At 37.1% G+C, this 72,089-nt stretch overlaps 1 protein-coding gene across 1 annotated transcript; it reads right to left on the reverse strand.

Annotated features, from left to right (window-relative positions):
• Window positions 1-16,498: 16,498 nt before the first annotated feature.
• LOC131164979 (ferredoxin C 2, chloroplastic) lies at window positions 16,499-56,637 on the reverse strand. The gene is made up of 6 exons (XM_058122556.1): window positions 56,235-56,637; window positions 56,026-56,089; window positions 30,104-30,192; window positions 29,019-29,087; window positions 16,892-16,936; window positions 16,499-16,735 (listed from the first exon to the last, which is right to left on the reverse strand). The coding sequence occupies exons 1-6, from the start codon at window positions 56,487-56,489 to the stop codon at window positions 16,691-16,693; spliced, it is 567 nt and encodes a 188-aa protein (XP_057978539.1). The 5' UTR covers window positions 56,490-56,637; the 3' UTR covers window positions 16,499-16,690.
• Between the last annotated feature and the right edge of the window lie 15,452 nt (window positions 56,638-72,089).

Raw genomic sequence — 72,089 nt, forward strand, 5'->3', positions numbered from 1 at the left:
CCAAAAACAAAGATATGCTTATAATTCAAATCTACGTTGATGATATAATATTTGGCTCTACAAATAAAGAATTATGTAAAAAATTTGCAAAATGCATGCAAAATGAGTTTGAAATGAGTATGATGGGAGAATTGAATTACTTCCTAGGTTTACAAATAAAGCAAGCTAATAATGGAACATTCATTAATCAATCAAAATACATAAGAGATATGCTCAAGACATTCAATACAGAAGGATGTAAACCAATAGGAACCCCAATGAGTACCTCAACAAGTCTTGACAAAAATGAAAAGGGAAAACCAGTAGATATAAAATACTATCGAGGTATGATAGGAAGTTTATTATATTTAACAGCTAGTAGACCGGATATAATGTTTAGTGTATGCTTATGTGCTCAATTTCAATCATCTCCTAAAGAATCCCAAGAATCCCATCAAATAACTGTAAAAAGAATTCTAAGATACTTAGTAGGAACCATCGATCTAGGACTATGGTATCCAAAAGACACCGAATTTGAAATAACTAGTTATTCGGATGCCGACTATGTCGGATGCAAGATTGATAGAAAAAGCACAAGCGGCACATGTCACTTCCTAGGACGATCCTTAGTATCATAGTTTTCAAAGAAACTTGACCTACCAAGTCTAATGCTTAAACGGATGATATCTCATGTGGAAGCATGGCGAGTCACTCTTCCTTATGAAGAAATCCTAAATCAGCTCTTTGCTAAGATGCAAGTATCCTCTCCTTCCAATTTCTTCGTGAAAAGAACCCATTATGATATTTTCAATTCCACTACTCCAAAATTAATGGGGTATGAAAAATATGAGGATGGATGGATACTTAAGGGAAGCGGAGAACGAGTGCATCAACCTCCTGTTACAACTCTTCCTACATGATTTAATCCTTTTTATCAACAGTTTACCACCTTTAGTACCACTATGCAAACAAGGCTCCAATCCCTTCAAACCAATTTTTCTTCCTTTCAAGCAAATTACTCTTCACTTGATGACCGCTTAAGTCGGATTGAGAAACACCTAGCTAGCTCCTCATGTTCCACCGATCCCATGGACATCAGCTCAACTCTCGCAAGTAATGATGGGAGTGACGATGAGGACTCTAAGGAAAAGAGTGATGCTGAAGATGAGGAAAACATGGAAGAAGAGGATGGTTTGGAAGAAGAAGAAGAAGATGATGATGATAATGCTGCCAACTAGACTACTTTTGTACTCACAAATTTGAACTATAGAACCTTTTTGAATGTATTCCATCTTTTATGTTAAACATTTAGTTTGGTTGTTTCTCTTGCTTTGCTTGTTGTACTTTTCCCCTTGTTTTGAATGATGTCCAAAGGGGGAGAGATTGTGGAAAAGCAAAGATGATATCTCATATGTTGAGTATTTGCAATGATGATATATGTTGAGTATTTTGAATATTGCATATTGAATAGGGTTTAGGGTTTAGGGTTTAGGGTTATATTGACTATTGTTGAAATATATTCACCATATTGAACATATCCACATGCTATATTGAACTATAATGGTGAATAGTGAATTGTAATATGTGTGTTCATATGTGTTCATATGTTTGATATATATATTTGACTTCACATACTTAAAATATTGAAAGAATGCTTATAGTAAAAGGGAGCCTTTTCAATGGAACCCTCATCTTTGCTTCTCGTTTGTTATCATCAAAAAGGGGGAGATTATTGGCTTAACTAGGCTTTTCAATCTTGTTTTGATGATAACAAATGAAGGATATATTAACATGTGTTGTTAAGGGATAATGTTTCAGGATTGAACAAAGTTATCATGGAAGGAAGCTTAGCAATTAAATCAATCAAATGAAAGCTTACGGGAGTATAGAAGCAATACATGTCAAACTTAAAGCTTAAAGGCAATTGGGACTTGAAGTCAAGCTGAACCTCAAGAGATGGACAAAAAGATTGAAGACTTAGTGCTTAAAGAGTTTATGTTTAGAAAGTCGTTTGTAAGTATTTCAGTTCAAATATAATTTAGAATTATGAAGCTCATTAGGATGCATTATAGACTTAGAGACCTGTTATTTTTTTAAAACCCTGGAAAATTATTTTTGAAAAATTACATTTGAGTTTTTTAAATTACAAGGGTTTAAAAATAAAAATAAAAAATGAAAGTTTTTCAGAAAATGAAACTGGTCAGCCGACTGACCAGTTTACACTAAATTTTCCCAGCCAACTGACAAGCATATCTGTTAAAAAAATCTAGAGCTTGAGAAACAAATTGCGATGAAGCAGAATCAGTAAATCCAACAGAATTATTCCTTTGAATGAAATCAATATTAGATGAAACTTGATGAGCAGTGGCATATTTATTGTTCTTGAACTTGAAACCTGGTGGAAAACCATGCAGCTTATAGCATTGTCGATGGTATGACCTAACTTTCCACAGTAAGTGCATAAGGGTCTTTCTTTGCCTATAAAATTGATTCCGGAATTCTTGGTTGCCGGAGCAGTAGATTCAACTCTAACAACATCATGCACAGACCTCTGCATTTCTTCTTGAATAAACAAAGAATGCACCTTATTAACAGAAGGCAAAGGATCCATTAATAAAATTTGAGTTCTTACTTAAGAGAGAATATCATTCACTGCCATGAGAAATTTCATAGTGGACTCCTTAGCTTGAAGATTCTGTAAGTTTTGATTAATCCCACACACACACTGACCACAAGTACACTGAGGAAATGGATTCAAATTCTACAATTGATCCCACAAAATCTTGAGCTGAGTGAAATATTCAATGAGTGACAGCTCTTCCTGATGAATCTCAGCAATTTGCTTCTGAATATTGAAGATCTTGGCGCCATTTCCTTGACTAAAAGTGTCTCGAAGATCAGTCCAAATTTCTAGAGCAGTATCTCTATAGATAATACTACCTTGAAGCTTTGGTGAAACAGAATTAATGATCCATGTACCTACCATATTATCAGCACGAATCCATGCTTGAATAACATTTGGAGAATTCACCAATGGTGAAGAAATGATTAAAGATCCATCAATAAATCCTAACTTGTTTTTGGAAATTAAGGATTTCCTTACTGATCTTGCCCAAGTAGGATAATTTTCTCCCCCAATCAATGGTTGAGAAGTACGAATTGCTCCAGGATTTTCGCTAGGATGCAAGAACAAAGGATCACCAATATTATATGAATCTTGCAAAGAAGATGAAGCCTCTGTGTTAGAAGTATTAGCTGCTGTTTCCACGATTGAAGAAGCTTGCAGAACACAGTAACTGAAAAAAAAAAAAATTTGAAGAAGAAAAACAATGGAGAACAAGATGCTCTGATACCATAAAAGAAAATGAATCTTGATGAAGAAAAAAACTGATTTCCTTCAATTGAATTACTAACAATACAAAAGAATGTATATATATATACATTTAGCTTAACAAACAAATCTAAATCTGGTGAAGAAATAAAGAAAACTAATTAACTAACTAAAACAAAATTAGTTTGCTGTTGAACTGCTGCTGCACCAGATATAATTCTGTTGCTGCTGCTGCTGCTGTTAAGCTGAAGCTCTGCTGTTGCTGTTAAGCTGAGGCTGATTTTTATAGTCTCACCTAGGGATTGTCGGGCAGTTCAGTAGAATGAGGTTCATTCAAGCCAAATTCTGTGTACAAGTCCAATAAAGCAATAAGTTTGGCCACTTCTACAAGGGTCTGCATGAGCCTAACTTCAATTATATGTCAAGAAATCAATTTCTCTCACACTATTGCACGTTAGTGTGGCCATGTATACATTTTCCAACTATATCAGACACTATGATCAGGAAGTAACACCTACAGAGTCAGTGGAGCAGCCATTATTTGAACGCATGTTGCATCAACATTTGTGGCGAATTACTTGAAGTGTTTTAACCCTCATCAGTTTGAAGAGGAACTTTTGGGCTAGTAACACATAAGCAGTAGAATTGGAAGAAGAAATTTTGATGTGGTGAGAAGGGAAATGATGCATGGTAATGTAGTATATAGGTACTCACTAATTATGGTTATCACTATAACAAGTCACACATCTCACTGTTAGCTTCTTTACTGTTCTCCATAAACTGTATAATAATAATAGCTTCATCAGACTTTTTTAATAGAAATCTAACTTGGCTAGCACGTCCATGTGATGGACATATGAACTTGACAGTAGAAGAAAATATGGGTCTCAAGGCCAACAATGTTTACACACTAGGGTAGATACCTAAAGGTTGAGCCATGATACATTTTCATAAGACTAGGACCACAATTGACTAATCAGTTCTATTGTTTTTTGAACCAAGAAAAAATCAGAGAAAAAGGAATATATGGCATCACGTAAGCACAACTATGTTTCCGTCCCCATTGGCTTGTATAGACACCATCTAATATGTCCTGTTCTGGCCATCTCAATTTTATAGAAATTATAGTAGACCAAGGAAAAGATCGAAGAGAATTTCTCCACGAGGAGTTTCCTCGTATATCCTATGTCTTGAAAAGATATGAAAACAACAATCTACCATAAATTCTCATCAGTGAGGCAAGCATCTATGATCTATTAGATGTGTTAAAATATTCAAATTATTTTCCATGGTCAGAAATATTCCAACAGATAAATCCACAAGAGATGATATTAATTTCATCTAAAACTTCTAATGCCTCGCAGACCCATCAAGATGGTTAATAATGTTAGATTTTTCAATGTATGACAGTGATGGTAAGCTAACCTTGTTGCATCTGCAGTGTAGCGCCTCCATCTGGGCAATGCTGATGCTCTGAGTGACACCAAAATGATATGCTAAAACAACTTTATACTCTAAAAAAAAAAAAATTAACAATGAAACTAGTACTAGTACAGAAGTAAGAAGGGTTTTTTTTCTAATTGTAAGTATTAGGATGATATGGAGTCAACATATATATCAGATGACTTTATCCATCACATTAACAGTTTTACCTCATAATTCAGAAGTAGGGACCTTCCAACCAGAGCAACCAAGTCAGTCCCATCACACCCTATCGACGAAGCCAAATGGTTCAATAAAATATCTCATTGCTTTATTCAAAGCACAAATGGTCAAGATAGGAGTTCTAAATAACTTCTCCAGAGTATTTATAGATGACAACTGAATTAGAGGGCTTCAACCTAGCACAGACGCATGAATAAAACAAAATCACTCCTAATATTGCAGTATTTCATTTATTTGGAAGGTATAAGGACTATCTTGCTTTTTTTTTTTTGTTGAGGGTAAATATTTCATGATCAGATGACAAATTGGTCTTCAATTTAACCTCTGTAATCTATATTGATACCCTTTCTTACATTGCAAGCAACTTGCAGAGGAGGAAACTCAACAAAACTATGCAGAAAAAAAAAAAAAATCAAAGGAACCTTGCCATTTGAACTTCTAGACATAACCTCACAGCCAATACCTTAAAAGAATATAGTATTTTTATTGGATTAGAAATGAGAATAGAGGCAGAGAAAGAATGGAACAAAGTAATTGTGGAAAGTTTGCTTTTGGAAATTGTAAGTGTAGAATTAATGGATTTTTGAGAACCAAATGCTGGAAATTTTTTCTAGACCAAAATTATGATGTTTGAAGTGCAGTAAGCAACAAGTGATTTAATTTAAAAAAGAGAAACATAAAATACCAGTGTTGGTGGAAGCTGAATGAACATAAAGAGAGACGATGCTTTAAGCTTCTCCACAATCAATGTTTTGAAAGGTGAAGATGCAAGGTAGGTTGTTTAACCCTGAGGAGAGGCATAATCCCTAAGGCGTTGAGGCCCCGGTCTTAAATTTTCACAAAGTTTTCAAAATATCCTCTTTCCACCACCCTCGAAAACATAATGGCCGACAATTTGTCTAAAAATTTTCAGTCAAATTTTCCACAAATCATTTAAAATTTATTGAAATATTGAGTCAAAATTTCAACAACAAAATTTTCTTAAGAGTTAAATTAGTGATTCAAAAAACAAATTGAAATTTGTGTCTTAACAAATCTGTATCTTTCTTTTTCTTTCGAAAAAAAAATATATATTATTATCAGAGGGATTGAATGAAATATTTCTAACTTCCTAAATTTTATGTAAAGTTGAACTTAGATGTTAGCTACGAAATTTGCTTCAGCTTTTTATCTCTCAATAAGTTGTATTTGCCTAAGAACTAATATCTAACTGATTAATGAATTTTACTTATATTAGTTAAGTATTTTTATATAGTTATTCTATTATGGTTACTGCACATTATACACCACATAAACCAGTCATTCATGTATTTTATTTACAATAGTCTAAATCCTGAACGGTTATGCCAACTAAGAGTTCATAAAGATTCATGAAAAATTCCATATATCCATCATTTTTAAGTCGACTTCAAAATCAAAACTGCCGAAGCAATTCATGTTGAAATTCTAAACCCTTGAAAGTATAGTCGAGATCAAAATTTAAAACTTTGGTTGAGGTGTAAGCCTTTTGGGAATTTTATTTTTTAGATGAAAATACATAAACAAAATGATATATTTTTAAAAAAAATTGAGAAAATTACAATAAATTTTGAAAAAACAAATATATTTTGTAAACTACTTGTGGGCCGTTCTAATACCAAATTGAATTCATTGATAAATCATGCCAACAGAGAGTTATAACATTACAAATTTCAAATTATTTCCATGATCTAAGATGCAACTCTCAATTATTTTTGGGGGCTTGAGGTTCAAGAGTTTAGAGACCAACTTATATTAGGGCATTCCTTTCATATAAACATATGGAAATTTTCTAGCCTAATATAACTTAAGATTTACACATCCAAAATGCATAAGCCTCAACCAAAAGCCACAAAAGCCTCTCTTTAATTAATGTGTTTGCCCTTTCAAAATTTTTTACTATGCCTCGAGCCATTTCGGGCATGCCTTGTCTCAAGCTGAGCCTTGATTGAGCCTTTCAAAGCATAGTGCACAATATTAGCATTGCGATTGAATGATTCTCAATCACTGAACCCATTAGGTTACCAAATGGACTTTTATGACACGTTTAAGGGGTAAAAGTGAATGCCATGACCAGCAAAGTTGGCCTTCATGGTCTTTGTAAGGTCGTTCTTGAATATAAAAAATTCACCTGAAAGATATCAACCTCATCATGGAATGCTGATTTGGTCAAAGAGGGTCCAAGCAATATTGAAACATGAAAACATAATGTGAAACCGCCCAAGTTGAAGATTTGCAGACAGATGGTTTACCTTTTACCAGGGATGACTACTCAAGGAAACTGAAGAATTTATCAGATGAATAAGATTATGTGTAGTGAACAAAAAAAAAATTGGGTCAAAAGCAGAAAATTGCCTCGAGATGGCAAAGAAAATAATATCAACATTGCACAGTCAACAATCTTTGAGAGCAAACATTGGCAGAAATGAAGCAGAAAAAAGGGTCCAAATCTCTAATAGTTAATGGGACTATTACAAAATCAAGTTAGAATTCCCGAATAAAATACTGACACATTTGATGCCAGATCATGTAACCAAGGTGTTGAGACTGCTTGACTGCGTTCCATGCAAATATAATGCAAGTGCAACAACTATAAATATGACGAGAACAAAGAAGACAGTGTCAGCACAATAGGGCTGGATAAGTTCATGCTGCTGAGTGTCGAATAGACTGTGTCGGCATCACAGAAGAGGGATATTTATTAAATGCTTCCAAATAAAAGTATGAACTTGCATTCCTCTGATAATGAAGAGCCTCAGGAAATAATGAAAAGACCCTCAGAGTTTAAGCTCTTACAAAATTACTTCAATGGTTGTCAACTTTCAAGCACATTGATAACTCCAGAGGAAAGTTTTTCCCACCTATTCAAGTCCATTCCTGTGTTTGCAGAAATTACTAATAAAATAATTGAAAATCTAGCGTGTTTCTCTGAAAATTCCTATGCTCTGGGAGAATGATTTGAGTTCTGAAATACATGCCAGTATCAATCTAAAATTAACTTAAAGATACAAAGCTTTAACAAAAGCTTTTTGCATTTGCTAGCACCCTGATAGCTTTGCCCAGTGGCTTATAAACTAGAATAAGCAGAACAAATATGAAAAATAGGTGGATAATAAGACTATTAACAAACAACAAGAAAGCCGCGCTAGTTGGAGTCAGCTACATGAACCCTCATCCACTAGTAAACTGGTTATTTAGGCAGTTCAATTAAATTTTAGAGCACACTTATAATAATAATAAAACAAAAGTAGTTCCCTAACTTTTTTTTTTTTTTTTGTACAAGTTTTAAAACCCAACTGAATCAAACAAATACTTGAAAGTACAAAGACTAGCAAAAGAAAACTCCACACAGTTTCAATTAATAACTAAGGCAGTGACTTCATCAGCAGTTATCATCAGACGCTGTTCCCAACATGCATCTGAGAAAAAAATTGCTTGCTCTACGAGCAATCAGAGTGTTTCATAAACCATATCACTGTTTCATGTTCATCATTTGCAAAGTTCACAGCAAGGAAGAGAAGTAGGAAGATAGAGAGGGAAAGTGGAAAGAAAGTGCATTCACTGTAGGGAAGCAACAATCACCATTTTATTGCTGATTGCAATAGTTTAGAAATATGAGGTAAAATCATCTAGAAAATGAGAATTTATGTCCTTTTAATTTTCTTCCCAAGAAAATTCCATCATGACATAGTTCCCCATTAGATCACCAGCCAATCATAGATGAAAAGTTTCCAACACCAAAGGACTAATGAAAAATTCAACAAACAGAAGCTAACCGTCAATGTAAATGTAAAATCTTGTGCACAAGGAGAATCTGTGGAGGGCATAACATACAGTCATATCTTTGCACTTAAAGAGACAGTTTCCATGGCTTCAACCTCCAACCTTCAGGTTTGGATGTACATCCTTACCATTGGGCCAAGGTTTGCCCGCAACAAAGAGAAGCACCAACCAAATTTCGGATCTTATTATGGTTTCATAAATGCATAGAAAATACTATTTTGCTTTCATAGAATGCATGGTTTTATGGGGAAAATACATTGAAATCGGCATTATCTACACCAGCAGTTCAGAATTCATCCTAATCAGACAAGATCAAATTTTATGAAGTTACTTCTTTAAATAGATTTTTTAGTGTTAGTTGGGTAACCCACCCTACTCCATGCATAAAGCAATGGTGTGGGCTCAATAGAATCTAAAGACTAAAAATAACCATCCCTCCAAAAAAATGACAATCCTCCAACATAAGTAACAAAGAAAAAAGCTCCCCCGCCTCCCTATAATTTAGAGTTCTGCAAAATTGAAAATCCCTGGAAGAGAAATCATCGTTAGGAGTCAAAAAAGAAGAAATTTCATCATTATTCCCCATGTCAAACAATAAAGACAGGGAAAAGATATGGACAAAGGAGTATTACCTCCTAGATATCTTCCCAAAAACGAATTTGAGAACTGTCATTTAAAACAAAATTAGTGCTAGGAATGAAGAGGGGTAAATCTGGGAAATACGCCTCCATGGACTTTAAGAAGAACATCTAATTCCCAAATTAGCATCACACCCGTCCGTTAAAAAAATCTAAAATTTTAATATAATTTGGCTTATTATTCATGGATTGATACATGGTTTTAAATTGCGGTAGTGGCATACTGTAATGGCAATAGATGTGACAAAAAAATGAGTGGCGGATGTTACATTTTGAGAAGCTGGTGCAGTGGCGGCTGTGAATTGTTCACAACCTTGTCTATATTGCTAATTATTATTATTATTATTATATATTAAAGAAATTTTATTAAGTGAACAAAGTATACACAAGGAGGATAAGAAAATCCTCCTAAACAAAGTAGGGGAACAAAAAGAACATATCTTCTAGATAACAAAAAGAAAAGAATAAACCAAATACAAACAAGAAAAAACAAAATAGAGCTGAGGAGACTACCAATCTCACAGCATATCAGAAAAATCCATGCTGCCAAAGCTATTGTACGAAAAGATCTATAGTGAAGCAAAAAAAGACATTGCGGTCTCGGAACAAATCTATGTACAAAACCTGACTCTGAAAAATAAGAGCATTTCTCTCCTTTCAAAGCACCCATGAGCCACAAGATTGCAAAATCTGCACCCAACCAAAGTTTCCTTGCATCCTTACACTTCCCAAATCCTCTAAAAGCATTCAACAGAAGATCCTCCAAAAAAATAGGGCATGCCCAACACTCTCCGAGCAGATCAAAAAGTTTGTTCTGTAAAGATCAATGGAACAATGAAGACATGAGCTTGTGGCTCTCCACTCACACAACGCATCACACACGGACCCCATGAGACAAGCCTTATAAGGCTTGCTAATCTATAACAAATTTTTTATGTCACCGTTAACCCTGTTAAGAATGATCATCCACACCGAAGCAATAACCTCTGAAGAAGCCTTACGAGATTTGCAAATTTGAAGAGCTTCTTAATAAATCTTTCTATGTATTTTGGGTCATTCAGTTGAACTTATTAAATTTTTATTGGCTTCAAATTGCTATTGAAAAAAAAAATCATTTTTCATTAATTTATGATTGTGAAGATAAACAGATCATAAATTACTCATATATGGTATAAATAAAATGAAACAAAATAGATTAGGCTTGTAATATGTTAAAATCCCAAGTATCATTGTAAATAATAAACAAATTAGGAAAGTGGGTAAATGTGAGGGATTTGATATTATTCGGTAAGGGGATTGTTTCCTTGTTTAGAATAGGTGATTGTATTATATTAGATTGGGATGTACATATGAAAAAATTAATTCAATGTAATTCAAGGCTTCCGCTTACATGATATCAGAGTTAGGGTTTCTTAACCTTAGCTAACAATGGCCAGCAGCACCAGCAAAGGGGCAACCTCATCTGGAAAATCCGACAGGGATTCCGAGGTTACGTCCGCTAGGGGTTTGAATGGGCTAGGCAATACAACCTTTCCACTCTTAGTGGAGAAATCGAATGGGAAAAACTTTCGAGAATGGGCTCAATCCATAAAGTTGGTAATTAAAGGAAAAGGGAAACTAGGTTACCTTACTAGAGAAAGGAGGAAACCCAACCCTACTGATGTTGTCGCCTTGCAAACATGGAGATCCGAAAACTCCATGGTCACGACTTGGCTCGTTAACTCGACGAAGCCAACGATTGGTAAAATATACTTGTTCTTACCTTGGGCGAAGGATGTCTGGGATGCCATTCGCAAAACCTACTCCGATGTTGAGAGCTATTCACAAATCTTTGACGTCAAATCTCGGTTGTGGCATATGAGGCAAGGTGATAGGGAAGTCATGGAGTGTTTCATGGAGATGACCCATCTTTGGCAGGAGCTCGATCTGAGCATTGACAAGGAGTGGGAGTGCTTCGGCGACAGCACACGATATTGAAGGAGGCTCGAAAACGAAAGGGTCTTCGAGTTTCTTGCCAGCCTCAACCGAGATCTGGACGACGTGAGGGGACGCATCCTTCGCCGGCGACCTCTTCCTTCAACTCGAGAGGTCTTCGCAGAAGTTAGAAGGGAGGAGAGTAGGAGGCGTGTGATGCTGAGGCACCAAGGTGACCAGGTTGGGCTGGACCTATCCGTATCCGCCCCAAATTCATATGGGAACACTAAAGAACCTGATGTCTCGGCCCTTGTATCAAAAGGCCTAGGGGATCCAGTCAACGACCACAAAAAAGTAAATTATGGTGTGAACATTGCCGCAAAACAGGTCATTCAAAAGGTACCTGCTGGGAGATTTATGGAAAACCGGCAGATTGGAAGCCTAGACAATACCAGAAAAATCATGGGTACCAGGCGAGCACTGACGGGTCAACTAAAAAATTACAAGGAGAAAAAACCAATAATACCTCCCCAAGTAGTGCATTCAGTCTTGAGCAGTTAGATCAGCTATATAAAATGATTTCGTCAATTAAAACATTGGGTCAGTCTTCCTCTGGTTCCTTGGCTCGCCGAGGTAATTATTTGTCAGCCTTAAATACTACATCTTATTACAAATCTCCATGGATAATTGACTCAGGTGCATCTAATCATATGACTGGTTCTTATCAATTGTTTCATCCTACTCACCATATGTTGGGAATTTGAGAGTAAAAATTGCAGATGGCTCCCTCTCACCAGTTGCCGGTGAAGGAAGTATTCGCATATCTGACTCTGTAACTTTAAAATTTGTCCTACATGTTCCCAAGTTATCTTGCAACCTGTTATCCATCAGCCAGTTAACAAAAGACTCATATTGTTCTGCTAAATTTGTTTCATCTCATTATGTTTTTCAGGGCCTGTCATCGGGGAAAACGATTGGCACTGCTAAGGCATATGAGCGACTCTACAACTTTGAGGAGGCAAGCTTGAGTGAACTATGTAATACTGCAATTTGTGATTCTGCATCTCTTTCTAAAGATTGTGAACTTTTGTTATGGCATTCAAGGATGGGTTATCCCAATTTCCAATATTTAAAACATTTGTTTCCTTCTATTTGTTCAAATAAAATGTCTTTTGAGTTTCAATGTGAAGTGTGTGAGCTTGCAAAACACTGCCGTACTTCTTTCCCATCATCCATATACAAACCATCTCGCCCATTTACTATGATTCACAGTGATTTGTGGGTCCCTCACATTCCCTCAATCGCACCAATACAAAATGGTTCGTTACTTTTATTGATGACCATACTCGTCTTTGTTGGGTTTACTTGCTGAAAGACAAAACTAAAGTCCGCTCCATTTTCATTAGTTTTCATTCCATGATTCATACACAGTTCCAGACTCATATTCAAATTTTACATACTGATAATGGTACGGAATATTTTAATGCTATTCTATGAACTTTTCTTCAAGAAAATGGGATTGTTCATCAGAGTTCTTGTGTGGATACCCCTCAACAAAATGGGGTTGCTGAAAGAAAAAATGGACATATACTTGAAGTAGCCCGGGCATTAATGTTCACTACCAACATGAAAAACTATTTATTGGGAGATGTCATCTTAACAACTACACATCTCATTAATCAAATGCTGAGTTGAGTACTTTCCTTTGCCACCCCTCTTCAGAAATTTCAGGAACACTTTCCTACCTCTCGACTCCCCTCCAATCTCCCACTAAAAATCTTTGGTTATACTGCTTTTGTTCATGTTCATGCACACCACCGGGATAAATTGGATTCCCGTGCCATTAAATGTGTCTTCCTTGGTTATTCCCCTACCCAAAAAGGCTAAAAATGCTATGATCCAGTCTCAAAAAGGTTGTTTGTTAGTCTTGATGTTACTTTCTTTGATACCACTCCTTATTTCCCAAAGCCCTCTCTTCGGGGGGAGAAATGGAGTGAAGATTGGTTCTTTGACTTCTTTACTACTGAATCCACGTCATCTGAACCCGTACCACCTATTGAGCCTCTCATTGCTTCATTCCCTGATCCATCTATCGAGCCTTCCATTGCATCAATTCCTGGCCTGTCAAACACAACAGAACACTTAACCTCAGGGGGAGATACAGGAAAGCAAAACAACGCAGACATACTTGTTTACTCAAGAAAGCCGAACACAAAGAACAGGGAGAATCTTATACTTGAGGCACCAAGAGCATTGGAACCGATGATGGCTCCAAATAACCATGAGTCCACGCCCAATCCTGATATGGTAATTAAGCTTTCTTCTAATATTCCTGTACCTGATGATATCAATTTACCTATTGCAATCAAAAAACAAACCAAGTCATGTATTCAATAACCCTGGTCTTAATACATGTCTTATAAAAGCTTGTATACAGGATATCGTGTTTTTGTCTCTAACTTTGACAGGATGAAAATTCCAAAGAACATTTAGGAAGCTCTAGAAATACCAAAATGGAGAGAGGCAGTCATGGAGGAAATGCGGGCCCTAAAAAAAAATGGAACTTGGGAGTTGATAAATTTGTTGAGAGGGAAGAAGCCAGTGGATTGTAAATGGGTCTTCACAGTGAAATATAAATCTAATGGGACAGTTGAAAGATATAAAGCCAGATTTGTTGCAAAGGGATTTACACAGACTTACGACATTGACTATACGGAGACATTTGCACCAATGGAAAACTTAAATCCAGTTCGGGTCCTCTTGTCCTTGACAGCCAACTTAGATTGGTCACTACAACAACTTGATATTAAGAATGCATTTTTAAATGGCGAGTTAGAAGAAGAAGTATACATGACTATACCACCAGGATTCAGTGGGAAAGGTGAAGAAAACAGAGTGTGTAAACTCATTAAGTCCTTGTATAGACTCAAACAATCTCCCAGAGCATGGTTTGACAGATTTGCAAAAGTAATAAAGAATCAAGGTTATCGACAAGGGCAATCAGATCACACCCTATTCTTCCAACAATATGAAAGAGGTAAGAGAACAATTCTAATAGTATATGTTGATGATATAATCCTTACTGGTGATGATACAGTAGAGATGGAGAGATTGAAGAAAGTTCTGGCTGCTGAATTTGAAATTAAAGATTTGGGACAAATGCGGTATTTTTTGGGCATGGAAGTTGCGAGAACGAGAAAGGGAATTAGTGTTTTTCAGTGAAAATATGTTACTGATCTCCTAATTGAAACTGGCATGCTTGGATGCAAACCCAGCGAAACCCTGATTAAAGCAGTAAAGAGGGTTGAAGACTGTGGAATACCAGTTGAAAAGGAAAGGTATCAGAGATTGGCTGGCAAGCTAACCTACCTACCACATACTAGACCAGATATTACATTTGCAGTCAATGTAGTAAGCCGACACATGCATTCACCAAAAGAAGCCCACTTAGATGTCGTGTACAAGATCCTTCGATATCTCAAGGGATCCCAGAGAAGAGGACTCTTTTTCAAGAAATGTGAAAGTAAGGAAGTAGAGATCTTTACAGATGCAGATTGGGCAGGATCAGTGGAAGGTAGAAGGCCCACCACAAGTTATTGCACATTCATCTGGGAAAATCTAGTACCTTGGAGAAGCAAAAAATAGAATGTAGTGGCTCGTAGTAGTGCTGAAGCTGAATTCAAGGTAGATGCTCAAGGGATATATAAAGTACTATGGTTACGGAAACTCTTGGAAGAATTACAAGTCCCGGTGAAATTTCCTATCAAGCTCTATTGTGACAATAAGGCAGCTATCAGCATCTCTCTCAATCCAGTTCAACATGATAGGAATAAGCATGTGTAAGTAGACAGACACTTTATCAAAGAGAAAATTGAAGAAAGAATTATTTGTATGACTTATGTATCTACCAAGGAACAAACTGCAGATGTCTTCACTAAAGGGTTGGGACGACAGAACTTTGATGATCTCATTAGCAAGTTGGAGATGATTAATATTTATGATCCAACTTGAGGGGGAGTGTTAAAATCCCAAGTATCATTGTAAATAATAAACAAATTAGTAAAGTGGGTAAATGTGGGGGATTTGATATTATTCGGTAAGGGGATTGTTTCCTTATTTAGAATAGGTGATTGTATTATATAAGATTGGGATGTACATATGAAAAAATTAATTTAATGTAATTCAAGGCTTCTACTTACATAGTATGATATACATTTTAATCTATTAAGCACACAAAACACACAACAAATTAAACAAATTAAATTATTTTTTTAATAAAGCCTTAAAGATGAAATAAAATTTGGGCCAACAAGTTATCTTATAGAACCAATGCCATAAAATTGCAAATTAAACATATCATTGAAAATAAATTATTAACTTGAAAAAGATAAAAATAGTAGTATTATAAAAATGAAAAAATATATATTTAACAAAAAAAAAAATTTGTTAATATTAGGTTGTTAATTAATGCATCTCTTATGAATATTACATATAATAGCAAAAACGTATTGCTGTCATCCGCATCAGAGTTGGGATTGATTTACAAAAGGAAAAAATGAAGAAAAAAAATGAGAAGAAAAAGTAAAAATAAAAATAGACTAACAATTTTATGTTGTACCAAATTTGAAATAAAAATAGACTAACAATTTTATGTTGTACCAAATTTGTAGCAGCCACAGTGGTTCAGTAAAAGCCTATAGCAGCCATTGTGTGGCTGAAACAGCCCATAGCTGCCACTACGGGTGTGATTTTTATGTCGACTGCTATACCGTTGTGTAACAGTATAGAGACTCCACAAAACTGTTACTTATGGCCGTTACATAACTGTTGCAGCTGTGAGTTGAAACCATGCCTCGATGAATAATTTTGGTCAGTGTCAAAAAGTAATTTGGTTTTCTTTACATATCACAAAACCCAATGCTTCACTAACAGAATCCTTAATCTGATATTCTTAATATATGCCCTTGCCTGAAAGAAATTTACATTAACAAATTACCATATTCAAAACCGAAAATTTGTTTTATCAGCAGAAAGTCCATTAAGAAATGACATTTGATCTTCTTAATATTAACCGAAGAACATGAGCATTAACTACTAACCATATTTAAAACAGAAACATTTATGAGTGAAGAAAATTCACTCATCAAGAGTAAATTATGCTGAAACGACGTTTAATTTCCAATATACTAGCCATTGGTAAATTGGATTAGATAAATCTTGGTACATAACACAGCAACAAGAAAAAAAAAAGATTAAAAAAATAAAGATACACAAGTAACAAAAAAAGCTCGATAGATACGGACGAAAAATACAATCTGTTTATTTCACACGAACACACTTCTGATTCCACACTTGACTTTGCTTACTCATCACCCATGGCTAACTCCAATGCATAATCATCCCTTTCCTGCAGCATTTAGCGAATTCTAGAATTATGAAAACCATAATGAAAAATAAAACAGCAACTGTAGGCATTAACTCCTCTTGCTTCTTATTTTAGCTTTTCTTCACCTAAATGATTAAAAAATGCATGTTTAAGAAATTTCAGGATTTCAGAACTTACAACAGGTCCCCGGGCAAAAAATCTTCCAAATTGAAGCCAATATACCTGTAAATGTCAAGGTTTTGATGTCAATGCAACCCAAACAAACAAGAAGTAAAATAAAATAAAATAATTAAAATGCCATGAATTGCAATGCATATAGATGCCATTTGCAAAGTAATTAAAGCCCTCCACAATAGTTCAGAAAAATTTGTCAGGATGCTATATAATTAAGATTTAATATGATACCTATAAATACCTAAAAATTTTCCACTTAGTTATAGGAATCTGAGGGAACACTTCCATCCTGAAAAACTCAAATCACGACAAAGTCCCACTCACGTGTTAAAACTGTGTTCCCTTCATTATAAACCTCTAATAAATACTTTTGATATATAATTTTACAATTTCTTACACATACTTGTGTAAAAATTCCTGGTTGAGTTTTCAATGTGGAGCTTGGAATAAGACTATTTGAGAGATTTAGAGAGTGTGTGTATGTGTACAAGGGTTGTCTTAACTCCCACCCAAATATTTATATTGTTAATGGGACAAGTAAAATTATGCCCTTATTCCAAAATATTCCTGTAATCCAACAATCCCACTCAAGTTGGTGTTTCTCATGCCCAACATGTTACAACAAGATGAAAACTTTGTTATTGAGATCCTTAGTATACATATTGGCAAAATGCTATCCAAACTTATGCAATCAAGCCTTTGTCAAGTTTTTCGTTGAACAGATGTACAAATCAATCTCAGTATGCTCTGTCTTGTCATGTTGAACTAGATTATGCACAACATTGATAGCAGTTTTATTGTCACAATATAATCACATAGGTTGACAGTGCACTATTCTGAGATCCCTCAACAATTTCTGAAACCACACAAGTTAACAAACTCCACATGCCAAGCTCTGTCTAAGCTTCTACATTCGATCTAGCTGCTATGTCCTACCTCTTGCTTCATCAAGTCACCAAATTTCCTCCTACACCCCTACATATGGACTAACCAAATGTGGAACACCAACCATCCACTGAGCCTGTCAATCTGCATCAGCGAAGACCTCTAAGTTTTAAGTGTCCATGTTTTAAGATTCTTTTTCCCCGAAGCTCCATAAATACTGAAATACCTCAAGATCCAGTAGACAGCTTCTAAATAAGGCTTATGACTGTCATGCATACACTAACTAGTTACTCCATCTACGCAGCTATCTGACCGATCTAGTGATTCCAAACAGGTTATTGATTTCTCTCCATATCCATAGAAGTACCAACACCATTACTTGGTCCATGTTTAGCCTCAATAAGACAATCTGTAAGTTTACAACCAGCAACTTCCTCTGGGAGATAAAAATGCTCTTTAGTCAAGCAAATTCTATTCCCAGAAAGTAACATAGTGGACCCAAGTCCTTGTCTTCAAATTCCTTAGCCAGCTGAGCCTCAACCCCATACACTCAGAAAAATGAATTTACTTCCTATTCGGTTTAGATTCTTTAGAACATACTATGATCTGCATGAGTTTGTATAAATCCAAACTTCAACATGGTGTTCTGAAATCTGTCAAACAAGACCCTAGGGTACTGCTCCAAGCCATAAAGCAATCTTCTCAAACTACATACCCTCCTTTTAGTTGCTAAGGAGTAAGGATGAAAAACATAGAGGACTCTACATACACACTTTCTCCTCTAGAATTAGATCCACACAGAGAAGGGCATTCTCTACATCTAATTGTACACGAGAAGGGAGGAATATTCGGATTGAATTAATTTTTGAAATAGGTGCAAGGGTTCATTCATGATCTATGCCATAGGTTTAAGTAAAGCTCTTGGCAACAACACTTGCTTTATATCTTTCTATTGACCCGCCCACTTTGCTTTTTACTGTGAACACCCTTTACACGCTGTTGGTTTCTTTCCTCCAGAGATACTAACCCCGAGGTATCATTTTTATTTTGAGGCTTTCAATCTACCACACCTTCCTTCCATTCTAGATTTTCAATTGATTCTTTCTGACACTGAGAAATAGAAACAGAAGATAAAGACAAGATAAAGGTACCATATGGACTGGACTTACAAGAGACGAATTTAGAAACAGTGTTGTGTACAAGACAGAACACCTTTGGTTACTGCACTTGGAAGGCTGATATTATCAACAGCAGAGTCATCACAATTAAGAGACTCTCACCTGAAGAGAGATGATTGTCAGGGACAAAATCTGAAACTAGATTTGAGGATGAAGACTGACTTGGTGTGCATGGTCAATTGTCACGAGCCAAGCTTGCTCAGGGAATTATGCTCACTTGTGACCGCTTGTCTTGTGTGCATAGGACGAGTAACATTCATGTAATAGTACTATAGGTTTTTATTCATTGAGTGTGCAAATGCCTTTTGTGTAAAATGGGGTATGACCAGTTAGTTTTATGTTTCCCTAGTGGCAGAGTTAGAATTGCATAGAAAGTTCTTTGGGGAAGGACACTCATTCATCAATCATTATAAAATCACAACCTTTTGCAAACATGTTTAGCCTGTTGGCCTTGCTCACTAAATAGACATTGCCTACAAAGGTGTCAAGAATGAATTACCTTGCTTTACTATTTACCGTGTGACTTTTGTTTACAGCTTTCACTTACTTTGCATTTGATGGTTGTGAATGTGTCCTTGTGGTAAATTACGATATAACTTCGGCTAACTAGTTAAGCAAGGGTGCTTTAGCTAGTACTGCATGACCCTTCACGAGGTGTGAAATGTTCGGTCCATGATAGTTGGTATCAAAGCTTGGTTAATTGCTTCATGAATTTGGTTGCCTTCATATTGTGGGATTGAATTAGGCATCGGTAAGAGACCATGCCAACCAATACTGAGAGAATTGAGGCACTAAAGGTGTAGGCTATAACAGCCAACAATCTAGACATGAGAATGGCCAAACTTGCTGAACATGTTGAGGTATTGGAGGGATCACAAAAACATCAACAAGGTTCTGTCATTGAAATGTTAGAGGATTTCCATGCTACAATATAAGCTTTACAAATCCAAATGAGTGATATCAATGCTGAGATAAACCTGATAGTTCGTGCCATGGGAAATTCCAACTTTACATGGATAGAGTATTGAAGAACAAAGGCACTAGAACCTCGAGCATATAGGGGTGCCCATGATGCTAAGGACTTGGAGAACTTCTTATATAGCTATATAACATGGAACAATACTTTTGTGAGTGATGACCAACTTAGAGGAGGCGAAACTATACATGGCGACAATGTGCTTAAGCGGTGACGCTAAGCTGTGGTGGCATACCAAGTACGATGAGATACATAATGGGCAGTGTGTAATTGATAGTTGGGCAGACTTGAAGAGAAAGCTCAAGGCCCAATTCTTTCCTAAGAATGTTGAGTACAATGCTCGATGAAAACCGAGAGACCTCAAACACACTTTTACAGTTAGAGTATATGAAACAATTCTTTGTTTTGATGTTGGATATTTGAAACATGTCAAGGAAGGACAACCCATTATGTTTCCTAAAAGGGTTGAAATTGTGGGCAACGATATAACTTAATCGACAACAAGTTCAAGACTTGCCTACTGCAAAGGCTACAACAGAACACTTGACTGACCATGCTAAAGAGAGTTCCACAATGTCCAAAGAGAGTGGCATGTTGGCCGGAAATAGTGGAAAGTATTTTAAGAAGGGCAAACCCAAAAGTGGGGGAGCCAACATCAAGGCATCAACTTCAAAAGAAGTTTTGTCGTCTTGGGTCTTTCAACACAACAATGGTAAGAGTAAGCTGGCATCTTCTTATGTCAACGCCCTCACAAAGTTGTTGATTGCTGTCACAAATCATTGCTCAATGCCTTTCGAGCTTCCATTGTGGAGGGGGCACTAGGAGATGATGAGGATGGGTGAGGTTTACTCAATGCATTGGAGAGGCAAGCAAAGAACCAAAAGTTACCTAAGCGAAAGGTTACATGTTTGTGATTTTCGGATCAACAAAAAAGCATCTTTGCTATGGTGGATACCAAGGCTACCCATAAATTTGTCTCATAGGCAGAAACACAACGACTCAACTTGAACTTGGAGAAGGACTCAAAATGCATGAAGGCAATTAACTCCACAACTCAACAGAATTTGGGAGTAACTAAGCAAGTGACTATGATGCTTGGACAATGGGTGGGACAAGCAAATTCACAGTCGTGGCAATGAATGATTTCCGAGTGACAGTTGGAATGGAATTTTTGAGGAAGACTAAGGTGTACCAATGTTGTTTGCTAGTTCCCTTTGTTTTTAGGGGAGATCACCTTTGCATGGTGCAAGTCGTCATGAAGAAAAAAGAGGATGAGAAGTCCTCTCAATCATGCAACTCAAGAAGGTTTGAGAAGGGGTGATCAAACATATCTCACCGCATTGGTGGTGAACGAAGAGGTAGGCCAAGAGTGAGTGCCTGTTGCCATCCAAGTTGCGTTGGATGAATACAAAGTAGTGATGCCGGATAAGTTACAAAACAACTTGCTTCCACGATAGGGTGTGGAGCATTAGATCGAGTTGTTACTAAGGGTGAAGCCTTCTATTAAATGTCATACTAGATGGTTCCTTCAGAGTTAGCAGATTTGAGGAAGAAAATTGGCAAGTTATTGGAAGCAAACTATATACGTCCTTCCAAAGCATTGTTCATATCACTAACATTGTTTTAGAAGAAACATGATGGGAGAATCTAGATGTGTGTGGACTACATGCAATTAACAAAGTGACTATGTGCAGCAAGTATCCTATCACTGATTGCTTAATTGTTTGATCAACTAAGCCATGCCAAATACTTCACCAAACTTGACCTGTAATTAGATTACTATAGCAGATGGCGATGAGCTGAAGACTCCTCGTGTGATGCAATACAAGGTGTATGAATTCTTGGTGATGCCTTCTAGGTTGACAAATGCGCCAGTGGCATCTACAAATTGATGAACCAAGTGTATCATGAGTATCTCGACAAGTGTGTCGTGGTGTACTTGGATGACAATGTTGTTTATAATTCCACTCTAGAGGAACATAAAGAGCATCCGCAGAAGTTGTTTGACAACCTAAAGGAGAACAACCTTAATGTGATAAAAAAGAAATGCTCTTTCGCTAAGAGGAGCATCAAAATACTTGGTTATGCGATCAAACAAGGTCATATCCAAATGGATATGGAGAAGGTGATAGCTATTCAAGATTAGAAGATCCCAATGACAATGAAGGAGCTACATTCCTTTCTTGGACTTGCCAACTATTATTACAGGTTCCTAAAGGGGTACCTGAGGAGAACTGCCCCATCAAAAGAACTACTAAAGAAGGGTCATAGGTGGAACTAGACGAGGGATTGTCAGGAAGCCTTTGACGACTTGAAGGAAGCCATGATACGAGATATGATACTTTCTTTTTTGGACATCATGAATCCCTTTGAGGTACAAACAAATGCATCAAACTTTGCCCTTGGTGGAGTCTTATTACAAGATGGGCATGCTGTTGCGTACAAGAGTCGTAAGCTTAGTGAAGTAGATCAGAAGTACACCGGTCAAGGGAAGGAAATCTTAGCGGTGATACATTGTCTTTGCATGTGACAACATTACCCACTTGGGTCCAAGTTCTTGGTGAAAACAAATAACTAGGCTATTAGTCACTTCTTTACACAACCTATGTTATCACCCAAGCAAGCCCTTAGCAAGAATTCCTGGCAGAGTTTGATTTCTTATTTGAGCACAAGGAAGGGCAGATGAACCAAGTTGCACATGCACTGAGTAGGAACGCCGAATTTGCGACCTTATAAATGGTAAAACACTTGATAGTAAGTAAGGTTACCATGACAATGTAGAAGCGCGTTAAGGAGAGCCTTGTCAAAAATCCAATTGCCCAAAACTTCATGAGGTTGGTGGAAGAGGGCAGTGTTCACCAATTCTGTTTAGGAGATAGACTGTCGATGACACATGGTAACTGGCTCTTTGTGCCTCGAGTTGGAGATCTAAGGAAGACATCGTTGAGAGAGTGTCACGACACCATGTAGGTAGGCCACCGAAGATGGCATCGCACTTTGGCATTGTTAAAGCAAGGTATTACTAGCCACACATACGTGATAAGGTGGTCAAGTCTACCCAAACTTGTCTCATATACCAACAAGACAAGGTGGAGCAGAAGGCTATTGGAACCTCTCCAAGTACCAACAACAGCATGGAAGAATGTCTCACTTGACTTCTTCCCCATCCTGCTGAGAGTTAGAGAAGCTCAATCTATACTCGTGGCTATAGATAGGTTTTCAAAGTACGGTACTTCCATACTTGCACCAAATAATGTTCGATAAAGAGACAGCCCACCTATTTTTCAAACATGTGGTTAAGTATTGGGGTGTTCCCCAATACATTGTCAATGAACGAGACTCAAGATTCATAGGTAACTTCTAGACAAAACTTTTCAGAATCCTTGGTTCACAACTTGACATCTCTTCAAGCTACCACCTGCAAAGAGATGGACAGAGAAGAGATTCAATGGGTTACTAAACGAGTACTTGACCCATTTTCATCCCTGCCAACCAAAAGAATTGGTGCAACTACTCAACATGGCTCAATTTTGTTTCAATGCTCCAAAGAGCTCAACAACCAACAAGAGTCCTTTTGAGCTTGTTAGAGGCTAGCATCCATTGTAATCTCACATAGTGGACGAGCCGTCCAAAAGAGTCAGAGAGCAAATATCTTCACCAAAGAATGGAGATAGAATACAAATACCGCTCGAGCTTACCTGAGAAAGCTTCCGAGTAGATGAAGAAGTGGGTAGATCAGGGGCGAAGACCATTGTACTTGAACATGAGTGACTTGGTGCTCATAAGCTCTATCCAGAATAGGTAAAGTCATTATGGGTTCAGATAAGAGACTACTTCACAAATATAAAGGACCAGTCTGCATCTTCGCTAAAGTAGGGAAGGCCTCTTACAAGGTTGATCCTCTGGCTTGGATGAAAGTACATTCTATGTTTCACGTTGTTAAAGGTTGACATACATTGTTGGCCCATAACCTAATAACTTAAGATTTTAGGTAAAGTGGTAATCTATCTAACATGGTATCAAAACTAGTAATGAGGAGGTCTTGGGTTCTAGTCTCGTTGCTCATGTTTATCATGTGGTGTTCAAAAAATTATTGCATTCCCTATAATGAGTGTTATTTATCATCTATTCATCTCTCTACGTGCTATTAGGCTGCACATGCAGGGGAATGTTAAAACTTGACATACATTGTTGGTCCAAATTCTAAGACCCCCTACCCTACAAAGATTACCGTGGTTCACCACAATCACACATTCATAGCAGTTGAATGTAACTTAAGCTTGAAGCATAAATAATTCATAGAAGCAAATGACAAGCAAGCGTTAAACATTGAACCAATGTATTCATTAACAAACACATTCATAAGCAATGTGTATTAGGCGAGGGTGACAAGTAGGCTAAACACATTTAAAAAGGCTAATGAGTTTTACAACTCTCCCCTCAAAGAGCTATATTTTAGCTCTAGCACTAGGAAACCTCAAAATGTTCGAGGAGTCATATTCCCATTTTACACTAAGACATAAAAACACTCAAAGTATAAAACCTATACTAGTATTTACATGATAGTAACCCATCTCATGCACACAAGTCAAGCAGTTACAAGCAAGCATAATGCCTTAAACAAGCTTGGCTCGTGATGTTCTTCCCCTTTTATGTGGTCAACTCCTTGTAGACTTTGATGTTAGGTACACTTCAACTTAGTCCATGAACGATTACATGTCTTCTGGTGAAATCCAGTTGATTTCTTCATCTCCAAGGCCTTTCCACTTCACTAAGAACTCATATCGCTTCTTCCTTAATGATGTGAACTCTCTTTCTGCAAGCATGGCTTCAAATTCTCTTCTGTCAGGTTGTTCTATCTTCATTAGTGCTTTGGTTGATTGACTTCTACTTTGATTTTCAGTGTCAGTGTTGAATGGCTTAAGGCAATTGACATGAAAGATAGGATGCACTTTCATCCAAGCCAGAGGATCAATCTTGTAAAAAGCCTTCCTGACTTTGGCTAAGATAGGACTCCTCCTTCATATTTGCATAGTAGTCTCCTATCTCGACCCCGTAGTGACCTGATCTATTCAGGATGGAGCTTAATAAGCATCAAGTCACCCACGTTGAAGTGCAACGGTCTTCTCCCCTAATCTGCCCACTTCCTCATCCATTTGGAAGCTTTCTCTAGGTAGGCTCTGGCAATCTCTGCATTTTATCGCCATTCTTTGGTGAAGATGTATGTTCTTGGACTCTTTCCTCTATGGATTGTCCATTATGTGAGGTAACAACAATTGCTAACCTGTAACAAGCTCAAAAAGACTCTCGTTGGTTGTTGAGCTCTTTTGGGTATTGAAACAGTGTTGAGCCACATCAAGTAGTTGCACCCAATTCTTCTTGTTGGCGATGGCGAAATGGCGCAAGCACTCTTCTAATAGTCTGTTGAATCTCTCTATTTGTCCATCTATTTGCGGTTGTTAACTCGAAGAGATATCAATCTGTGAATTGAGGATTTTGAAAAGTCCTAGCTAGAAGTTGCTAATGAATCTTGAGTCTTTGTCATTGATCATATCTTGGGAAACACCCTAATATTTCACAATATGTTTAAAAAACAATTGTATTGTCTCCTCTGCCAAACAATACTTTAGTGCGGGTATAAAGGCATCGTACTTCGAAACCTATCTATAACCTGAAGTATAGATCTTGTTGGCCTAACAAGGCTTAATCTCGTTTTGATGATAACAAATCAAAGTTACTTAACATGTCTATTTAAGTTTGAGTTTCAGGACTTAAGTGTTATTGTGAAATCAAGTGAGCACACTTGAAGAACTTAAATGATATGTACACTTAAAGTTATGAATCATGAAGGATTTAAAGCTTCAAGTCATGTGGAACATGAAGTTCATTGAAGCAGTGCATAAAGCTCAGAAGAATCTTGGAAGCTTCACAACATGAAGACTTAGGAACTTATATAGAATTATCATATGAAAGTCTCATGTAAGTACTTCAAATTTAAATATTGAATGATTGAAGCTCCTACGATATATCATGGACTTAGAGACCTATTTTATACATGGGAAACATTTTCTTAAAGTCCAAATTAAGTTTTCCAAAGTATGAATTTAAGTTTGGAACCAAAACATTGAAAAACAAGTTTTCTGAAAGGTCAGGCGATTGATGATATTTCATCAGACGACTAAAGTGCTACTAACTTTGAAAATATGCAAATAGAATAGGCACAGGCGACTGACCTATCGGGACTAGTCGACTAACCCCATTCAGAGTTTCAGAATGCACTAGTTTTAAAAAAGCACAGGCAACTGACCCTTCGAGTCCAGTCAACTAATGAGTATGTTTAAACGATTATTGGCACCAATCTTGTTTCCAAAACTTGCATGATTGGTTTCCATTCAATCATGTTGACCCAGAGAAATTACCACAAGATCTGTTTAACCCAGTGCATTTCCAAGATGATGGAAGAGCCAAGAACTCTCATTACCCTGTCCTGTTTCCTCATTTTTACAACACCTACCTAACAAATAGGTTGGCACTCTACTATGTAGAGCAGACAGGAAGTAATGGGACAGTTGAAGACTTGGAAATAATGGCAGCCTATCCAACTGAAGAGGAAGATGAATACAGAACAAAATTTGATCTCTGAAGCAATCACGTGAGCACCAACTTAACTTTTATTGTATTGTCATTTACCGTGTGTTGTCTATGTCATTGTAGTGTCAACTTATCTAAAGTTGTTTTTCTAAAGTTACTTTAGGTAAAGAAAGTCTTAAATATTTCTTTGTAAGCTTTATGTTAGGAGATGAGGAAAAAGAATATTTCGGAGCATATTCCAAGCATATTTCAAGGTGCCATGGCATATTCCCTCACTCCCCATCTACATAAGGAGAGTTTCAGCTTCTAGCTAGGGAGGGCAAGTGAGAGCAAAGAAGTCTCTTGCAAGAGTTCTCTTGTAAGTGTCCCATGCATACCTCTTGTTCTTGTACCCTCTTTGTTTAAGACTAATGAAATTCCTCTCAGTGTTCTTATTAACAATTATTACTTTCTTCTACCTTCTTGCTTATGATCCTACACTGAGTGCCTAATTACATGCCAAGTACATAACAATGACCATATTACCATTACTAACTCACACTTACCAATAAATAACACCGCAGTAACACTTAATAATTACAGTAACTAGTAGCAGTGTCAAATGGCATCCTAGGTTACTATATAGGTTAAGAACATTCAATAAGGGTTTTACATAATGGGCAAGTTTAGTTGGGTCTATAAAAAGGCATCTATGGTGCAAAAGAAATAGACCAATCTTGATTAAATATTTTTTTTTTTTCATTTTATGTTATTTCTTTGGTGGATTCCAGACAACCTTCCTAGAGAATTCTAGCCTTCTAGGGTCTATCTCCTATGTTCGAATGGCATCAGCCCACACACTTCCATTCTGCATTAACAAGGATTAAGTCTTACGAGAAAATCATACCCATGCCCTTTATCTATCATGCCATTGCTACATCATCAGTACACTTTGGCCAAGATAATAATCAAGTAATTATCACAGGGAATACAACCCTGCAGAATACTGAGAAACAGCCATGTCCTTTTGACGAGCCTCCCTTTCTTCTTCTTCTTTTTCTTGAGTCCATAAGCCTGAGTATCATTACCAAGCTGTGAATGAATCCGAGCCACCCTAGTCCAAATTCTTTGCACAGTATCAAATTGTAGAAAACCTCTACAAATATTAGGTCAAATTAACTAACTATAACTAGGATCAGATTCCTTAAACTTCTTCCTTGCTCCTGTGAGGTAACTATGCAAGCCACTACCCTGTATCGAAAACAAACAAGCTCATGATCAAGCCAAATAATTACTTCCATTCAACTTCTCTTGACTAATCTGAAGAGGGTGGTTGTTTCCAAGAGGTCCTACAAAATTCATCCAATATCTGCAGCATCAGTGAAGTGACACCAACTTCAGACATGTCCATGCCCAAGAAAGTAGAAGGCAAAAAACACGTGAGAATCTGACAAACAGGTTATTGAAATGCTCTCAGCATATGAACATTGTGAAGAACCTCTAGATGCATTGTTCTAAGTTGGATCAAGACAAGAAAACAGAATAAAATCCTCATATCTGAGATTGAAACTCGCCAGACCAGATTTCTGAAAAAATCAAAGAAAAATAGCAAAACCTGGTGAAATAGAAGTCAGAACACTCTCTGAATGATCTCTGATGTGTTTTCCTATGGATTGGCTTTGGTACCAAGCTGAATTTTGAACCTAATATTTGGAATAAGGAATACTTTGAGAAAGTGTCTATGTATGTGTGCACGCATCCAAGGACCAGAAAATCTCACACAATGCCACCATATTTATAGTAATGGAACAAGTACAATTATGCCTTTATTCTAGAGTATTCCTATCATCCAACATTATATTTAAGTAGCAACATTTGTCTATATGTTGCAAATAAACATATTTCTTTTCAAGAACTTATTGAACTCATATTCTAGTTTATATTCATGGTTTTATAAACATTTTTTCTAATACCATATATAATTTACATTGAGGTTTCTAACCTTCCACTTTTATAGATCTCGATACTTCCCTGCACTCATGCCCACTTTTGCTTCATGTAACTATGATCTTCCATGAAGGTATACAATGAAAAATACCTTCAGGCAACCAAAATGTAATATAGAGCACCAATACAAATGATGGTAGAAAACTGCAACGATTTCATTAGATTACCACTTTACATAAAAGCTTAAGCTATTAGGTTGCGGGCCAGCAATGTATATCAAGCTCTAACACTCTCCCGCACATGCAGCCAACAACGAGAGGAGAGATAAACACACAATAGATACACCCATTACAGGGACTGCAACAATTTTTTTAAACACAACATAATAAACGCCGACAACGAGACTAGAGCCCAAGACCTCCGGGTAACCATCTATGATATGTTCATTTGTCATTAAGGACAGAATGAACTCATTTCAAATACTATTTATACCATAGTGTAATGATGCCATCCCATCAAACATTCTATTACCAACTATTTTCCAATTTATTAGTTGTAAGTCTAGATACATTACCTCATCCTCATCTTGTGTTTCTACTTCAATATCAGAAGATGGGAAGCCCACACATAGAAGTGCATATCCCTGCATTGCAGAGCAAATAAACATAGATTTTTACAAGCTTTTCAACATGCTAACAATAACAACAACAGCAACAACTAAGCCTTTTTCTCAACTACTATACATGAACTGTAGATGATTTGTACTTACAATCATCCATAATTTCAGACAACTTAAATCAAACATCACTCCTTTATTTATTTATTTTTATTATTTCAAATTCACTAAAAGCATCTATGAGGAGGTGTATAACAATACAAAACTAGTTTCGCTGACTTCTGTTAAATGCAATCTTCTCCATTCTATATTCTGCAATATACTGGTGTAAGCTGTGGTGTTTGGCAGTTATCCGCACTAGTTTTTTATTTACAGTGTCATCATACTTTCAAATGAAATCCCATTTTAAAAAATTCCATTTTTGTTATCAAAAAATTGAAAAAAAAAAAAAAGAAGAAGAAAAGAATAATAAATTTCCTGCATGTAAATTTCTGTAGTTTAGGTAGAAAAAGCTAGTGAATAAAATTTGAACAAAAGAAATTAAGCAGCACTTAAATGTCCAGCAGTTCACCTCAATGCATTTCCGGGACAACCAGCTATTTTCCTTGTTTAACAAGACGATATTTGCTGCACTCAGGTGGTGTGGGATAGCTATGGAGTAAAGGGTCATTTCAATGACCTGCGTGTGTGCACGTGTGTCTCTGTATATTGCCCCATCAATTAAGAATTTGCATCTGTCAGAGAGCACAAAATAATCTACGAATTACACCTCTCATTACGTAAACCAAAATTAGGCCAGGTATTGCAATAAGCATGCAATCTTAAGCTTAACGCTGTCTTCTCTCATGAATCAATATTAATCCTCTAGCCATGATCCATGATATATTAGAAAGATAAAAACCGAACCTAAAAAAGAAAAACTGCCAAGTTGATTACAAGCACGCAACTTTAGCACCATGTGAGAAACATACCAAACTCAGCCTCTGGCAAAACATACAATTTAACAAGAAATTAGATTCCTCTAATATGTGAATAATACATGCCTTGGATTTCAATTCAGCAGATATCCCTAGGGCTTCAGGCTGTCTTATTTGCCCAGATTTTACACGAACAGCACAGCTAGTACAGCAGCCTGCAAAGCTAACAGCTTCTTAATTGATATAATTTTCAGTTTTTCACAAATAGCAAGTGCCATTACATGTTCAAGACAAAGTTACAGTGAATGGGGTAATCAGAGCAATAAAAATTTAAAAATAATAGATTCAGAACTTTTTACAAGCTCCCGTTGGTAGTATTAACAATTTTATTATTCTTGTTGCTGTTGTTGTTGTTGTTATTATTATTCAATAATAATAGTAATAGGGAGGAAGTGGTCGTCATTGTCATTGCAACAACAACAATGCAGATTGTAATGAAATGAAAAACGAAAGATTCCTTTATGACCAAGGTGCAAGTCCACACATACTTTAGACTGTAAGTTGCAGATCCTGTCCATTCTAATGACAAATTGACTCCATTTATGGCTAACATGCACAGGGTTTATTATTTAGACATACACTTGTACATGCACTGTAAAAATACATCTTGCAAACAAAAGAGTAGCATTGCATACCAAATGATAATAAAGGTAAAGGGTGTGAATGGCCCAACTTCATTCATCCACGACCCTAGCTCATTTTCTAAGGAAAAGAGGGTACCATTATAATCCACATCAGCTCCATCCAATAGTCCTGTCTCTATCGATGAGATAATAGATCTCAAAAGAGACTGTGTGGAGCACATTTTCTTTACACTATCCTCATCAAGGATCATGGAAATTTATTGCAGCGGATGGTGCCATAGAGGCAGAAACAGGGAAGATTCTTAAAACTCAATAATCTTTGGAGAAGGGGTTTCACCTTGGTTACAGACATGGTCTTAAATTTGTTCGATTAAATTTCGAAGCTTCAAAAGTACTGAAATTTTGATTTCAATTTCAATTTTACAAAATGAAGGAAATTAAAATTGTAGCATGGAATTCTTTAATGAAATTCAAGAAATGGTCAATAGATAGAATAATGCAAGTTTTAGAACTAGTATATTATAAGTTAAATACCTCCATAAGAGGTACACTGTATTACTGTGTATGAGGTGCAGTAGCTATAATATAATATTTGTACTAAACATATTCAGTTAATATAAAAGAAATTTATAAATTAGTTAAATGTTTTTGTTATACAAATAAATATAATTTAGATGTAAATATTTAAATTAAATGTTGTTGCTAATATCTAAGTTTAATTTTTCATATAATTTCAAAAGACCTTGTAATAATCTCTGATTTTTTGTTAAAGCTTGATATACATTGTTGGCCCACAATTTAATAGCTTAAGCTCTTTAGTAAAAGAGGTAATCTAACATGGTATCAAAGCTATGGCTTCTAGGAGATCCTGGGTTCTAGTCTCGTTGCCCACATTTATTGTGTGGTGTTTAAAAATTCTTATATTCCCTATAATGGGTGTTGCTTCTTTTTATAGCAAAAGAGGAGATTTAATTAGAAAGAGAAGAATTTACAAAGAGGAGAATAAAACATCTCGCATCAAAATTCTGGAAAAATCCAGAAAAAAAGGAACTAAAAAAACAAAAAAAAAATACTCTGAAATATCAAAGTGAAAATTACTCAAATCTCGTTGAATTTCGGAAAAGCTTGCTCCCTTAAAGCATCCAGAGCCAATGCACCATTAAGAGGCCAAATAATGAATCTTCTCCCAAACCAGCTGCCTATTCCATTTTTTCCTGAAAAATCCGTGCACTGCGCTCCAACCATAAACCCCACAGCACTGCAAATATTCCAAATTTCCATAGAGAAGCCCTATCCTTCCTTCTTCCAAAACCCTCAAATGAGATAGCTAACATTCAATGCTAGACAAACCCAAGCCTCTCCCAACACGCCAAATAATTTATTCCAGATGCTCCAAGAAAAATCAGTGTAAAAACAAATGAGGAGCCGACTCAGAATTCAAATAACAAAGCACACAAACCTCTCGTGATAAAGCCTTCAAGGATCTCTTGATTTGCAAAAAGATTATTAGTATTGATTCCATTAAGCACAATCAGCCAAATGAAAGCCATAATCTTTGGGGGCTTTGGCCCTTCCAAATACATGAGAATAAAGGTGTTAAGAGTAAAGAATCAAAAACTCAAAAAAAATTAAAAAAATTAAAAAAATTAAAAATTGCAAGAACATACCCCTGAATGATCTAAAGCCCAAGACCGAGTATCCTGTCCGAAGAAAGATAAAAATTGTTCAATAACAACAAGGAGTAGAGTTTCATCATCTCTCTATTGTTTAAAGATCTTCTAAAATGAAAGTTCCAAGAAACCAAAGGGCTAACCAAATCAACCACAATGAAATAAATCATGCTATCTTGCCCTAAGCTCAATCAGAAGAGGCAAGGTTAAGATGTGGATGGAACATCATTCCCTACCCATGAATCTTTCCAAAAACGAATCCGATAACCCCTCCCCATGACAAAATTGATGTGAGGAGTAAAGGATAAATCTGAGAAATAGATCTCCACGGACTCTGCGAAGAACATTGCAAACTAACAATAGTATCTCACCCGTTCACAGCCAACGCATGGTTACATCTAATCACTTTATCCCAAAGGGAATGATCTTCTAAAAGAAAACACCATAAACATTTAGCTAGGAGAGCAATGATTTTAGACACCAAATTTCCAAGACCGAACCCTCCCTCCATTTTAGACATGCAGGCCTCCTCCTACCTAACTAAATGATCATGAAAACCCCCAACTCTTGACCATATGAAATCTCTCATTATTTTCTCAATCTTATTTGCAATCTTCATTGGAATTTTAAAAATGGACAAATAATATAAGGGAATGCTAGGAAAAAGAGAGGGAGATGACAAAGAGTCGAGGGGTCCCTCTCAGTGAGATTGTCTCCCTTCAAGCACTCGAGCATGGCAGCCTTCTTCCTCCTGTCTCCTCCTAGCCCCCTTCCTAAGCCTCCCTCGCCGACAATAGTTATTCCAATTCATGAACCATAGCCTTGACTCCAATTAGTTTCATCATCTAGCTTCCTTTGACAACCTTGCTGAGTTCGAAACTGAAAACTAGCAATGGCTTAGGCCCCCGAGATGATGGTATACCTCTCTTGATGTTCGACTTCTCACTTTGACCACTTATCTCAACTACAACTCCCTTCTTGATGCCTTGCGACGATCGTTACCTCTCCCTGACAATCGTTTCCTTTCCTTTCCTTGACAATTGATTACACCTTCCCAACCCCTTGCGATGACTTCTCGAGTTCTCGGTCACCTAACAAGTAGCAAGTTGAACCCTAACCTCGCATAACTTCTTTCCCTCATTATATTATTCAATTTGGTCCTCTCTTATCCATCCCTCTAAATTTTTTTGGATTGCCTAAGGCCCAACAAATGCTCGAATCAAGGATCGGAGAATTCACTTCCCTCATAATTGAGAGGAAAGTGTTTTCAATGGTTCAGCTGGACTTTGGGACTTACAATTTACAAAATATGCAGATAAAATTGTATCATTCATCGTGCTGGTGAAGGAAGAACTGGTCTGGATCCTGGAGATGTTGGGAGTGATTTGCAAGGTTAATGTTGGGACAACAAGGAATAAGATTCGGCAACACAGGGACTAGTGTGGATTTGAAGCTTCATGAAAATGGTAGGGGTAGATTCATTTGCTTGGCAAAAGGCAACAACAAGTTTCTATCTGTTGACTGCATTCGGAGGGTGATCAAAAAAAGGGGTGGAGGAACCTGCTCTAAGCTTTGCTGGTTTTTTTTCCAACCACTATTGCACTTCCTACTAAAAGAGTCAGGCGGAGATGTCTGGAATATAGTTCAATGAGCATCAATTCAGAGGCAACCATTAAGATAAATGTGCTCCAGATACTCTCACCCTATTGCCCGTGTAGTCAAAAAAAGCTTTAAGCCAAAGACGAATTCAGAAAGGATTACCTTGCACAATCACAAGGGCTGTATTAAGCAAAGAAAGATGAAAGTTGTTTGGGTCATTAAGGAAAAAGGCCCAAATGCTGAGTGCTTAAATTCAAATATGCAATATACTAGGCCTAGTTTTGAAAGGGTGGAATGTTTACTAGAGAATCAAGAAGAGGTGGCTCAGATGATTTCATAGGAGTGTTTGCTTTTGGGAGAACCTATGACAGATTGCATTGAGAAAGAGGATGGTGACTTTGGCAAGCACGTTGAAACAGTAGCAGTTGATCATATTGAGTCAACGAACTTGAATGCTGAAGTTTATATGAAAGAGGGTTCAATGTTCAATTTTGATGAGGATATGGGAAACACATGCGAGTCCGAGAAGGAGCTTGTAGTTGATCAAATGAGAGCTGAACTTGAAGGTGAAGGAATGTTTCAATTGTTCTAAAATCCCGATGAAGAGCTAGAAGAGGTCAAGAGGGTGAGGCTAACAAGGAGGAGAATCAGAAATCGAGCTAGCTGCAACTAGAGAGTGTTAGTCTTCACTCAAATTCAGATCTTGCACAAGCAAGTACAAATTTTTCTAAATGCAATTGTGATCATGTGAATGCTTTAAATGTTGTGGGCAACTTGCCTTTTGACCTTGGCCATGGGCTTAGTCCCTACCTTGTTTCTAAGTTAGTCATTCCTTATTGTGATGTCAAGGGGAGTCTTACTGGGAAAGAAGATCTTCTTTCGGGGGCATCCTGCCCATCCCTATTAAACCTACGCCTTCTCCAACAAATTTTTGCCACAAGGATGATCATTCTAAGGGGGGGGTCTTGAATTAGCTCTAAAGGAGGTGAGAGAGACTGCTTTGACCTACAACAACTCCTTGAAGATATGGGTTTGGAGTTGGTTGACTTGGTTGCCAAAGTGGTTAGGTTGGGTTTGAGCCCTAGGACATACTGTTGACTTTTTGAATCCGATCCTTGCTTTTGATTATGACAAACCATAGTATCTCATATATGTGCTAAGTGTTTGAACAGGTTTATTTTTCTAAGCACGGATGATAGATGAGCAATGGAAGCCGAAAAGCACTTAAATGCGCACACCATTTGGCGCAATCCATGAATTTGCAGAGGAGCAGAGCATGAAGTTTCTTGTTTATTTCAAGTTGTATTGTATTTCATTCTATCTTTCTTTGAATCTGTAATAATCATGGTTTGTAATAATTAATGCATTGCATGCATGATATGACAGATAAGCTCAATGACCATAGATTGACTTTAGGTCCCTAAACATCACATGAAAAGTCCCCTATAACTCGGAAGTTATACTTATGTGAACAGGGATGACTTCAAATAAAAATCAGGTCCTAAAATGACCATTAAAAGGGCCTCGGTCGACCAAAGTAGTCTAGCTATACTATGCTAGTCGACCGAACCACTATTGGCTGAGGATATTAAGCCTCGGTCGACCGAACTTGTGCAATATGAATGATACGGTCCACCAAACCATACAGAAGTCAACATTTTGACTTCATACGGTCGATCGTTCAGTTTTGAACACAGTGTCCTCGGTCGACCGAACTGTCACGTGCCTAACACCCCATACACTCGGTCGACCAAATTTTTAGTTCTCTTTGGCCACGGTCGACCGAACTGTATGAGTAGCCGACCATCCTCTTTGTTGGTCGACCGAACCTCAAACGGTTCAAAATCGTCCGAATACAATCGACCATATTCTCAATTGGTCGACTGAAGCTCCTAAAGTGGTCGACCGAAACTCTCGGGTTGTCCAATTTTTACCGACGTAAAATAGGGCTTATTTTTTATTAACCATACTTAAACTTTTTCAAAAATACCGAATGAGTCCCTAACGGTTATAATTTTGAGTATGTCTATATATACTCCTTCATTTGGAAAGATTAAGCATGGATTAGGAAAATCATTAGCAAAAAATTTCTCTGAAATTTCTTGTGCCTTTCATTTCCATACAAGCCCATATACTTCACCCATTCTCATTCCTTTGCTAAAACATCTTTGGTGAGAGTATTGTGAGATACCCCATATTGTTTATACGTGCTTATACTCTCAAATACGTGGATTGATTGTTTATTTTTGTGAGAGTAAGCCAAAAGGTCTTCCCCGGTGATTTAATTCATAATTTCATTTTTGGGGAAACCTTCTTAAGCTTGTGAGTCATTGCATCTTTATTGCAAGACTATTGAGTTTGTCTTGTGTTTTGTAGAAAATATTTTTGACAAGCTTGTTTGCTAAATATCTCTTGTGCTTAAACTTTTGGAAATCCTTTTTGAGATATTTGATTATACTCTTGAAAATCTTTGAAACCTTATTTGTGGTTGATATATCTATATATATTGTTTCAAAGAAACTTTGCTAAACTCACTCTCACACTTTGATTGCATATTGACATTATATTGAGAGTAGTTTCATATATCTTCACTGAGCTTATATTTCCTATCATATTGAAGTGCATTGGTTATTACTTGTACGTATCGGTACAAATCTTCTTGTGTTAGAAGCATCTTTATTTGTACACAAAAATTTATATTGATTTGTTGTATTCCATGTGTGGCCTGAGGGGGTATTAATCTAGCCCGTAAGGATCAGATTGTAAAGGTTGAGGTCAGCCCTAGTAATTTGACCTGGTGTTGTAATCGGTGCCGCTCCACCCGTTAAGTGAGCATTAGTGGAATCCTCGGGCTTGCGAGCTGAGACGGGGACGTAGGCAGTATTGGCCGAAACCCGATAACATATCGTGTGTCTACTTTAATTTCCAACACTTTATATTCCTGCACATGTATGTCATATTTAATATATTGTGAATGCTGCGCATGATTTAATTTACACATATCATTATCTATACAATTGGTATATGATTAGAAAAACCCTAGGTTGTGTATTACTGATATCTGATTAAACCTAGCAAGAAGTTTTTAAATTTTCAATTCACCCCCCTTTTTGGGCATACACCAATTCCAACACATACAAGAGAAGAAAGAAGAAAGTCTAGGAGTTAAATAACTTAAAGTCATCGATCAATTATGGGGGTGGGAAAGGAGTTGGGAAGAGCGGTAAACACATTAGATTATGAAGATATTCAGTTGGAATGTGAGAGGATTAAGGAGTTAGAGGAAGAGGAGTTTGATTAAGAAGGTATTGGATAAGAGCTCGCCCGATATTGTACTTATCCAAGAAAGTAAATTGGAATTGATAGATGGGGGTTTTGGTGAAGACTATTTGGGGTGGCCGTTATAGAGAATGGGAATTCTTGCCTTCAAGAGGTGCATCAGGGGGCATTCTTGTCTTATGGGATTCGCGTTTTATTTCAAAATTGGATACCTTGGACAGGGTTTTTTTCTCTGTCAGATTTATTTGATTTTAGAGGGAGGTGTCAGTGATAGGTCTTTTTAGTTTACCATCCTTCTAGGCCTACCTTGAGGAACTTATTTTGGGAAGAGTTCAGCTCTATTTTTGGCTTTTTCTACCCTAGGTGGATCATGGGAGGTGATTTAAATGCATTAGATTTTCTAGAGAGAAGAAGGGAGGGAGTAGAACTACAACGAGTATGCTCAAGTTTGACTCTTTAATTAGGGATTATGAGTTGAGAGATCTTCCTTTGGATAATGCTTTGTTCACTTGGTCAATTATGAGCTAGTATATTAGATAGATTTTTGTTATATAGTGGGTGGGAGGATGAGTTTCCTAATCTATCTCATACATCTTCATGAGACAATTTCCGATCACTTATTTTTTTGGAGTCTAGTAAGGTATCATGGGGTCCTACACCTTTCAAGTTTGAGAAAATGTGGCTTAACCATGCAGCTTTTAAGCCTTTGGTTAGGCATTTGTGGGGAGAGTATCTAAAGAGAGGTTGGGATGGGTTTAGATTCATGAGGAAGTTAAAAAGCCTAAAGGAAAAACTGAAAGTTTGGAATAAGGGGGAGTTTGATGATGTTAGGCTTACAAAATTTAGTCTTTTGTGAGTTGCAGTGTCTAGATACAAAGGAGGAGGTAATGCTGTCAGACAATGAGGAGGCTAGAAGAGTCTCTATTAAAAATGAGTTGGAAGAGTTAAGCTTTTAGGAAATGAGGAGTTGGAGACAAAAGACAAAATTGAAGTGGGTGAAACACAATGATTGCAATTCCATTTTTCCATAGATTAGCCAACGGAAGTAAGAGGAAGAAGAATTTGATTAGGGCGTTGTAGTTGGGGGATGGGAGGAATACTAATGACTAGCGTTTGATTTCTTCCATTATTACTTACCTTCACAATTTGTATTTAGAGGGTAGTCTTAATAGACCTATGATTGAAGGTTTAGATTGGGATCCTATCTTTGTTGATCAATTACTTTGGCTTGAGAGACCTTTTGATGAAAAGGAAGTAAGAGGGGTGGTTTTCAGGAAGAATAGAGATAAGGCTCCGGGTCCGAATGGGTTTAACATGGCATTCTTTCAAGATTGTTTGGAGATAGTTACGGCTGATTAATGGAAGTTTTCAATTAGTTTTATGGGAATGAGATTTTAAGCAAGAGTATCAACTCTAACTTTATAGCTTTAGTGCCTAAGAAAGCTAGATCTCCTGAGGTGGTGGATTTTAGACCTATTAGTCTGTCTCTAATGTGTATATGATTATCTCTAAAGTCTTAGCTAATGGGTTGAGTGCGGTGCTCAATGATTCTATCTCTAGAGCCTAGAGTGCCTTTGGGGGGAGACAAATAGTGGATGCTATCCTGGTGGCTAATGAGGTGGTGGAGGACATGCGTAGAAATAAGAAGAGGGGGTTTGTTTTAAAATTAGATTTCAAGAAATCTTGTAACAAAGTGAGTTGGAGTATCCTGGATAAGGTTTTCATGAAGAAGGGTTTTGGGGAGCGATGACGTAGGTGGATTAGGGGCTGTTAGTTTAATGTGTGGTTTTCAGTTTTTGTTAACATGAACCTAAATCTTGGTTTACTGGTTTGAGGGGCATTAGACAAGGTGACCTGTTATCCCCCTTTTTGTTTGTACTTATAGCTAATGTTTTAAGAAGGATGGTGGATAGGTTTGTTTACATAGGGTTGTTTAAAAGATTAGGTGCGAGGAATGAGGGGATGGTAGTCTCTCATCTTCAATTTGCTGATGATACCATTTTCTTTATTAAAGATCATAATCTTTCGTTTAGACATTTGGAAGGATGCCCTTTTCTCTTTTGGCGGTAGAATAAAGTTATCCAGGCTAGTCTCTCTAGTATCCCTTTGTATTTTTTTATCTATTTTTAGAATTCTAGTGGGAGTCATGAGTAAGCTAGAGAGAATTATAAGGTATTTTTTTTATGGTATGGTTTGGAGGGTCGTAGGGACCATTTAGTAAATTGGGCGGAGGTTAGTAAGTCTAAAAAGAAGGGGGAGTTAGGTCTTGGTAACTTGGTGTCTAAAAACACTGCTCTTTTAGCTAAATGGTTGTGCTACTTCCCCATGGAAGATACTTCCCTATGGCTTAGAGTTATTTGAAGTAAGTTTGGGTTGGATGAGAATGGATGGGGTACCAATGCTAGCTTGAGATCTTCTATAGGGAGTCTGTGGAGGTCTATTTCCCATATTTACTCTATTTTTACCCATCACACTAAATTTGTAGTGGGCAAGGGATCCTAGATTCGTTTATGGAAAGACCCATGCCTTGGGAATGATTCTTTCTCCCTTTCTTTTCCACATCTTTCTAGATTGTGCTTTAAGCCAAATAGAGTTATTACTTCTTTGTGGATAATGTGAGGGGCTTTCCAATCTCTTGGAATCTTCATTTTAGGAGAACTTTGAAAGATAGGGAAATGGTGGAGTTGTCTTCTTTGTTGTCTATATTGAACTATTACAAATTATCCTCGGGTAGGGATGTTCGTTCTTGGTGTTTGGATCATTCAAAGGTGTTTTCTTGTAAATCATTCTTTGAATTTTTGGCATATTCAAAGTATCCCTTTCCTCTTTATTCAGTTATTTAGAAGGCTAAATTTCCCCCGAATTATTAAAGCGTTTACTTGAAGGCTGTCTCTCTAGATTATAGGAATTCCGAAACAGCCTTACACCTCTTTTTGCATTGTGATTTTGCATGGAGGATTTGGAATAAATTGTTCATGTTATGGAAGAGAGTTATGTCTGCCCTGGAAGATTTGTTAATCATTCCTTTTGCGGGCTTTGGAAGAAGGAAAGGACAGCTTTACAGAAGTGCAGTAAGTATGCAGTTTTATGGAATCTTTGGTTGGAACATAATGCGGGGATTTTTTCCAAGAATAAGTTGAATTTGTGTTTGGTGTGAAAAAGATTCAGTTCTTGACTTCTTTATGGTGTATTGGGTTTGGAATTTTAGGGAAGCTAGCTTTCAGGATTTAAATAGGGATTGGAGGAATTGGTTGGTTTGATTTCTGTTTTTTTATGATTTAGTTTTTTCTCTGGTTTGTTTCAGATTTTTTTTAAGAGATGCCTTTTCTTCCCCCTCATAAATTCTCTTCCGATTAATGAATTTCTTTTGCTAACAATATATATATATATATAAGAGGGAATGCTAGATAAACAAGCCTGAATAAGGTTGATTCTGCTACAGAAGGGGAAAGAGTGCCCCCTTCCAACCATCCAACCTCTTGGACACTCTTTTGACCACTAGGTTCCAGAATTCCATAGATCTAGGATTAACCACTGTAATGGGTGTTATTTATCAGTTGCTTTCTCCATGTGCTTTTGGGTTGCACGTGCGGAGGAGCGTGAAAGCTTGATACACATTGTTGGCTCATAACCTAATAGCTAAAGCTTTTAGGTAAAAGTGGCAATCTAACTGTCACAATAAAATGATAAAAAATTAATTAATTAATAAATTAAGAGAAATTTTTCACTTTGTGTTTAGATCTCACATTTGAATTCCAAGTAAAATTCATTTTGTAGTAAAAATTTTGACAAGTTCTACTAAAATTTTCAAGATTTCGATACATTTTGGATGATTCATTGAAATTTCAATGGAAATTTTGTCAAACAGAAATCAGCTGCCATTTCAATTTCGAAGGTGATGGAAAGCAGAAATTTCAACGAAATTCAAGAATTTCGTGGAAGTTTAAGACCATGGTTACAGATGCATTCTCTTCAAAATTGATGCTGAAGCTGCTGACCACCTTATGCTCCACTGCCCTTAGACCAGAGTTTTACAGATCTGGCCACTGCTATTTTGGGCCAGCATTGGGTCATTGCTGAGTTTATGGGAAGGAAACTGACTTGGAAGGGTAGTTCTGCAAATAGAGAAAGGAAAAAAGGCTTGTCCTCGATCCCTCTCACCATCTTTTGTATTATGTGGAGAGAGTAAATGTTAGAGCTCATGAAGGAACTTCTAATTCTCCGACAATCCTCAAGGATAGATGACTTTCTACACTTTCTTCCTGGTTTAGTGGGCAGTACATATTGAACACTCATTTAATTTTCTATCTCTTGGATATACTGGCATACTGTTGATTGTTCTCAATTTTTATTTATATCCTCTACTGCTTGTAAATGGGTCATACCCCTTAGGTGCCCTATTAATAAATTCCCTTTTTGCCCAAAAATAAATAAATATAAATATATATATATATATATATATATATATATATATATATATATAAGCCAAGCACAATTGTTTTACAAGCCAAGACCAGATAGACAGTTAAACCTCTGCTTCTTCCATCCAGGCCCAAACAGTCAACTACAGAGCCCCAGCTTAGCTGAACTCAATTTGAGTCCCTACGCTACCCCAAGATGATATAATGTGCAGCTTTCCCTAAATTATATGCCAAGAGCAAGACAACAAGGTGAACTCAATCACCGCGCAAAGTGTGTTATTGCAACATATTACTTAAAATTACTTCTACAGTATTGATATCTATTGATATTTTTCTTCAATGAATAACACAATGATAAGTCTCTCCATCTATTAATAATATATATCAAATATATTCTAGTGACCATAATATCCTTACTAATTCTCACTTATTAACAGAACACCAACAAGCTAATAATACTAAAAGACTAAAATAAGTAAATTATCATTAATACTCCCCCTCAAGCTAGAGCATAGATATCGTATGCTCCAAGCTTGTTACAAATAAATTTAACACGAACACCCCACAAAGCTTTGGTATACAAATCAGTGAGCTGCATATCGGACCTTACTTAAGTGGTGGTAATAAGCTTGTGCGCAAGTTTCTCCCAAACAAAGTGGCAATCAACTTCAATGTGTTTTGTTTGCTCATGGAAAAAATGGGTTAGAGGCAGTATGAAGAGCAGCTTGATTATCCCATTTCAACTCCATAGGCTGAGAATGTGGAAAGCCCAATTCTTCAGCATGTTTTTCAGCCAAACAAGCTTGCATGTAGTGTGAGCCATGGCCCTATATTCTGACTCAGCGCTTGACCTGGCCTCTAAAGTTTGCTTCTTTTGTTTCTTACTCTTCTAGGAAACCAAATTACCACCAACAAAGATATAGTACCCAATTGTGGATCTTCTATCTGAAGGTGATCCGGCCCAATCTGCATCAGTAATTCAGCATAACCCTGAATATAAGTGCGACCCTGATCTTGATATAAAAGACCTCTCATAGATGCACGTTTGAGATGTCTCAAGACATTAATTACTACGTCCCAATGCCTTGTCCTTGGAGAATTCAAAAATTGACTCACAACATTTGTTGCAAAAGATATGTCCAGCCGAGTGACAGATAATTCACTTACCAACAAGTTTCCAGTATTGTCCATGATTAGGCAACATATCGCCTATATCTAGCACTATGTTGCTATTAGGATCCATGGGTGTATCAACGAGTTTAAATCCTAACAGCCTAGTCTCATCCAAAAGATCAAGAACATACTTCCTTTGTGACAAAATAGTTACCATAAAAGATCTGGATACTTCTATATCCGAAAAGCATTCCAATGGTCCCAAATCTTTGGTTTGAAACTTAGTCCATAAAAAATGTTTTAAGCTCTGAATACCTTGATCATCATGACCTGTGATTATAATATCATCCACATACACAATAAGGAGGATCCTACCTAATGAAGTATGGTGATAAAACACAAAGTGATCAAATGCACACCATCAAAGGCCAAACTCAAGTCCTACAACATTGAATTGACCAAACCATGCTCTAGGAAATTATTTGAAACCATATAATGCCTTCTTGAGCCAACAAACTAAGCCTGACGCAGCCTAAGCAACAAACCCAAGTGGTTGCTCCATATAGACCTCCTCCTCAAGAACACCATACAAGAAGGCATGCTTCACATCTAACTAATGCAAAGTCCAATGACAAGTGGTGGCTAAAGAAATGAAGAGACATACTGATGTAAGTTTGGTAACCGATGAAAAAAAGGTGTCATAGTAATCCAAACCATATACCTACCCCTTAGCAACAAGACATGCCTCTAGATGAGCGATAGAACCATCAGGGTTGACTTTTGAAGTATATACCAGCAAAAACCAACCACAGATTTGTCAAGAGGAAAAGATACCAATTCCGAAGTACCATTGTCCTATAAAGTATTCATCTCTTCAACCATTGCATTCCTCCACCGAGAGTGGGCTAAGGCTTCAGAAAAACATTTAGGAAGAGTAACAAATGATAGAGTAATAGCAAAACAATAATAAAAGGGTGATAAGAAGTCATAGGATATAAAGTTGGAGATGGGATGTTGAAGACATGTGCATTTACCTTTCGGGACAGCAATGGGAGAATCAACATCGTGGGAAATATGATCATCAAATGGGGAAACCAAAGGCATCAAAGTAGAAGCTAGAGGGGGCTCCCTTCTTTAAAGCCACCGTCGTGAATACACCTACAAATTAGGACAATTGAGACAATGAGAAGGACTCAAACTACATGGAGACATAGGTGGACGATTGATAAAAGACAACAAACTAAAATTTGGAAGATTAGGTAGAGGAAGAGACTCATTGAAATCAAAAATAGTAAGGGACTGAGTGTAGTATGGTGTAAACTCAAAAATTGGATGAAACAAAGAAGCAATGCAGAGTAGGATTACAAAAATGATATCCTTTTTAATTGCATGCTCAGAAAGACACATTTTATAGCACAGCGATCCAACTTATCTACCCCGGGAGTCAGTTGATGAACAAAGGACCCACACCCGAATATATAAGGAAGAGAGAACAGGGGTCAATTATGAAAGAGAATGAAGTAGGGAATTTTATCAATAAGAACAAAGGATGCATCCTGTTGATAAGATAGAAAGAAGTAAGTACAGCATCACTCCAAAGCACTTTAGGTACATGCATTTGATAAAGTAAGGTGCAAGAGATTCCAAGGATATGTTTATTTTTTCTCTCTGCAACCCCATTTTGTTGAGGAGTGTAAGCATAGGATGATTGATGAATAATACCAAACTAAGTCATATAAGTAGTGAGTTGAGTATTGAAATACTCTTTAGCATTGTCACTCTGAAGTATTTGAACTGGCAAACCAAATTGAGTGTTTATTTCAGAACAAAGGGCACAAAATATATGAAATAACTCACGACGATCTTTCATTAAATATAGCCAAGTCATCCTTGAATAATCATCCACAAAGGTTACAAAGTATCAAGAACCCAACTTGGACATAACTCAACTAGGACACCAAACATCATAATGGACTAACATGAAGGGGCTTGCTCCTATTTTTTGAGTCAAGAAGCAGAAAAGACACAATGATGCTTTCCCAACTTACACGACTCACAATCAAGACTAGACACAAAACACATATCAAGAACTAGACCTTTCAACTTTTCCAAGGAAGAATGATCAAGGTGACAATGAATCTGGAGAGGTGCAGCAACAGGAGTGCAAGTAGTAAAAGGAGATAACTGCTCAATGTGATAAAGTCCACCAGCTTCATTCCCTTCGCCAATCGTATTCCTCATCTTCAAATTCAAAATGACCATAGAATCAAGGAAGAATGTTACTAAACAATTCATGGATTTAGTAATCTTGCTAACTGACTTAAGATTGAAAGGAAACTTGGGAATATATAAAACATAAGGAAGAGAAATTGAGGAAGTACGATTTACAGTCCTAATTCCCTTAACAACTATGGTGGATCCATCAGCAAGAATAACATGAGGTAAGTTTTCAGGATACTAGAGGGCAGAGAAGAAATTAGGTATACCTATGGTATGATTGGTGGCAATAAAGTCTATAACCAAAGGACTAGGACGAGAAATACTGGATGACAGGCAAATTGTGGGGTTACCTGTTTGGGCAAGGGAGCAATTGGAAGTTAAGCTTGCTATGACACTTGACATTGCTAAAACTTGAAACATTCTTCTCTGACATAGATATGGTACGTTGCTCCCCACCTAGCCCTAAAGGTGTGGATTCTGTGGTGGCTACATTGCAACAAGTGAAGGTTTACCACGAAGATCCCAACACTGTTCAATAGTATGAACAACTCCTCTACAATGAGCACACTTGAGAGGAGTGACTCTAGGTCATCCATCTTTTCCGCCACTGCCACTCTATCCACCTCAATAACTTTTGCAGCTACTTGGTTGAAAACTAGAATCACCGTGCATGGCAAAGATTGTCCTCTTAAAGCTAGATGCACAAGCAAGATAATGTGTGGTGAAGAAGTATGAAGGACGCGAGAATAAACATTGGAAAATGATGGCAACTCTGCACTACTATCTAGGACCGGACTGCCTTGAACTTGGGTTTCAAACCTACTAAAATTTGAAGAACTATCATCTGCCCTCTCTGCTTTTGCATCTTATGTAAATCGGTGGTTATAGATTGCACAATGTTAAGCTCCTCACAAATACGTTTCATCTCTCCAAAATACTCAACAATGCTCCTATCTTCCTGCTATAACTAAAAGTACTCTTGGAATAAATCATACATACGTGTAATGTTACTAAGTACAAAAGCTTGGTATAATCCCAAATCTCCTTGCATGTTTCTAGATGCATGCACATCCATGCAATCTTAGGGTTCCATCGAGTTCCATAAAAGGGAAACAATCAAAGCACCTTCTTGAGAATGGACTTCTTTTCTCTTCTCGTTAGGAGGACCAATTGGAACAAGTGGTCAATTTTTCCTAATCCAGCTAAATAAACCCTAACAGCCTTAGCCACTGAACATAATTCTTTCAATCCAACTTTTTGGTTGTTATCTGCAGCAGCGATGAAGGAAACATGTTTTTGAGATTCATAGACTCCATCCCAACACTCACAAACCAGACCATTGACAAACAAGAGGAACAATCAAACTAACCAAGACAACCATGAATGAGGTGAACCACCGAAACTATCATGGACAAGTCACCAACAAACTGATATAACACTGCCACAGCCTCACAAAATCAGCTAATGAACACTGCCACTGCTCCAAGAGACTCACCAATTGCCTTTACTAATGTCGAACAACGTCTAGCGAATTACCATGAGTGCACGGACGAAAAGGATTGGATCTTTGGGCAAAAAAAAAAAGCCAAATAGCGTGATACTTTGGTCTATAGAAGGAATCAGAACATTATGGAGGAAAAAATTAGAAAAAAGATAGCCAGAAACTCTCTCATGTGCCAACACATGGGGTCAGGACTGCCGGCAGTTGGCTGGCGCATGGGGAGGTTTTCGATGATGGGATATTGCAGGGTTATAATTCAAAGGGTTCTGTCTTTGGCTATCTGGTTGGTTTGTGAAATAAAGGTTGTAGTGCTCCTAAGAAATGCAGCAACAGGAGGGTGTTTTCTAGCGATGATTGAGTTTGGTTTGGTGGTAGGGTTTAGGTTGATTCATGCTCTGATACCATGTTGAGATTTTTTATTAAATGAATAATCTAACACAACGCTAGGTCTCTCTCCCTCTATTTATAATACATATCAAATACATTCTATGACCATAATACCCTTACTAACTCTCATTTATTGACATAACACTAACACGATACTAATACTAAAAGACTAAAATAACCATTAACAATATCCATGAAACTTCTAAACTTTGTTTTTTTTTTTTTTTTTTACATGAAAATATAGGCAAATGCTCAAGATCAAATTCAGATCAAATGCTCAAGATCAAATTTAGATTTTTCTCTCATTTTCTTGATTTTGATCAAAACCATAACATTGTGAGTGTTAAATCATCCAAAAAACAAATGGATAACAAGCATAATCCAACGATCTTTTCTTCACCCTCAAAAGCATAGCATTGTGAAATAAATTTGACAACTAAACTGAGGGTATACCGAGCCACTAAAAATAAAGTCCCCAAAGTACAAACAAATTTCTTCAACAACAACAACCAAGCCTTATTGCCACCAAGTGGAGTCGGTTATATGAATCATTTTCCACCATTTTGCACTATCTAGATCAATATTCTACAAAAGTCGGAGTATCGAAAAATCCATACTAAGGTCCATTCTAGGTCTACAGCCTACCCTTAACCTTCATACTACCACTAATATCAAATCACTCCCTCCTCCTCACTTGTGTGTTCTTTGGCCTAAGTTGCAAGTCTCTAAAGTCCTATGAACATTTTCTCACTCTATGACATCCTTGGTATAATAGCTAGTAAGCAATCATGTAAGCCATGGTTTAAAGACTCGTACTAGATCAGATGGAACTGGCCATTGTTTCAATTTGAGTGATGTCACAAACCTATTTTGACAAGAGCCAGAGCTAACCCCGCCAAACCTGGACGACTCGATGTAACCTGGTTTGACCCGAAACTCATGTAAGTTGACTCAGGCGCTCATTTAAAAGGGTAAAAAGGCTTTTAAATTTTAAAAGCCACTGAAATTGAACTCGGGACCTCCTGGAAGGGTGGAGAGAATCTTTAGCAGCACACCAGACAATTGTTGTTGTTTCCTTTGTCAACATAATATATTATATATATATACATAATCAACTTATTTCATATCCAAAATGTATATTAATCTTCCCACAATCATTAAATGCGTATAAGTAATATACAAATTAAATCAAATATTAAACTTATAAGTAATATATATAAATTAAATCAAATTTTAAACTCTTTTACCTTAAATAAATTCTTGGAATCAAATTACCTTACTCTTATTCAATATTTTATAAATTAAGCAAATCTTAAACTCTTTTACCAATTTTAAAATTTTATTAATTGAATTAAATCCCTCCCATTATTATTTAATATTAGTTTGACTACTAAAAATAGTTATCATTATATAAATATATACGTGTATATGTGTGTATATTACTCTAGTATTATAGGATCAACTGCTGGTTCAATCGGTCTAACCAACCCAATGGCTTCACCAAGTTGGTCACTAATTCGGGATTTTAAACTATGACATAAGCAAATGAGAATCATGTGGGAGATCGTAAAGCAACGGAATTCATCACTAACACCTATATAGGCAACAAGTGTCAGCAAAGGAAGCAACTAGGCTAAACACGTTTACAAATGCTAGTGAGTTTTATAATGACTGATGAACACTCACCCTCCCCCCAAAGAGTTTTTTACGATATTCTAACTATGGGACCAAGAAACATAAAATTGATCCACGAGTCATTCCCATTTAATGCTAAGGAATAAATGCACTAAATAAATAAAACCTATACTACTATTTACATACTGGTTACCAACCCATGTATACAAGACAAGTGATCACAGGCAAGCATAATGCTCTAAACAAGCTCTGCTCGTGACATTCTCCATGCTTGTACAATTGATGTCGTTGTAGACTTTGATACTAAGTACTCTTCAACTTTGTCCACAAATAGTTCCATGTCTTCCGTTGACATCCAACCGATTTCTTCATCTTCAAGGCCTACAAAGAGTTTTTTACTATATTCTAACTCTAGGACCAAGAAACATAAAATTTATCCACAAGTCACTCCTATTTAACGCTAAGGAATAAATGCACTAAATGAATAAAACCTATACTACAATTTACATACTGGTTACCAACCCATGTATATAAGACAAGTGATCACAAGCAAGCATAATGCTCTAAACAATATCTACTCATGACCTTCTCCACGCTTATACAGTTGATGTCATTGTAGACTTTGATGCTAAGCACTCTTCAACTTTGTCCACCAATAGTTCCATGTCTTCCGCTGACATCCAGCCGATTTCTTCATCTTCAAGGCCTGCAAGGATGACTTCAACTTCTCTTCTAACAGGTTGCATTGTCTTCAGTGATGCTTTGGTTGACTAACTTTTGCTCGGGTCTTCAGTGATAGCAATGAATGACTTGAGGAAGCTGATGTGAAACACAATATTCATCTTCACCCAAGCCGGATGATCAACCTTGTAAGAGGCCTTCTCGATTTTAGTCAAGACGGGGACTGGTCCATCATATTTGTGACATAGTCTCCTATCTCGGCCTCATAGTGACATTATCTATTCTAGATGGAGCTTAAAAAGCACCAAGTCACCCACCTTGAAGTGTCATGGTCTTCTTATGTGATCTACCCACTTCTTCATCCTCCACTTGGAAGCTTTCTCTAGGTAAGCTCAGGCGATCTCCACGCCTATTTCCATCCTTTAGTGAAGATCTATGCTCTCAAACTCTTTCCTCTGTATAGCTCGTCCACTATGTGAAGTGCCAACGATTCTTGGCCTATTTCAAGCTCAAAAGGGCCCTTGTTGGTCATTGAGCTCTTTTAGGCTTTGAAATAGAACTAGGCCACGTCAACTAGATGCACCCAATGCTTCTAGTTGGCAATGCTGAAATGGACCAAGTACTTTTCTAGTAGCTCGTTGAATCCCTTTGTCTATCTATCTACTAATGGGTGGTAGCTTGAAAAGATTCAAGCTACGAATTGAGAATTTTGAAAAATTATGTATAGAAATTCCCTATGAATCTTGAGTCACAATCAATAACAATGTTCTAGGGAACAATTCAATACTTCATAATCTGCTTGAAGAACAATTGTGTTGTCTCCTCTATGATATAGTACTACAGTGCAAGTATGAAAGTACTATACTTCAAAAACATGTCTATAACCATGAGTATATACCCTGCGACTCCAACTTTCGATAGGCTAGTGATGAAGTCAAGTGAGACACTCTCTTATGGTCTCATTGGTACTTGAATAGGATCTAACAGCCCTGCGATCTTCTTCCGTTGCACCTTATCATGCTGGGAGGTCAGGCAAGTTCAAGTGTACCTCATCACGTATGTGTGGCTAGTAGTACCCCTACTTCAACAATTCCAAAGTGTGTTGCCAGCCTTGGTTGCCTACCCACATGGTGTCATGACACTCTCTCAGCCAAGGTCATAAATTTTGATTTCGTCTCAAATTTCAAAGCTCCAAAAGTACGGAAATTTTGGCAAAAATTTCAATTTCGATTTGAAAAAAATAATGGAAATCAATAGTAAAGCATGGAATTCTTTTATGAAGCCTTAGAAGTGATTAAAAGACATAATAATGTAAGTTTTAGGACTAATATATTACAAGTAAATACATCTATGTGGTGTATGAGGTAGAGAAGTTGTAATATAATATGTGCATCAAACGTATTTGTAAGATAATGTACATTAAACATATTTAGTGAATCAGTTAATAAAAATGAAATTCATAAATCATTTAAATATTATTTTTTATACAAATAATGATAATTTAGACATGAATGGTTAAATAAAATGTTGTTGTAAGTTTCTTTTTTCATATAATTTCAAAAGCACTTATAATAATCTTTTGTTTCGATAAAAATAAAATTAAATAATTTAAGAGAGATATTTCACTTCACTCCTAAATCTCTCATTTCAATTTTGAGGAAATTTCATTGCATAGTTCAATTTTCAACAAGTTTCACTAAAATTTTGAGATTTCAATAAATTTCGGATGATTCATTGAGATTTTGATGGAAATTATACAAGACGGAAATCGACTACCATTTCGGTTTCGAGGGTCATAGAAATTGAAAATTTCAATGGAAATTTCAACAATTTCGTGGAAATTTAAGACCATGCTCTCAGCAATGTCTTCCTCAAATCACTAGAACGAGGCACAAAGAGTCAGTTACCATGTGTCATTATCAATCCTTCCCACATCCAAAACTAGAGAGCTTTGCTCTCTTTCACCAGCTTAAAGAGGTTTTAGGCAACTGGATCTTTGACAAGGTTCTCCTTAATGCACTCCTACATTGTTCCGATAATCTTGCTTATTGTCAAATGTGTTACCATTTTTAAGGCCACAAGCTCAGCCTTTCTGCTCAGTGCATCTACAACTTCAATCATCCACCCCACATTGTGCTTGAATGAGAAATCATGCTATGCTAGAAATGCTAATAGGCCCTTGGGTGAAAACTTTTGTTAGAGTAAAGAAATGACTAGCAGTCAAGATATTTGTTTTCACCACGAATTTCAACTCAAGTAGGTATTGCCACCACACGCAAAGAATATATCACCATTAGCATCCCCTTCTCTTAATTTGTGTACTTTCGTTCACCTTCACTAAGCTTACAGCTCTTGTACGCAACAGGGTGTCTATCCTATAGCAAGACTCGACTAAGGGCATGGTCTAATGCATCTATCTGTACCTCGAAGGGTTTCATGATGTCCAGTAAAGCAAGTACAGATCTCGCATCATAGCTTCCTTCAAGTTGTCAATGGCTCCTTGGTACTTCTCTGTCCAGTTCAACCTATGACCCTTCTTCAACAATTTTGTTAGCCGGGTAGTTCTCCCTAAGTACCCCTCTACGAACTTCTAATATAGATGGCAAGTCCAAGGAAGGAACGCAGCTGCAGCAGTGCAGTTGGGATCTTTGAATCTTGAATAACATTCACCTTCTCCAAATCCATCCATATACAACCTTGTTCAACCAGACAATCAAGGAATTTGATGCTCCTCAGAGCAAAAAAGCATTACTCTTTCTTCACATAAAATTTGTTATCTTTAATCCTATCGAACATCTTCCATAGATGCTCTTCATGTTCCTCTTGAGTGGAACTGTAAACAACAATGTCATCCAAGTACACCATGACAAACTTATCAAGGTACTCATAAAACACCTAGTTCATCAATGCACAAAATGTCGCTAAAACATTGGTCAATCTAAACGGCATCACCAAGAATTCATATGCCTCCTACTATGTCAAGCAAGTAGTCTTTGGCACATCACCATCTGCTATCTTCACCTAATAGTAGCTTGCCCACAAGTCAAGTTTGGTGAAGTACTTAGCATGGCTTAATTGATCAAAAAAGTGAACAATTAGTGGGATAGGATTTTTTTTGTGGAAAGTCACCTTGTTAAGCGTGCATTAGTCCACACAGTGCTTGTTCAGGGCATTATGCTTGCCTGTGACCGCTTATCTCGTGTGCTTAGGATGGGTTTCCATCATGTAAATACTAGTGTAGGGTTATTTTCTGCTAGTAGAGTCTTTGTAAGTCAAATAAGGCAGTTTGACTCCTCGGTCACTTTGATGTTTCCTAGTGCCAGGATGATAATTACATAAAAACCTCTTTAGGGGAGGGTGAGTGTTCATCAGTCATTGTAAAACTCACTAGCAATTGTCAACGTGCTTAGCCTACTTGCCTCCCTCTCTAAGTACAACATATCAACGGAGGATTTGTTAATGAATTACGTTTGCTTCAATGTTTACTGCTTGGTTGCCACGGCTTTCACGAATTGATTATTATTTCCGCTGCTATCTGATTGAATGTTAATGAAAGTACCTTGTGGATGAATGTTGGTAAACGATAGGCTGGCTAGTTAAGCAAGAGTGCTTTAGCTAGCGCCACACGGACCCTTCACAACGGTGTGAAAATAGTCGGACCATGACACTTTGGCAGGACGTATATAGCCTACTATAAAAAATTCATCAATTTGCGTCATCAACTATGCTAATTCTAGAGGGACCATCCAATATTGGCCCTTTAGCAAGAGGCTTCAACCCTAGTAACGACTCGATCTCATGCTCCACACCCCATTATGGAGGCAAGTTGTGCAGCAACTTATTCGACGTCACAACTTTATACTCATTCAACACATCTTGAATGGTATTAGGCACCCGCTTTCGCCTACCTCTTTTCACCACCAATGTGACAAGATATGGTTGTTCACCCCTTTTCAAATCGTTCTTGAGTTGCATGGCCATGAAGAACTTCTCGCTATCCCCTTTCTTCACAACGACTTGCACCATGCAAGGGTGGTCTCCCATCAAACAAAGAGAATCAGCAAACAGCATTGGTATGCCTTAGTCTCCCTCAAGAATTCGAAATCATCATTTGCACAACTATAAAATTTGCATGTCCTGCCCACTGTCCAAGCTTTAGAATCACTTGCTTGACTACTTCTAGAGTAAGTTGAGTTGTAGATTTAAACACTTTTATAAGTCTTGAGTCCTTCTCCAAGTTCAATTTGAGTCTCTGCATTTCTTGTGAGACAAAATTATGGGTAGCCCCTATCCACCACAACATAGGTGCTCTTCCCATTGATTTGTAGATCCACAAACATTAGCCCTTTTGCTTGGGTAACTTTTTGGTTCTTTTGCTAATGGGTTTAGTAACCGAATTGCACCCATCCTCGGGGTTCTTCCTCATCCTCATCATCTTCTTGTGCCCCCTCCACAATGATAACTTGCAAGGCAATGAGAGATGACTTGTGAGGGCAATCAGTAACTCAGTGAAGGTGAGACATAAGAAGCATGCCAACTTATCCTTACTAGTGGATGTGTTGATTGATCAAGACGATAAAGCTTCCTTTGAACTTAATGATTTGATGTCAACTCCCCACTTCTGAGTTTGCCATTCTTGAAAGACTTTCCACTATTTATACCCAACATGCCACTCTCTTTGAACATTTCGAACTCTAGCCAGTGTAGTTAGTTAAGCGTTCTGCAACAACCTATACAGTAGACAAGTTTTGAACTCTTTGTCAATGAAGTTCTGCCCTTGTCCACGATTTCAACCAGTCAAGAAATTAGTTAGTTAAGCTTATCTTTTTCTAATTTGTCCTAGATATCTAACATCAAGGCAAAAAATTGTTTCACACAGTCCCTTACTATACTAGTGTGTTGAAGGTCTTGCAATTTGCATCGAGCACTTTACTCAACATTTTCAGGAAAGAATTAGGTCTTTACCTCTCTCTTCAAGTCTTCATAAATATCAAACACATACTGTCCATTTTGTATTTTGTCATACTTGGTATGCCATCAGAATTTAGCTTCACCACTCAAGTACATTGTTGTCATGGATTCTTTTACCTCATACAAGCCAATCCTTGCCGCATGAAAGTTATGTTCCATGTCAAATAAGAAGTTCTATAGCTCCTTAGCATCATGTGCACAATCACACGCTCAAGGTTCTGGCACCCTTGTTGTTCCATACTCCACTCACATAATGTTGGAATTCCCAACAGCATGAACCATCTAGTTCATCTTGGCATTAAGATACCCCATTTGAATCTATAAAGCTTCTACCGCAGCGCAAAAGTCCTCCAACATATCCACAAAGAACCCTATTTATGTTTTTGTAATCCCTCCATTACATCAACACATTCAACAAGTCTAGCCATCTCCGCAACCACATAGTTGGTTGTCTCAACTTGCACTCTAGTGCCTCAATACTATCAATATTGGTTTACATGGTCTCTTACCAATGCTTCACACAACTTACAATACGAAGGAAACTAAATTCATTGAAGCAATTAATCAAGCTCCAGTACCAACTATCACAGTCCGAACACCCACACCTTGTGAAGGGCATGCGGCACTAGCTAAAGCAATCCTACTTAACCAATAAGCTGAAAGTACCGCAATTTACCACAAGAATGCATTCACAAGAATCATAGCCATTGAATGCGAAGTAAACAAAAGCAATAAGCAATCATGGAAGCAAATGTGAATCACATAGTAAACTGTAAAGCAACACAATTACTAACATTTTCGTAGGCAACATGCGTTTAGCAAGGCAAGCAAGTGGGCTAAACACGTTTACAAATATCAATGAGTTTTACAAAGATTAATGAACACTCACCCTCCCCTAAAGAGCTTTGTACACTATTTCTAACTCTGGCACTAGGAAACATAAAACTAATCAAGGAGCTCATACTTCCATTTTACACTAACATGTAAATACACTCAATAAAAAAACCTATACTGCTATTTACATGATGACTACTCATCCCATGTACATAAAACAAGCAGGCACATGCAAGCATAATGCCCTGATCAAGCTCGACTAGTGAAACCCACCACGCTCAAAATGACATAGGAATCCTTGTATATATAATGTTGTGTCAAGTGCCATCATTATGCATCACTTCGAGGCAATGACCTCGCCCCCCTTGTTCATCTTCTATTACATTTAGGTGGTGAAAGTCTTAACACTCAACACATTGCTCAGCTGGGGCACAACCCTCCTTCTTGGCTAGGCTTGTGTCTAACAATGTGTAGAAAGAATTAAGATACTAAAGGCAAAAAAGGTAAAGTTAGAATATAACACTTGCTTTGATGTCATCACTAAGGGCATTATCTATATAATTGTAGCTCCACGGCTGGAGAGAGAGATTACGTCAACCTTCAACCTTTACTTTTGGATGCAACAACCTTACCACGATACATATGAAAGGAACAAACCAAGAAAATATGGGGCACACAAACAGACACACAGAAAATCAATTCTTAGGGATAAATGCTGCCATTAAATCAGGCAATCACACTTTAAGCCATTGTAATGGAATTTGGCATGAACAAAATTCTTCGGATGAAAATTTTTGCCAAATTAGGTCCACTAAAAAATTAAAATTGATGCCTTTGGAATAGTTTCAATGTCGCTTAACCATGCTAGCTAATATACAATGCAAAAAGGATTTAAACAAAGAAAAGAAAGAAAAGAACAGAACGATAACCAAATTAAAGACTATCGTCTAGTTGACTCGTGAACTGTACGCGACAACATCAATTGAGTAATAGTAAGCATTGTTGATTTAATCTTATGCTTATGGCACTCATCGCTTCAACAAGTAAATAAACAAGTTAACAAATGTGTAACTGTCACAATTAAGAACAATACCGTGCCTGCAAGCAAATGGAAGCGAAATATTCTGGGACTCAGCAGTGTGTAATATGTATTGGTCCTGCGTTGGAAAATGTCAAAAACACCAAACTACTTTACTCTTACCTCTTCAAAAGCCCGCCTACTCGGTTAAAGCTATTCTATTTTCTTTTTCTTTTTTTCTCTCTTCTCTTCCCGAGAAACGAACAAGACAAAATCAAAGGTACCTCAGGAACGAAGAATTCATGGACGATTCCGCGTTGCCGATCGTGGACGGTGACTTTATGGGATGAAATTGAGGGGGGGTAATTGTTCGTGCGGCCTGAGACACCCGCCGGCGTCTGGAGCTCCGACTTCGTTTTGCGGCGGCATTTGGACAAACTGGAGGGATGAGTGTGGGAGAATGGCAGAGGAACTCGCCGGTAAAGAGAAGGTTGCCGGTGAATTAAAGACCAGATATTGCAGGGAGGTCGAAGGTCCATGCAGAAGCTCTCTCTCTCTCTCTCTCTCTCTTTGCTGGGGTTTGTGCGCAAGAGGAAGAGATTTGGCTATTGGCTGCAACGGGATAACGGCATCGTTCTTTGATTTTAAACAGCGTCGTTTTCTACTGTTTTGTTTTTCTTCCGAAAATGCTCACCATCCTCTTAAAATTTAAATATAAAACTTTAACCTCCAAATTTGGACAGATGTTTAAATTTATATTAAATTGAAATAATATGTAATATAAATTATATTGAAATTTATCACATCCACTCAAATTTAAATTAAGCCTAAACATAAATATAAAAATTTCAAACTTTAAAAAAGTACCTAAAATATTTTATTATTTTATTAGTTATGAAAAAATATCATAACGACGTGTCGTTCTAAGAAAAAAGATTTTACAAGTTTTTATTATTTTTTATAGGTAAAGTGAGTGATTATGGTAAAACCAAAACTACCACATGCAAGAAAAATCCTCCAAAAAGATAGGGGTCAATAAAGCAACTTGCACATGCCATTAGCCAATATAAGAGGAAACTAATATCGTGCCAAATAATTAACCCATTACAAGTTACAATAGCTTCCCTTAGAATAAACTCTTAATGAAATCATAGAATAAATTTTTACTAAATCCTTTTTCTTTAACTTGGGTGGTTGTCAAGGAAAGGATAGATCTTTCGAGTTCATCTTTCTTGTTTAGGGAAGACTATAGTTTCTTAAGAGTTAAAATTAGGGGAAATTCTCTTTAGGTCATTTTTCTCTTGTATGAATAGTCACCAAGGTAAGAATAGCTCTTATTTACCACCTTTCATTTGTAGACAATAAACCTATGTCCATCCTTGTGTTAAAGGAGGACAATATGGCTGAAGATAAGTACTCTTCAGGTCTCACTCTCTTAAGCAGGTGGTTGTCAAGGTAAGAATAGATAATCACTACCCTCACGTAGGTAATTAACTAGCCTACGCCAACCTTCTTTGTGTCATGTCGAATACTTCATACCTTTGTAATGGATTGTACAACACTAGTTATAACACTCTTAACCAATCAACTAAATATACTGCAATTTCACCATAAGAATCATTCACAACTATCGAATATAAAGTAAGCGGAAGCAGTGAACAAGCTTGAAAGCAAATGAGAGTTCCGCGGTAAACTATAAAATAATGCAATTCATTATCAACATCTTTACAAGTAACATGTGCAGTGATGAAGGCAAGTTGGCTAAATACATTTCTAATAATTAGTAAGTTTTACGATGATTGATGAACACTCACCCTCTCTAAAAAGCGTTCTCTTTATTCTAACTTAGCCATTAGGAAACATAAAACTAATAGAGGAATCATACTCTCATTTTACACTAAGGCAGTATCACAATCAATGAATAAACTTCCATTACTATTTACATGATGGTCACCCATCCCATGTACACATACAAGACAAGCGGCCACAGCTAATATCCTAAACAAGCTTAACTCATGACATATTGTGCTATAATGAGGATGACAAGGCTAAGAACAAAACTTGAGAATATAAAGTTCTTCTATGATCAATTTCATTTTCTCTAACTCAACTGGTTGAGAATAGGTCATCACTATAAATATTTGCATAGGCAAGCAAAAATGTCCCTTCCTTGTGATATAAAAAGGATAACATAGCTAAGAGTTTGAGTTGAGAATAGATTTTCTTCAAGTCTATTTTCTCTTAATCTAGTGGTTGTTAGGGTAAAACTATGATTTCATTATCCTTATGGAGGCTACCAACCTAAGTGCTTCATTGTGATATCAGAAGGATAACATGGCTAAGAGTTGGACATGATAACAAGTATTTCTTAAGTATTTTTTCTATTAATCATACAGTCCTTATAGTAAAAATAGATCTTCTTACTATCCTAATTTAGGCAACCAAATTGAATCATTTCTTGTTATACTAGGAGCAAGGATGCCAGAGATAAGAGCTAGTTAGACCTATGAATAGGTCTTCTCCAGGTCATTTTCTCATAATCAGGAGGTTGCCAAGGTAAGGTAGGTGTTTTATTTTAGAATTTATAGACAATAATGAGATTTTAATCATGAAAAAATAGCTTTGAAATCTTTTTTTGATATTTAAATGGGATTGCATAGCATGAAATTAAACAAAAGATTTGTTCAAGTTATCCACTTAGAGGATAAGGTTATACAAAATTTACCAAAAAAAAAATTGATCAAAATTGAACAAAATTAAGCTTAAGTTTACTTTTTCAATGTTCACAGCCTCTCTATATAAGATCCTTGGCCCTTTCCTCCTCTCCACCCCTTGTCAGACGCAAGGTATACATGATATAATATTATGAGTCAAAGCATACTATCATTATAAAATTCCATGTGAATACTTCAAAGTTTTTTTCATAGGAAATATGAGTTGAAACAAACCCCAAAGTTGTTTTTTATTGACACTATAGTCGAGATTTTATGAGACTCATGGACCATGGATATACAGAAACTCACTATAAAACCATAAGAAAATGTTTTCTTCTCATTTTCTTATGTTTTTCTTTCGATTAATTTGCTTCATAGCCCTAGGCATGCTCATTTTTAGGCCCACATATAGGTGTATGTACAACAAGTGCATATACATATGTGTGTGTAATATATATATATATATATATATATATGTATGTATGTATGTATATATATATATATGTATGTATGTATGTATGTATGTATATGGACATGAGAATTTAATATTTTTGCATATTTAAACATATTTTTATAGAATCATATGGTTATGTTAGAGCATATATATTCTAACATGACCAAGACATTGCTTGACTTGCGACTGATAAAGTTCAACTAATGGTCAAGGTTTAACATAAGATGTATGTGTGGATGAGGCTAACTCAATAACTAATTAATTAATAACTAGTTCTAATTAATATAGAGATGCATAAGTGTTTAGTTCTGTTGTATTTGTGTGTGGCTCTTATACTTAGTGGGGGCTCATAAATAAAAGAAGAAAAACATATGTGTTGAAGTCTTGTGTTGTGCAGCAGTGACTAGTTGGCTAGTGGGTCTCATTAGTCGACTAAGAGATACCAAGAGTCAGAAAAATTCAAAAATTCTGAGATGTCGAGAGCAGAAAATAGACTAGTCGACTAGTGGACCCCTCTAGTCTACTAGTGCTCTTGGGGCTACGAGAAAATTTTCAAATTTTGAATAGGATCATTGGGACGGTTGGGTATTCGAAGTGAAGCCTTCGAGGGGTTATTAAATATGTCTTTCTAGGCATATTGTAAGTAATGAGAGATTGAGAGAAGGAGAGAAGATCATGGTATACCATTGTTGTGAAGACCCAGAAATTATAATAAATAAAAAAAAAGAAGGAAAAATTAAAAGGGTTAAAACAAGGCGCGTCGACGAATGTCCTAACTTCGTCGACGAACTCCCCCTAAGATTCATGGACAAAGTTCAGGGTTCGTCGACAAAAAGATACCGAGAGGGGGTTCTTCAGACCTATAGGTTCGTCAACGAATTCTTTACCTTCATCGACGAATCACCTTCTTCACTTTGTTGACAAAGTCATGTGACTCATCGACGAAGTCATGTGTCAAGACCCCTATAAATACGCAGAATTGGGAATTCAGCATGAAATCTCTCTCTCTCCCTTATTTTCTCTCTCTAAAATTTAGTGCTCTCTCCTTCTCTCTAAATTTTTGGCTCTGTTTCTCCCTGGTTTGACGATCAGAAGCTACCACAGTGATCTTGGGGAGATTCTTGACAACCTAGCCAGAGTAGAGTATTGATTTGAGAAGTTTGGGCACCATCCCAATTTCAGGGTAAGTAGATTATTTTGTTATTTCCAGTATTACCAAGTTTATCTGAACCCAAATTTTGTATTGTATGAGAATATACTGGTTTTTTATGGAGTAAAATTAGGGTGTTATTGTAATGACCTGCGTAATTAAATGGGTTTTTTTTTTTAAACACTGTGACAATTAACATACTCTGATACCACAACATTAACCTAAGCAGCGAGAAGCAGAATCATATAAACATAACCATAAATTATTACATACAATACAACACAATACCAGAGTACTACATGTTTCCCAAAATATGTACATATACATGTTCCCCAAAATACCCTCAACTAGCAAGGGCAAATACAAAAAATCTTCCACTGAACTCACTTTGCTGACAGGGCACTACAGACACCCCTCTATTTGCAAACCTGATCTGCTCGCCTACCTGGATCACCTGAAAAATGTTTCAATACTGGGATGATCCAACGCTCAGTAAGAAGAAATATGTTATTACTAGTGTGTGGCAAATGAGCTACTATATATCATGAAATCTGTTTTCATATAAATATGAATAACTGAATACGAAAGTACCGTACAAATAATAAAATACACCACCCCTTTTCCCCTATTGCTTAACATAACAATATTATGGTTATAATTCAAAGTACTTCTAGTGTACATAAGTATGGTCCCTGTTTCTGTAAATCCGTACGTAAGTAATAGTAACTGAAATGGTTCCCTGTGGCTATCTGTGTGTCATGACATGCCCCCTCATAACAAGGTTGTGCAGCTCGTAGGCTGGATATACCCTGGCTGGCCAACTAGGAATAAATCATTGAACTCCGTCAGTCGACCTGCCCACCTCAACCCATATCTAGATGGGGAGCCTAACCTCTTCAAGGGCCTAGGTGGTTGACCTTACCACGTATTATCTGAATAGGTGGTTGCACTCATAAAGTAACATAATATCTATAGCAACGGTACCGTGCTCTAATGCTGCAAGTCCAATAGGGTCAAATATCATATAATATATTTCTATACATATCTATCAAATTTACCATGATTCTGAAGTAATCGTAATAACCATGATGCTGTATAAACTGTACTGTAATTCATTGAGAACTTAATAATCATAATACTGAAACTACATAATCATAATACTGATATTCGTGTAATCATGGTACTGAAATTCGTGTAATCATGGTACTAAAATCCATAAAATCATGGTACTGAAATTCGCATAATCATAATACTGAAACTCGTAAAATCATGAAACTAAATTCGTAAAACATATTCCCGTACCATATACATATTCACTAGCCACACCATACTAAATACATAATTTTCATAATTAAATAAACTGTATCATGTTTTAAGAAATGCCTAGCATAGTATATTTCCCTTGCCTAACTACTGGAAAGCACCTAGGGAATACAAGCCTAATACCCGCAAGGCCTCCTACAAAACACCCTGAAAATAATATTTTCCAGAATATAATATCAGTATTTTTCTGTCCATATCATTTCCTATAACTGTCATAAGGCCAAAAAGAGACTAAAAGGTCTTACTCTAAATTTGGGATGAAATCCAACTCTGTTTTCCCGACGATTCGCTCCGGTAAATTTGCAGAGAACTCCGTCAGGAGTGTCGTGGTTGCTTCGAATCGTCGATCCGGTGACTGGTGGGGCCAAAATTGAAGAGAGAAGGGAGAGAGTGACGTAGAGAGAGAGAGCAGCGTGAGAAATGACAAAATATCCTGGGTTTCCACTATTTATAGGGCCAGGTTCGTCGACGAGACACGTCACTTCATCGATGAATCCTTCAATAAATTCGTCGACGAAGCCTTATATTCGTCGATGAAATTTAGAGAAGCCCGAACCGTCTCTCAGTATCTTCTCGTCGACAAAGCCCTATATTCGTCGATGAAATTCTTTAAACCTTTGTCGACAAAACCCTGTGTTCATCGACGAAGCCCTGGAAATTTTCTAAAATTTTTATTTCCCTAAAAATGCAATGTCTTCGACAAACGCGGAGCGTTCGTTGACGAAGTCTACGACTTCCTTCTATTTCTGTATTTATTTTCTCTCCCTCTTATTATTAAAATGTTATTATTCTTCGGGTCACTACAGTTATGATTTCAAGGTCAGGGTGTTTTTGGGACCCTGCAGGCATGAGTTGAGAACCCCAGCGGTTATTTTTCCAGGAACCCAGGTAAATTATAATTTAGGAAATTACAAAAAGGCAAATTTAGGAAATGTGAGTATGATGATTTTCTGAGTAATTCAGTATTTTACTGGGGAATTTGTATATATGTAATTACAGGATTTTGAGGTTGGTATGCTGAGGGCGTGAGGGTTGAATTAGAGGCAAGTCTCCCAGTCAGATAGGTAAGGAAAATATGCTATGTTAGGAATTTTAGAATGTTTATCAGTAAATTATATGTTTTCCAGATTATTATCCAATACACAAATTATTTGTATATTAGCAGATACAATTTTCAGAATATGGAATATTTATTTATTTAGTTGTGTGGCATGAGACCTTATCAGATCAGTACATAAATCCTATAGTTTTCATATTAGTATGATTTACAGTATTTATGCAGAAAAATGTTTTATCAGATTATACAGAATTATGAATTACAGTGTATAGGTAGTTAGATGTATTATACAGACAGATAATTTATAGCATTTACAGATTACCATGATTCCAAGAATTTTAAAGCCATAACACTATGATATATAGTTTATATAGTTCAAATATTACAGATTAGTTATTACAGCTATTATAGTTCAATCAGATATTACAATATTTTCATAACAGTGTTCGGTGTTATGGTTATTTTGGAATCATAATGAACAGTAAGATGTATATATAGAAAATAGTATTATATAGTATCAGACCTTGATGAATCAGTTTAGATATCAGCAGAGCATGGTACCATTGCTATTACAGATCAGAGTGCAACCACGCATCTTAGATAGTGTGTGGAGGATTCCGTCAACCGTGCCCAGAGGAATTGCAAGCTCCCCAGAAGACTAGGTTGAGGTGGCCGGTTGATAAGGTATATACCAGTACCGTGCCTTGGAGGGATTGCAGATGGCCAGGCTGAGGATTGGTAGAGTTACAGTTAACTTATCTCAGTAGGCCAACCAGAGTTAAGTCCTGCCTATGGGCCGCACAACCCTATAATGAGGGGTTAAATCATGACGTACAGTTTTCCAGGGTAAATATCACAGTTATGTATATGTATACAGATTTACAGAATATAAGCAGTTATATTATGATACTAGAAGTATGAAAAAGTAGAAAATCGAGATATTATATGTAATGATCTGCTTAACTTATCACATAACAAACATAGATAATAACAACATCAACCTGAACCCATGGGTAGCGGGGATAACCTGACATAAACAGTGGAAACCTAAGCAGTAGTAAAAATAAATTTCATCCATTAAAACATGAATTACATAATATCTAGAGTCTACTACATTCCCAAAATACAGTATTTGAATACAATCTCCAAAACATCAAAATAGACCTAGGATCATACAACAAAAATCTCCTGATCCTAGATCAAAGCTTACCCTTCTAGCAGGGAAACTCAACTCACTCAACGGCGGCAACAACCCGCCAGTCTCTCAGGGTTTCCTGAAAAATTAATTAAATTCGGGGGTGAGACACTTCTTAGTAAGGGAAAATAAACTAAATACAGCTATGTGGCAACATGAATATATAATGTAGTTATACATATACAATATATTTCATATATCTGTAAACATTCGTCATAACATAATGAATCATCATATACTTTCATATTTGCTAGTAAATCATATCGTACATAAAACGTCTGTTATATCTGATAATACTGAAAATATACCCAGGATGAATAGTTAACTGATGTCATGTATTACTCCCCATGACGGGTTGTGCAGCTCGAAGGTGGGACCTGATAATGGCTGGGCGACCACTGCCGAGTCAAAAATGTCTGTAAGTACGATGGGCCCGCCGCACCTTGGTCCGAACTGCCAGGTGGACGTCTACAACTCTACACTGAAAGTCACATCAACTATCCATCTCCCACCTCCTCGTGGGGTGGTTAGCACAAGTCTGAACATAGATATCTAATCTATATAACTACGGTACCGAGCTCCTGAAACTGAACTAAACTAACATCTGGGTTCTGATAATATATAATACATGATATTATAGCATTTTTCATAATTTCATAAATATAGCCTTGCGCCGAAATCATTTTATAAATACGGCCTCGCGTTGAAATCATACATAAATACGGTCTCGTGTCAAACATTTCACACATATCATTCTGAAAATAAATCAATTATCATGTATTTCAAAATCATCATATACTGCATTATTATGTAATTCCTGAAAATATGCTTATTTGTAAAAATTGTCGTAACATAATACATTTCATGAAAAATAATACTCATGCCACATAATGCTGAATTAAATCATACGTTCCATCTAAAATCGTAATTCCTGTATACCGCAGTATTTTCCCAAATATACATTTACTCAATAATATTCATATATAATACATGTTTTTTTGAAAATCAATTTACTGAGAAATAATGGTAATTTACGTGGAAAAATAACTGTTTTAGTTTATTCCCTTACCTGACTAAAAAGAAAAGCCCTATAAATTCTAGTCTCATACCCATAGGATTTCCTACTCAATACCCTAAAAATGAAAACTCTCAGTACTAAACTTCAGTATTTTCACGTGTATATCATTTTCTATAACTACCATAAGACCAAATTTGGCTTAAAAAGTCTTACCTCAACTTACGGATGATTTCCAACTGGTTTTCACCGATGATCCGCTCCGACAGATTTGGAAAGAATTTCCCCAAGAGTGTCGTGGTGGCTTCAGATTGTCGAACTGGCGGAAATCTGACCCGAAATCGAAGAGCGAAGAGAGAGAAACCGTAGGGAGAGAGAGAGAGTGAGAGATTTCTTAACATTGAAGTTAAAATCTGGATTTTTTTTATATTTATAGGACTGGATTCGTCGACGAGCCACGTCATTTCATCGACGAGTCCTTTAGTAATTTCGTCAATGAAACCCACTCCTCGTCGACAAAATTTAGACTGCTCAAAACCTCTCTTGGTATCTCCTTGTCTACGAATCTTGCCTTCGTCAACAAGGTCCTTTTATACCCTCGTCGACGAATCCCCTGTGTTCGTCGACAAGGCCCTAATAACTTCTCTCTTGGTTATTCCTTCCAAGTGCAATGTCGTCGACGAACGCGAACCTTCTGTACTGTCTCCATTTTTCACCCTCCTAATCATCATTTAAATACTATTATTCTTCGGATCATCACATTATAGTTGTATTTTTAACTATAATAGATGCAAGTTGTATTGTATATTGTTTTACTTGTCTTTACAGTTTCAAATATTTATCAGTATAGTATTTATGGAACTCAGTCGCCACACACTAGTAATAGTATATTTCCTCTTACTGAGCATTTTTTCATCCCAGTGATTTAACATTTTTTAGGTGATCCAGGTAGACGAGCAGATTAGGCTCACCGATAGAGGTATCGTTGCACTGCCCTGGTTATGGGGTAAGTTTTTTTAAGGAGATGTGTTTTTGGGTAGTTTTCCAAGATTTTGGTGGATGTTACTGGGAGATGTGTTTTTATGTATGTATATTTTGGAAAGTTATTGAATTCTGATATTGCAAATATAGATGCACAGTTTTATGTTTTCCGCTACGTAGGTGTGTAAATTGAACAGGGTTTCCTCAATGTTCATTTGGAGCCTGAGATGTTATAGTAAATAATCCAAGGGTATCAAAGTAAATTAAGTTTCAATATATAGTAAAGTTTAACTGAAAAAAAATGGTATAAACTTTCGGGACATTATAGTTTGGTATCAGAGTTTAGGTTGCTAGGTTCTATAGACTTTAAAGTGCAACGGAAAACAATACTAGAATATAGGAATGAATTTTGAGGAATGATAGGAATTGGGATAGAACAGAATATCAGTGAGATAATGTTGGGAAATTAGGATAAGAATTTATGGTTCTGCTCTGCATTCTAGAAGCGGGAATTTCGAGGTGGTTTCTGTGATTTTCCTGGGATGACGATTTCAGGAAACCATAGTAAACTATCGTCGATTTCTATTTTCATATGGTAGGACTAGACCCTAAATTAGTGATAGGAGGCATGGGGTATTTTAGTTAGAGTAGCATTGTAAGGTTCGGATTCTTAGAATAATTTGGTATTATTGTAGGTTGGACCTAGGAGGTAGTAGTGCCCACGCTAGCGGCGATGATGGAGCAGGGCCATCTGGCATGGGAGGCGGGGATTCATATGTTGTATTACGCGGCGTAGCTTAGTAGGTCATGGCTGAGATTGCACGGAGTTCCAAGGAGCAAGGAGGTCCATCTACTATGCAGGGGTGCACGATAGAAAAATTCACAAAGATGAACCCTCTAGCATTTTCGGGAACAGCTGATCCTATAGTTGCAAAGAACTAGATGCATGAGATAGAAAAGATATTGTCAGTGTGTAATGACCTGCTATTTAATTGGGTTATATATATATATACTATGAAATTTATAATGCCCTGATTCCAAATTGAATTAAACCCAACCATCAACCTAAGCAGCGAGAAGCGGAATCAAATAAACATAACCATATATAATTATATACAATATCAAAGTGCTAACATGTTTTCCAAAATATACATATATGACTGTTCCCCAAAAATACCCTCAACTGGCTAGGGTTATACAAAAATACTCCCAAAAATAATCACTCTACTGTCAGGGCAATACTAAGGCCTCTCTATCTGCGAGCCTGGTCTGCTCGCCTACCTAGATCACCCGAAAAATGTTAAAGTAATGGGATGAGCCAACGTTCAGTAAGACGAAATATTTTATTGCTAGTGTGTGGCAAATGAGTTACAATACTATGAAAATCTGTTTCTATATAATCATGTATAACTGGATCTATAAATATAGTACAAATAATAAAAACCACCTCCATTTACATGTTGCTTAACATATCTATATTTTAGGTTGCTATTCAAAATACTTCTAATATACATAAGTATATTCTCTGTCTCTGCAAATCTGTATATATATAATAATAACTGAAAACTTCCCTATGGATAACTGTGTGTCATGATTTAACCCCTCATAACAGGGTTATGCAGCCCGTAGGTGGGATCTACCCTGGCTGGTCGACCGGGGTAAACCACTATACTCCCTTAGTCAGATCGGCCACTCCTCAACCCAAATCTGATGGGGAGCCTGTCCAAGTCTGGGCACGATCGACCTACTACCACGTATTATCTGAATAGGTGGTTGCACTCTGAACTGAATATCTGTAGCTACGGTACCGTGCTCTGATGTATGGTTTAACAAGGTCTGATACTATATAATATATTTCTATATACAACTATCTGATTTACCAAGATTCTGAAATAATTGTATTAACCATGACACTGAAATAAACTGTAGCTATGTCAACTGTATTTCTGAACTGAACTGTAATCTGTAAGTCATGGTACTGGAAACTGTATAATCATGGTATTCTGTAATTACTTTAAAGCATATCCATTGGTTGTATATTCTGTAAAACATACTCTGAAAATACTGTAAAACATGCTTCTGTACTATATTTATATTCTCAAGCCACACAGTAATTTAATACATAATATTTATAATTAATAAACTGCATAAAGTCCTGTTGTGAATAATAACCTGGTAAAAATATACATTTCATACTGGAAATCATTTTAGAACTACCTAGCATAGCATATATTCCCTTACCTGATTTCTGTTAAAATCTCCCCACTGGGACAGGTCCTACACCCGCAGAGTTCTTCACTCAACACCCTGAAAATCATATATCTCAGAACAAAACGCCACTATTTCTACGTCTAAAGCATTTCCTACAACTACTGGAAAGTCAAATTCTGAATAAAAGACCTTACCCTGGATTTGGGATGAATTCCAACTTCATCCCACTGACGATCCGCTCCGACAGACTTGCAGAGAACTCTGCCAGGAGTGTCGTGGTGGCCTAAGATCGTCGGTCTAGCGATTGCTGGAGCCAAAATCGAAGTAAGAAGAGGAAGGAACCATAGGGGAAAGGAGAGAGAGAGAGAGAGAGAGAGAGAGAGAGAGAGAGAGAGAGAGAAAGAGAGAGAGAGATTGCGGCCAAATTTCTATAATTAAAATTAGTTTAGGGCTATTAATATTGCGGGATTCATCGACGAGCCACGACACCTCATCGACTAGTCCTATAGAAAGTTCGTCAATGAACCTACACCCTCGTCGACAATTTCAGACTTCCAAAAATCCTCTCTTGGTGTCTTCTCATCGATAAAACTTGCCCTCGTTGACGAGACCCTCTTGTACCATCGTCGACAAATCCCCTGTGTTCGTCAACGAAGCCATGAGAAAATCCCCTGGGTTATTATATTCAAAATGTAATGTCATCGATGAACGCCCATTTCTCTCCCTCTTTATTATTTAAATACTATTATTCTTCAGGTCGTTACACGGTGCTCCACTGCACCGACGAGCAGAGGGTCCTTTACGCCACGTATAAGTTGGTATGAGAGGTTAGGAGATGGTGGACGACCACGAAATAGCTAAAGGAGTAGAGACCCATCCCAGTGCCGATGACCTGAGCCCGATTCAGAGACATTTTCTTTAACAGATATTATCCTATCACGGTCAGAGGGGCTAAAGTACAAGAGTTTCTGAGTTTGACCCAGGGATCGTTGACAGTTCAGCAGTATGCGGTGAAATTCATCGAGCTGTCACGATTCGCTCCATATGTAGTACTAGATGAAGTTAAGAAAACCAGAATGTTCGAGTGGGGTTTGAGACGAGATATATACAAGCAGGTGTCAGTACTGAAGATGCGGGGTTTCTCTAAGTTGGTTGATAGAGCTACAGTAGTAGAGGAGAGTGAGAAGATAGATGTAGGAGTACCGAGCCAAAGGAAGAGGCCCACGCCACCGGGTTTCCTAGTAGGTCCCAGCCGAGGCCCATGGAGAGGAGATCGATATAGAGGAGGCCAGAGGCAAATGATGGGGCACAGTAGTGTTTAGGGTGGGCAGATTATTCCTATCTATCCTAGATGTGGCCGGAGGCACCCAGGTGAATGTTGGTTGGGAGAGAATGTCTACTATTGGTGCGGGAGATTTGGCCACATGGCACGATCATGTCGAGGACTACCGATCCTAGCAGCAGCTTGTAGACCACTTCGAGGTGGTTACTAGGCGCCCCGTGGGGGCAACAGAGGAACATAGCACCGACGAGGGTTTATGCATTGACGCCAGAAGATGCTGAGACTGTTGGAGACGTCGTGACAAGTATCCTTATTGTTTTACCATATAAAGTTGTTATTTTATTTGACATAGGGGCCACCTATTCCTTTGTATTGGCGGGGTATGTTAAAGTAACTGGGGTAGAGGCACAGTTGTTATACGTTGAGTTGTCTGTAGCCATGCCAACGGGATCTATTGTGAGGTGTAGGAAGGTACTTAGGAAATTTCCAGTGGACATTCAGGGGAAAGTACTACCAGCTAATCTCATGATATTAGATATGCAGGAGTTTGATGTAATACTAGGAATGGATTGGCTAGCAGCCAATCACGCCAGCATAGAATGCTATTAGAAAGAAGTGATTTTCAAACCTCCAGGTGAGTAAGAATACATATTTGTGGGTTCACGTGTGCGTGCCTCGCCACAGCTAGTGTTAGCTATTCAAGCGAGGAGACTGATTTAGGGTGGATGCTAGGGATATGTAGCTTACATAAAAGAGCTGCTGAAGGATGAATTGAAACAGACTGATATTTTACTAGTCAAAGAATTTCTAGATATTTTTCTAGAGGAATTACCTAGTTTACCACTAAATCAGGAGATCGAATTCACCATGGATTTGCTACCAGGGTCAGCACCAATATCTAAAGTGTCATATAGAATGGCTCCAGCCGAATTCAAGTAATTGAAAGATCAGTTGCTGGATAAGGGGTTTATCAGGTCCAGTGTGTCACCTTGGGGAGCCCCAATTCTATTTGTGAAAAATAAATATGGGATCATGAGGATGTGCATAGATTATAGGGAAATAAATAAACTAACAATCAAGAATAAATATCCTCTTCCCATAATTGACAATTTATTTTAACAAGAAAGGATCTTTATTCAACATATTTTTCAGGAAATTTACTTATTTAAGAATTGGTCATTGAGGCAAAGTTGTCAGAGCAATTACCTTTGGTTCTTCAGAAGCATCAACATTAAAATTTTTACCTGATTCTTTGAAAATTAAACTCTCACCAGTTTGCTTACCCTCTTTATCGGGTGTACCCATCACCTTACCACTACAGGGATTTGCTTCAGCATTGCACTCCTTGACATTTAGTCCAATAAGGAATGATGGTTCAACGACTGTCAATCTCTGAAGGTAAGGTACCATAGGTTGGTACTCCTTACTAGTCTCGTTCTCCACGTTAACTGACTTCTTCAATTCTGGGCTTGCTTACTTTGATTTTTCTTTGATCTCATCTATCTTAGTTGTAACTTCAGGTGTCGGGACAACTGTTGGTCTATCAATGAGTATCTTAGGTTGGGGAACTTATTTTTCACTTCTCGAAGTAATAACGACCTCTGCTATCGCAAAAGAAACATTATGTATTTGTTGTTGTTGGTGCTGGTATTCTTAAGGATTAGGCTGAGGTTCTATTAGAAATTCCCCTTTTTCTAAGATATTCAACTGCGTGCTCATCTCATTAATGGTGTCCCTAAATTCATTTATGGCTTAAATGTACTGATTGTTAGTTGTGATTTGAATCTGCATGAACTACTGGAAAGCATCCTCAAGATACTTCTCCGGTGGACCAAGTGTTGCATTAGATTGAAATCCTGAAGGTGCATAGCTTTGAGAGATCTGTTGTGGCTGATACTGATGCTGAAGGGCAACCTGACGATATAACGGCTGATAAGAGGGGGCATAGGACTGGAAAGGTTGATTCCAAAGTTGCTTTGTACTATTTTCCTTTTCCATCTCCATAGCCTCCACTCTTCTGGTGAGTTCAGCCAGACGTGCTTCAACACAAAAATCATCTTTCAGTTCATTCCACTCTCCACCATGTATTGCTCTCAGTGGTTGAGTTGCAATCGGTCTTTTTTCAATCCTAGTGTTCCACTGCAGAGCATAGTCAACTAAAAGATCTAAAAAATCCAATGCCTTATCAAGCTCCTTGTCGAAGAAATATCCTAAACACATAGTATGAATGAACTGCTTCGATTCAGGAGTCAACGTAGTGTAGAAATAGTTGACCAGGTGCCATGATTCAAATCCATGGTGAGGACACATGTTAACCAGACCTCTAAATATCTCCAAGCTTTCATGAAATGTCTCATCAACTCCTTGCATGAATCGACTGATCTGTTCTGCAAAAATTGAGTTCTTTGTAAGGGAAAAAATTTATGCAGAAATTTGTTTTGCATATCAGCCCAACTAGAGATAGAATTAGGCCGAAGAGAATTAAACCACATCTTAGCCTTGTCTTTCAATGAAAAAAGAAATAGACGCAATCTAATTGCCTGATTAGTAGCATCCTCATCTATGAATGTAACACATGCAAGCTCTAAATCAATTAAATACTGATATGAATTTTCACACTCCATCCCACAAAATTGAGGTATCACAGATATCATTCCAGACTTAATGTTAAATTTCTGTGCATTCTCAAGCAATATGATGCAAGATGGTTATGTGGTTCATGTGGACTACAAAAAATCCATAAGCGTGCGTGGTGCA

This window comes from Malania oleifera, chromosome 9, assembly GCF_029873635.1.
Source record: "Malania oleifera isolate guangnan ecotype guangnan chromosome 9, ASM2987363v1, whole genome shotgun sequence".
NCBI classification, from domain to species: Eukaryota; Viridiplantae; Streptophyta; class Magnoliopsida; order Santalales; family Ximeniaceae; genus Malania; species Malania oleifera.

Bases quoted from the DNA above. Each gene is read 5' to 3' on its own strand.
- LOC131164979 (XM_058122556.1), bottom strand. From the start codon at position 56,489: ATGGACCTTCGACCTCCCTGCAATATCTGGTCTTTAATTCACCGGCAA. The intron at 56,090-56,234 runs GTACCTTTGATT...TTTCCAACGCAG, and splicing joins ATGAATTCTTCGTTCCTGAG to GACCAATACATATTACACAC. The intron at 30,193-56,025 runs GTATTGTTCTTA...TTAGCTTTGCAG, and splicing joins TCCATTTGCTTGCAGGCACG to GCTGCTGTACTAGCTGTGCT.